General features: G+C 33.2%; 4 protein-coding genes across 6 annotated transcripts; all 4 read right to left on the bottom strand.

Moving 5' to 3' along the window:
* Positions 1-955: 955 nt before the first annotated feature.
* Positions 956-5,913, bottom strand: LOC129884882 (protein trichome birefringence-like 41). Its single transcript, XM_055959157.1, has 5 exons — positions 5,624-5,913; positions 4,685-4,856; positions 4,306-4,484; positions 3,619-3,777; positions 956-1,274 (listed from the first exon to the last, which is right to left on the bottom strand). The coding sequence occupies exons 1-5, from the start codon at positions 5,911-5,913 to the stop codon at positions 956-958; spliced, it is 1,119 nt and encodes a 372-aa protein (XP_055815132.1).
* Positions 5,914-17,951: 12,038 nt separating this feature from the next.
* On the bottom strand, positions 17,952-21,298 carry LOC129884881 (auxin efflux carrier component 5-like). The gene is made up of 5 exons (XM_055959156.1): positions 20,596-21,298; positions 19,635-19,720; positions 18,746-18,903; positions 18,323-18,399; positions 17,952-18,169 (listed from the first exon to the last, which is right to left on the bottom strand). The coding sequence occupies exons 1-5, from the start codon at positions 21,282-21,284 to the stop codon at positions 18,097-18,099; spliced, it is 1,083 nt and encodes a 360-aa protein (XP_055815131.1). The 5' UTR covers positions 21,285-21,298; the 3' UTR covers positions 17,952-18,096.
* A 17,285-nt stretch (positions 21,299-38,583) lies between these two features.
* LOC129887044 (tubulin-folding cofactor A) lies at positions 38,584-47,644 on the bottom strand. Of its 3 annotated transcripts, none has more exons than XM_055961990.1 (4): positions 47,561-47,644; positions 45,535-45,706; positions 42,142-42,228; positions 38,584-38,992 (listed from the first exon to the last, which is right to left on the bottom strand). In XM_055961990.1, the coding sequence occupies exons 2-4, from the start codon at positions 45,685-45,687 to the stop codon at positions 38,891-38,893; spliced, it is 342 nt and encodes a 113-aa protein (XP_055817965.1). In that variant the 5' UTR covers positions 45,688-45,706; positions 47,561-47,644; the 3' UTR covers positions 38,584-38,890. The 3 variants fall into 3 exon arrangements, with proteins under 3 accessions (XP_055817965.1, XP_055817963.1, XP_055817966.1); XM_055961988.1 differs by lacking the exon at positions 47,561-47,644 and adding an exon at positions 47,226-47,320; XM_055961991.1 differs by lacking the exons at positions 38,584-38,992; positions 47,561-47,644 and adding exons at positions 39,918-40,200; positions 47,226-47,330.
* Positions 47,645-52,399: 4,755 nt separating this feature from the next.
* Positions 52,400-53,419, bottom strand: LOC129884129 (uncharacterized mitochondrial protein AtMg00810-like). The gene is made up of 2 exons (XM_055958478.1): positions 53,236-53,419; positions 52,400-53,094 (listed from the first exon to the last, which is right to left on the bottom strand). The coding sequence occupies exons 1-2, from the start codon at positions 53,417-53,419 to the stop codon at positions 52,400-52,402; spliced, it is 879 nt and encodes a 292-aa protein (XP_055814453.1).
* Between the last annotated feature and the right edge of the window lie 7,727 nt (positions 53,420-61,146).

Below are 61,146 nucleotides of genomic sequence, written 5' to 3'. Positions count from 1 at the left end.
TTTCTGTTTATATATTATGAGGTGGGTATCAGATTGAACGATGATGCCTACCAGTACGTATTGTTTGACCTGATACTATTCTTGCTATGCCACTTGGTATAGTCTGATTGCAGGATCAGTTATGTGTTTTAGTTGAAGACAAAGGCGATCCTCCAGCAGCTTCTATTTTCCTTCTTTATGGTGGAAGCTGGGTCATTGTTCCTTTATTTTATTACTACTCATAGAAGCTCTTGTACCTGTTTAGACTAGTATCCAGGGGGTTTTATGGGTTATTTTTTTTGTACAAGTGTATTACTACAGATTTTTATAAACATCAGGTTAATTACTCAAGTTTTGACTTAAATTCCGCATGCCTTGTTATAAGGGGTTAAGGGTTCTCCTACTTTGGTCATAGAGTGGGTGTCCGCACGGACCGATGGATTGGATCGTGATATATTTTCACTATATAAATTATTTTTCTCATTTTTAAGAAACTTATTTTTCTAAAAAAATTTAATAATTTTGATTGATCAAACAAAGGAACATTCAAAAATATTTCCTTCAACCAAACGCCCTTAATTTTGATCTTATTATCATGAAACCAAAATTTAAATGAATGATAGAGACATAAGTGTAAATCCTTTGGTTAATATGTTACAATAGACATTGTTTGTAACTTTGTGTGTGTTTTTTTAAATTAACAAAAGGATGCTATGTAGTTTTGTTAGATTTATTGTTATTTGACAATTAATAATTGGAGTTTATTCTTTATGATATATAAAACTTATGTTTTAAATTTAAACTTATTTGATAGAAAATGCCTTTACTCTCCAAAATGAATATCAAATACAGAACGAGAGAAAAAACAACAATATCCAAATATCAAATCCTCATACTTTAGGCTTTCAATCAACCCTTATACAATTAAAATAAAAATTGAAATTTGAATGCATATGAAGAATGTGCTTACAATTTATTAAATGGAGTGTTTGGAAGAATTAGTGGGAAAGAGAGATGCATATAAAATATTATTCCAAGCATCAGGAACTCCACCAATGCACCAATGTGTACAATCCAAGCCATGTAAGCCATTGTATATGCTTGGATGTCCATCTTTTCTTAGTTGTGATAGCTTTGTTATGTCAAGTAAACTTACTATTGGCTTTGACATGTTCTTTAATACTTGTTTCACTATGTTTACTGGAATTGGTAAGCCACTTGGGTATGTTGATCCTTTTACTGGTGTTGTTTCATTGAAACAATTCTTTACTTCTGGCTTACCCCATTCAGATCCACTGAAAACACAAAAAAGTAGTAGTAAGAAATTAGGCAAACAAAAGAATATAAATGAACCATTTAGTATTCGGGATTCACTATTGTGATTAATTCAGATTTGTATTAATTATATGATTCATTTAAAAAAAGGACGTTTCCTACTAGAAATATATTTAAGTTCGAACTAGTTGAATTATGACCTTAATTATTTGTTAACTTTGTCGATTGATCCATTGTTGAACCTCAAATGACCCATCAAATCGGTAAGCACAACTTGCATAAATGTACCCTTCGGCCGTTTAGTTTATCAACATGGGCCAAAGTATACACTATTTATACGCTTTGATTGCATATGTTGTGTATGAATATGTATATTTAGTACAAAGCATACACTATCAATACATTGTATACATATTTTGTAAACTAAATAGTCCAAAAACATTTGAGCTATAATTTTTCCATCAAGTAGTGTACCCCAATGGGTCAATATTGAATCTAAAACGGAATACCATAAACTCAAATTTGAAGTTTGGAATTTTATAATTTCGAAAGAAATTTGGTTAATAATTTGAGGGGAAAAAATACATTATATAGTTTTCACATTTTTTTTTTCGAAAGACAATAAAAAAGGAGGGAAGTTGGGTCATATTAGACAAGTTGATTTATGACATGTCATTTGATTTAATCCATTTTGATTCAAACAAATTTTAAATGAATTGGATTGTGACTCACTTATTAATTTAAATATATTTAATCCACCTAAGTTTGACCAACCCTACCCTTTTGCTACTTGAGTGATATTTTACAAAATCGAGGAAGCAATAACTGAGTATTTATAAGCAATTAAAACATTTTGTGATTTGAGCACAAAATCTATAAAAGCAAAAAGTCAAATTATTTTACAAAATCGAAGCAGTAATTGGGTTATTTAGACAATTATATCAATTTTTAATATTTATAAATCAAATCAAACCAATAAAATTGATTTTTTTGATTTGGTTATGATTTTTTTCCTATAAAATCTTCGCAACACAAAACATGTAACTAATAATGCTTTCGAATATTTCTTTTGTAAAGTAACATACAATATTATAAGTGGCAATAAAAACTCACAAAACAAATAAACATCATTTTGATTTAGGCCTTTTTTTAAGTTACTGGATGTTCAAACTTGAAATACTATGTTAAGAAATATGAATTATGAAAAGTTTAAAAAATACTTACAAATTACATCAAATAAATATTTCAAAGTACAAAATATTTTAGAAATTTGTATAAATATAATGTCGGAATTTGATTTGATATAGTTTCGATTTGATTTTTAAAAAAATTTTATAAAATCAAATCAATTATAAGTTTTTTCAACACCAAACCATTAGTCAATTCTTTTTCTGGATTTGATTTAGTTTATCAGTTTTCTTTGTACACGCCTAATTTTAATTAGGAGTTTCTTTGATATAATAGAATTCATTTTTCAAAAAAATATTTCCCATAAGTCATTTTCTAGTATCTGATTATCAGAGAAAATAAGAGAATTATTCGACTTTCCTAAACGAAAGTCTTATCTTTTTTCAACCACTATCATAATGTTACATAGGGCTGTACAGGACAACCCGATAAACCGCACCAAACCGACAAACCGAACCAAATCGGAAAAAAAACCCGACTAGTAGTTTGGTTTGACTTGGTTTGGTGTTTGAAAAAAAAACCCGACCATTATAGGGTTGGTTTGGTTTTAACTAAAAAAAGTCAAACCGAACCCAAACCGACCCGATTATAGATATACTACTTTTAAATTATGTTATACATAAAAATATTTATTAAAATGTAATTTATAAATATTTTTTAAAATTTTTTCATAATTTTTGTTTTCTTTCTTACATTTAGATTTGGACTTGAGTAGCCCATCTAAATAATATACAAAAAAAACTTATCTTATAAAGTTATATTATAAAGTTAAAACTTCAAACAGTGTTGTGCCTCCATCTTATATGTTGATATTTTGTACTAGAACTCTTTTTAAGAAGCACTGCTCTGTGCTTTTTATTAGATACTATGAGAAACCCAAAAAAATCCGAAAAAACCCAAAAAACCCGAGAAACCCGAAAAAACCCGAGAAAAATTGATATCGAAAAACCCAACTTTTATTGGTTTGGTTTGGTTTATAGATTTAATAACCCGACACAAATGGTTTGGTTTGATTTGTAAAAAATCCGAACCAACCCGGTCCATGTACACCCCTAATGTTACATCATATTACTGGCTTCAACTAACATATAACATTATAAATTTTATCAAAATGACTTTTGTAAAGCAGAAGTCATTTAACAAAAGGAAATTAATTAGAAGGATGAAAGTTCTTATTGGTAATGCATGGGTGATGCTCCTTGGAAAAATACTTTGGTTTTCTTTGTATTAATATCCCTTTCAACCCATTTAGCCCATGTATTTAATCCTATACGAAAAGCTTCAATACGGTTCATGTCCTTCGATATCGTGCCATTATTTTCAACAAAATCCCATCTACACATATATATACAAAAATATACTCCAATTAGACTTATCATAACATCACAAAGACAACTATAATTATGCATATAAGTAATCCCACATTTGATCGTAGATTCAGTTGAAACTTAATTATTATTTTTTGGAGTTTTTGAATTTGAAGTTTTGTAAGTGAAAGTGAAATTTGAATTTGAAATATTTTTGATGACGAATTTTCAAAAAGGCATAATACATAAATATGTCATTTAACTTGACTTCAGATGACATCTATACCCTCCAACTTTGAATGTGTACAAGTATAAACTTGTATAAAATTGAACAAGTAGACACACGTGTTCTACGTGGTATAATACATGTAAGACGCCACGTAGGACACAAATTTGTCTTGTAGGCTGTCATGTAAGACGGATGTGTCGCCAAATTAAGCGTCATAATCATGTATTATGCCTTTCAAAAACTGACAAAATTTCATAAATAAATAATATTTTTAATTATTTATTTTGAAAATCTATGATCGAACGGGAGCAAATGTTAAGTACATACGGTTGCTTAGAATCGGCTCGTAGATACCAAAGCCAAGTATTAAAGATCAAAACATCAGCTTGCTTCCAAATTTCTCCACTTTTAATGGAATTTAGTTTTAATACTCTTCCAACATTGGGTTCCATTTCAATGTCTACCAAATAATTTGAATGAAATAGTATCACTTCAACTCCATAATCCTGCAATTTTTCATACGAAAAGTCAGAAGCGGATTCATGATTTGAACTTTATAAGTTCGAATTTGAAATTCAATGACATCTCATTTAACTTACTAGCTCGATTCAAAATTTATGGTTCTTCTTTAGTAAATTTGTAACACATATATAAGGTTTGAGCCTAAGCTACATACTGAGATTGTAAATAAAAAGACGGGATTGACCTCAAATGTGACGGAAAGAGTTTGCTTATTTATTTGTTGCTTGAATTTGGACTTGGGGAGAGCAGCATGAAGCAAGCACAAAAGGGATTCAAAGTTGTTTAGACTTAAAGAATCCCCAATATACATTATCTTCTTTCCTTTGTATCTTTTCATGAAGTTTTTTCCATCAAATCTGCAAAATTATACTAATAATTAATATGAATTTGATATATAGTAAAGAGTATCGTACCATTACATTAATTGTCAATAGCATTACTCATATATATCAATTTTATTTTATATATGTATAATATTTCGATTGTTTTAGGGAACATGATTGTTTTATGGAAAGTACTCATATGATTATTCATCAACTTACATTATATTGCTATGGAAAACTTTGCTATTTCTAAATAATTTCATGTCCATTCTGATATATCTAATCTATAATTAGTTCAATTTTGTCTAGACATACTACGACTAGTCGACTATATATATAAATGTTAAGTGTTGATCAATTGTCGTTAGTAAAGGTCTTAATCCTGTAATTAGATATATTGACGATAATGATGGTTGTGCGTCAATTAAAGTTGGTTAATTAGTGACAGTAATGATGGAGGTGGTTGGTGGTCTGGTAGTGGTGATTGACTTGAATTTTGGTTGTACAGTGGAAGCTAGTGGTAAAGGTAGTTGGTTGTGATGGCAAGTTGTGAAGGTAGCGGTGATTATCAGTTATGTTGGTTAAATGATAGTAATAAATAAAGTACGTAGTGGTAAAATGTCGTATTCATAAGAACTTTTTAAAAGTGATCATGTTAATGATAATACGACTTTGTACAAAATCTGAATAATTCGTAACTAATAACAACTATTAAGTGGTCGTAAAAGAAAAAAAATCGTATACCTTTATAATTCAGATCTATATTAAGCAACAACACAAGAAAGAGAAAAATTACGAACCTTGGCAAGTTACAACCCTTGGGTTGCCATCTATATTTAAGGTAATCAAGATTAGGTTTTCCATATTTGATGCAATCAAATTCCTTCCTTATGAATGGACATGTTGTTGAATTATATAATGGATATGAATTATCAAAAACCCAACTTCCTTCAAATAAATCACAACTCTTCATCCTTTTTGTATTGTTTCCACTTACTATCTCATGAGCATTTGCTTGCAATAAGCAAAAGCTTACTATTATAACCACAATATTTAGAAGAAGGCCAAATCTCCTAGCTACTTTACCCATTTGAAAATAACAAATGGATATATATACATATGAAGTTATTATTTGTGGCTCTATATATATAAGTGAATGTATCAAATAGTTTAATAGGATAATATTTCTAATAGATTTAAATATTAAAAATTAGTTATCTTCTAAGACGTGATATAACATGCATGCATGTATTACTAATTTAAAATTAGGATTATACCATTTTTTAATATTGTTATGCATGACTTGGCAATATTTTCACATGTATCACATGTGGTAAACACCTCACATAGAGGAATCACGCACCACCTTATAGTCGATCATTACTTCCCCGTCTAAATTTACGTGACACTTTTCGAATTTTGACATTCAAATAAAATTTTATTTAACTATATTTTTTTATATATCTTTTAAATATTTTGAATGGATAATTATTGTGTCTTATAGTATTTTTTTTATGTAGTTTCCAAATATGCAATTTGATTTAGAAAAATTTAAAAAATCCATAGTGAATACACGATAAAAATTAAAGTATTTGACTCTTTAAAATTCAAACTATGCCACATAAATTAGAACAAAAAAAATAAGATTAATTTATATTGTTCCTCATTCTTGCATGTCTGCAATTATAAAATAAATTGGCATAAAATAAAGTCAAAACATTCTAATAATGTCATATAATTAAAATAGAAAATGAAAAACGACGCTGGCATTGCAGATGTTGGCTAACCCCTTCTTGCATTTAAAAAATTAATATTATATATAAAGGGATCGGGAAAAAGATTAAAAAAAATTAAAAAAGGATAAGGAGAGTTAAACTCACATAGATAAATAGGAGAAATAATGAATAACGGGGTTAAGTTCACAAATAGTTGGTTTTGAGATCACCGTTTTAAACTATATCCCTAGTGTATAAAAGAATTTACAATTTTAGCCACTTTTCTAATACATCAAATATTCAAGTATGGAGTTGCAAAAATCTTATTTGAAGTTGAGAGGTCACTTAGAGCCTGTTTAATTGGATTGGTTAAAAGTTGGTCAAACCAATTTTTAAGTCATTTTTAGTTTATGAGAGTATTTGACAAATTTAAAAATGACTTAAAATAAGTTAAACATTAAAAGTAAGAGCCTATTTGGATGGACTTATTTTAAGTAACTTATAAATTGAAAACTGCTTATAAGTTTTTTAAAAAAAGTAGGTACATCCCAACTTTTTTTTGACTTATAAGATGTTTTCAACTTATAAGTTGCTTAAAATAAGTCTATCCAAACAAACCCAATTATTTATTGGGGCTTATTTTAAACACAAAATAATTTTAAGTTGATCAGTCAAATACTTAAAAAGGCTAAAAACAACTTATAAGTAACTTATAAGCCAATCCAAATGGACTCTAAGACTCTCACAACTTTTTATTTTTTAACTTATAAGTCATTCAAGTTTGACTTTTTATTTTTTGACTTAAAAGTTACCTTTTTCGGTCAATTCAAATGGACTCTTTGATGAGTGAATCTATAAATAATGTAAAGCCAAATGTAGACAAGATGATGTGGTACATCTCTAACATCTCTAAGGTCACCATTCATATTTATCTTTTTCTTCTTTTTTTTTGACATTTTTCTCTATTTTTCCTTATCTTTTAATTAAAGAATTAACCATATTCTATCCTATTTATGAAGTTTCATTAATTTTTTTAACAATCATATTAATTTGCCGTTTTAGAAAAAAAAAATCTTCTCATCTTCTCTATAATCGTACATTTACTGTAACGAAAATTTAATTAATATTCCACTAATGATCTGTCAATGCTATTAAAACATGGTCTTCATAGCTAAAATTATGTCCATATGTTGCAAAAATAATGACTATTTAAAAAGTCAATAAATTTTAAAAAGTGGGTTCTAATTCCCTTGAATACCTCTTTAATGCCCGGGAATGCTCTAGTCTATTTCTAACTAGTGGTGAAAAGAGAATGAGAAAAAGAATAAATTTTAAAAAGTGGGTTCTAATTCCCTACTTAAGGTCATTGTAAAAAATATTCCTGGGAAGAGGACCTCGTCCTCTTTCTCTTTCGATAGACTTCCTAAAGGATGATCTAGCTGTGGATGATGTCCCAGCTTTTCTGAAATCAATTCAACAAGGTCCGTTGCGAATTTGGAAAGGCAAAAATATGGATACAAAATTTTTGGTGCTTAAATTCTCACAGTAAGCAATAAGCATTGTTAGCAATAAGACCTCTAGAAAGACCCTTCTAGAGAGAGAACATGACCGACACTACCATCGATGTCAGGAACCCCCCCTCGAGTACATCACTGGAATCCCCAGACCCACCGGACATACTAACACAAAGGGACGAGGAAATGCCTAAATGCTACTTCTTCAAAGAGATCCTAATCGACAAACTTCCCACACTGAATCGAGACTATGAAACACTGCAAGTGGGAGACGAAAGGCCAAAGGCAGACCACACCGAGGAAAGCTATAAGGATGTTATTCCTCTATTAATGGAAGACAAACAATAAATCTACCAAACATGGAGGTTCTCAGTCATAGTAAAGTTATTAGGAAAGATGATTCCGCACCAATATCTCATAAGCAAGCTGACAGATCTATGGAAACCAACCAAAAATCTCATCTTAATCACTATTGGGCTGGGGTTTCTACATAGCGAAGTTTGCAAACCCGAAAAATAGAGACAGAGCCATCCATAAAGGACCTTGGTTCATCTTGGGGAACTTTCTCTGTGTTAAACAGTGGGAACCAAATTTTTCCCTCCACGAATCAACACCCACCCACACAGCCATCAATGGAGTTTTACGACAAGCAAATACTGGAAAAGATAGGGAAAAACTAGGGGTGCTACTAAAAATCGATCCTGTACCTCATCGGCTTTGAGAGGACGCTATGCAAGAATATGCATCCAGGTTCCATTTGGCAACCCGGTCAAGAAGGAGGTTAAAATTGGAAACCATTTGTAGGAAGTGATTTACGAAGGGGAGTGGTTCCTACGCACATCATGTGGTAAGCGCGACCATAACAATAGAAAATATGTCAATACACAACCTACTAATAAACAACCACTAAATTCAAACTCAGTTACAAAACCCCAAAATGAAGAAGAATGGAAGATAGTGGTATTTCCTAAAAGAGGGAAAACAAAGTTGAACTCAAAAGGAACAAAACAGGCCAGGGGAGATAACCATAGAGCACCGACACAGGTAAAAGCCTTTGATAAGGCTACAGGTAAGTTTTTTGAACCTACCTCATCCCTCAACTTTCACAGTACACCTTAGAGTAAGGACCCTTCCCTACACCTTTCTCAACTCTCTATGTCACAACAAGGAGTTAAGGGGAAGAGGAAATAGGGCTATCGATAGAAGACGAAGCTGATGCAAACCCCAAGAGACACCATGGGAAGCACTAGTCTCACCTAAATTAAGACTAAAGAGAAGGGACCCACAGGAAATCCATTAAAAAGCTACCAAATCCCAAAAATCGGTAGCATTAATGAGAGTGGGATAATATTCTCTCAGCTTTCCAAATAGTTCAATAAGTCTCGAGGGTCCACTTTGATTTTTGTCTCGTCAACTATGTCTCCCCCCCAAGGGAGGAATTGAATTTCCCTCTATAGGAGCCGTTGAAACAGAGTTTAATCATCACACTCTTGTAGATGAAATAACCTCAAACATCGCATCTAATAACTCCAAACTAACCCCCACGACTACTAAACATGAGGATGGACCAAATCCTCAAAAACAATTTCTAGAAAGAACCTCTAAGGAAATTGAACAACTCTACTCCCCCACCATTGATCTTTGTATCCATACCATCCCCATCAGACCATACCCCAGAGTCATGGCTCAAACTAGCACTCTTAAGGAGATCAATTACACGAACCATACTCCTGGGAACTAACCAATCTCCTTAGTAATGGAAGATCCCAAGTTTCTAGCCTAAATAATTGGAGAGGGCATGAACATAGCACTCACCAACTATGGAAAAAACCTATGAACTCAAGCACTATTCTAAACTAGGCTACTGAGCAACCCCAATGCGCTATCAACAATAGAGAGGAACATGGCTATGGAATGTGTGCAACCCCAACTCCCATTCTTCCCACTCCCAAGTCAAAACGTACAGAACCTAAACCCAAGCTTCATCTAATTGAACCAATCAACTATGGAAGGAAACCCAGGAAAATCACATTTATAGCTCTAGAAATGCTAAGGCAATCCAACAAAAAAATGGAGGAACTGCTAGAAGCATTAGAGGAGCCAAAGGTAAAGACCTGGCTCATAGAAAGACTCTAACTAAAAGAGCTCAGTGAGCCCTACAATGTAGCTATTTTAGCACACTGTCCACGAGAGGTGATGAAAATGACTCTAAATCTGAGGAATTAGATGAAGAACATACCACTAGCACTAGTCCTGAATCCAATCGAGTTTAGGGAGAACCTACTTCAATGGGAAAGGGGGAAGGGATTACTAGCAACCCCAGCATAATTATCAACCCTAATGATAAACTTCATCATATGGAACACAAAGGGTGAAAATAGTGCCAAATTCAAAAGGCAGGGCAATGGTAGCTCTCCACAAGCCTGCCATGACAGTCCTGCTAGAAACAAAAATAAAATATCATGGTAGAATTGCTTTGGACTTGGGTTATGGAGCTCACATTCAATCAGCTTCCAAGGGACTCTCTAGAGGCATTATCATTATGTGGAATGGAGAAACTCTCAAGTTGGACAACATGACTGTCACCCCCTAAGGCATTCATATAACGGTTAAGGTATTACCCAACTCTACTCCTTTGTTATTTAATGTTATTTATGCTAGCTATGAATTTCTTAATAGGACTTCCCTCTGGGAAAGCCTCATCAGAATCTCCCAAACCTACAGTGGTCCTTGGCTAATTGGAGGAGACTTCAATAAAGTCTTCCAAGCTAAAGATAAGGTAGGAGGCACGCAAATCAATTGCACTAGGGCAAATCTTCTTTGGCAATGCTTAAATAGTTGTGGAATGATAGACTTAGTGTTTAAAGGTAGCAAATATACTTGGACTAATAAAAGATACAAGAACAAGAAGGACCTAATTTTTGAAAGATTAGATAGATGTATGGCTAACAACCACTGGGTAACCCTCTACCCAGACTCTGACATTGTCTATCTCTCTAGAACTCATTCTGACCATTGTCCTATCCAAATCTCCCTGGATAATGCTAGAATTAGAAAACGTAAACCACCCTTCAGAATGGAACCATTATGGTGCAACCACCTTGACTTCAAATATGTAGTCCATAAGTGTTTTGACCCTCCTTTCCAACTAACACATGCCATCACCACCTTCCAAAAAGAAAGTAGGCTTTAGAATAAGAATCTGTTTGGAAACATATTTCAAAAACTGAAAAAGCTACTGGCTAGGATACATGGTATCCAAATATCACCCAACTATCACCACAATCCTTTCCTTCAAGATCTAGAAGTTGATATCCTCTCTGAGTATGAAAACATGTTACACTTTGAGGAAATATTTTGAAAAACTATGTCTAGAATCAACTGCTAACAGAGGGAGATGCCAACACAGATTTCTTCCATGTCTCTACTATTAATAAAAGAAGGGAAAATAGAATTATTCTATTAAAGGATGACACTAGAACCGAGTTTACCAGCCCGAAAGACATTAGGACCATACCATATACTTTTTCACCAACCTTTACACCACTAACCTTGAACATTTTGTGAGAAGGGAACCAACCACAAACTAACTACCAAACACCTTTGACCATATCCCAAGAACTCATCTGGACAAACCTCTGGATGATAATGAATTTAGAAATACCATCAATTCTTTCAAGCCCCTCAAAGCCGCTAGCCCTGATGGCATTTATCCAATTTTCTACCAAAGGTTTTGGGAGAACATCAAGGAGAAAGTGAATACTTTCTGCAAAACCACATTTTAGACTAGAAGTATAGACCCTAAGGTAAACACTACCCTTCTTTGTCTTATACCTAAATATAGCAATGCCCTTTCTTTGAAAAACTTCAGGTCTATTAGTTTGTGTAACACCAATTATAAGATCATTACCAAAATCATCTCCTTAAGGCTGAAAGTACACCTGGATAGCATTATAAAACCTAGCCAAACTAGTTTCCTAGCTGGAAGAAGATCCTCTAACAATGCTATCATTGTACAGGAGTACATCAATCACTTTAAGAAAATGAGAGGGAAAAAAGGAAATATGATTCTTAAGATTGATCTTGAAAAGACCTTTGATAGAATAGAGTGGTCCTACATTAAAGACACCCTGTTTTTTTTTCCAATTTTCCCAACAAACTAACCAATCTCATCATGTCCTGTTTCATCTCCTCCTCCAACTCCATCATTATAAATGGTGATACCACTGACTATTTCAAGCCTTCTAGAGGCATCAAGCAAGGGGACCCCATATCCCCTTACATCTTCATCCTATGCATGAAAAGACTTTCCAGAACCATTGATGAAGCAGTTGAAAATAAAACTCGAAAGTCCATAAATATCTTTATGACTGGGCCTAGGATATCCCATTTCTTCTTTGCTGATGATCTAACTCTATTCTCTAGAGTAGATCCTCAGAGTTGTGCCACTATCTATAGGATCTTTAATGAGTTCTGCAAAAACTCTAGACAAAAGCTAAACTATCCAAAATCCAAAGTGATCTTTTCCACCAATTGTTCAAGGGAAACTTAACATAGATGCACTGATGTACTGAACATCTAAGCCAAAAATATTTTTGGCAAATATCTGGGTTTTCTTATCTTTCGCTCAAGACCTACCCATAAGGATTTCCATTTCATTATTGATAACATGCAAGCCAAGTGTAATGGTTGGAAAGCAAGTTTTCTCAACATGGCTGGTAGCACAACACTAGCAAAAGCTTCCCTTGCTAGCATTCCTTCACATGTTATGCAATACCTTAGCCTCCCATCTAAGACTACTAAGACTATTGATAAAATTCAAAGAGATTTCATCTGGGAAACAACCTCCACTAAAAGGAAAATACATCTCCTGAAATGGGAAACTGTCACAAAGCCCAGATACTAAAGAGGACTTGAAATGCAAAAATATGTGGTCAAGAATAAATCACTGCATGCTAGGCTAGCCTGGTGAATATACCGCTTTTCCAGGAGTAGGCAAAAAGAAAAGCTTGTGTTAACCATATCGCATGGACCAAAGTTATGTATCATAAATATTGTCATGACAGACTCTTCCCAAACAGCAAATCCATTGTCTCTAGAACCTGGCAATGCCTAAAGAAATGATGGGCTTCATGCACCAAAGGTATTAGATGGATTGTAAACCAAGGAAATAGAGTCAACTTCATAAAGGATAGGCGGATCCCAAGTCTTGGAACAATCAGAGTCTTATGGTCAGCTCCCTGTGCAAAGATAGAATCTGGGACCTATCCCTCCTGTCCTTCACCCTTCCTGAACACATGATTAGAAATATCAAGGATAGTTTCCTCCCAACCCTTAAAATAAAGAAAGACCTGATCACCTGGGACCTCACTCAAAATGGGATGTTCACCACTAAAAGTGCTTACGGACTCATTAACAACCAAGATCAATGCCAGAATAACTTCACCTCTGATAAATTTTGGATCTGGAACATCCATAGGATTGGATTAAATGTGGATCCTATATGTAAATACTGTGAACAAGATTATGAAAATATAGACAATATCTTTTTTCAATGCAATAGAGTTAAAACCTTTTGTGAAAATATTTCTAGTCTCAGCACATTTGTGGACTACACTGATTCATCCCAAATGAACTCCAACAACTGGAAGGATAACTAAAACCTCCTGGAAAACAAACCCTTTGATGCCTGGATCCCTTGGGGAGCAATCCTGTCCTTCTGTATGTGGAAATATGGAAAAGCAGGAATGAGAACCTGTTTCAAAATAAAAGGAATCCCGCAAGCACTAAGTATGTGATCGCACAGGCAAGAGAATACTACTTTCTTAACCAAAAGGAGCCCCTGGGAAAAAAACAATCAATTCAAGTCCAAATGTGCTGCAAACCTCTAACGCACAATACCTTCAAGTTGAACACCAATGGGACTGTACCAACACAACCTGGGATAGGTGGGATAGGTGGAGTTATTCGAAATCATAACAAGGAATGGGTAGTTGGTTACATGAAATCTTGTGCTCACACTAATGTGGCACAAGAAGAGCTGCTAGCCATCCTCTATGGCTTGTGAATAGCTTTGTCAAGGAATCTGCGACCTTTGAAAGTCAATACTGATTCGATACAAGCTATACAAATAATTTCTAACAACTATCAACATTTTAACTATATAATCTCTGAATGCAGGTACCTCATGAGAGAGTTGCAGGTCACAACCATTAGACATATTTTCAGGGTAGAAAATCAAGTGGCGGTCAGTCTAACTAAGGAGGGAGCAAGGCACTCATTTTTGGAAGAAACAAGCCTATTGGAAGTTCCACCAGTGTATGCGATAGGTGTTTTTGAGGTAGACACTTTAGGAACTACTTATACTAGGCGTATCAAAGCATGTAATTTTAACAACTTAGGCCAAGCTACACCCCCTAACTATGTACCGATACAACTCGGAAATAATTTGCAATACTTTCGGTCGAGTAATATAAATTCTTCTATTACCAAAAAAAAGCATTGTTAGCAATATAAAGATGCTTTTTCGGAAGAACAAATGATATGCATATGATCTACAAGAGCATATTTGATTTGGATTTTGAAGTGAGTAGTGGTTCTCCTGATCTTTTTTTTCAGCGATTGGTCAAGTACTACTTAGTGATGCAATTTACCTCTCATATTATAATTTTATTGGTGTTTTTGGCTCTCTTTTACAATTTTCTTCATGTGCTTATATTTTTTTTTATTGAGTTGTTTTTTACGTATGAAAAACATTACTAATAGGCTTTTAACGTGTGTGGTATAAAAAATAATCACTCCTATAATAATGCCATTTGATCTTCATAATGAGGATCAATTTACAATTTAGATTTTTTAAAATAATTTTTTTAGTTTTGATAGATATATGTACGTAGCTGATATTACTTAATAATATTTCAATATCACTTTGGTGGATATATCTAGTTGAACTAAACACGGATGTGAAGTACGGAATTTAAACATCAAAGTACAGTTTTGATGAATATATACACACACACAATGATGGCACTTCTCTTTGATCAAAAATATATTTATTTTTATTCTACTTTTATTAGCATTTTATCTATTTTTCTCATGTATGTGCTATGTTAAAAGGGCTCAAAAACTACTCATTTAACTCTCTCAATTATATTTAATATTAACTATTAGAATCCCTCAACCCACGTTACGTTAACTCATCTATTGTAATTAGTAAATATTTAGTTTTTACTACCTTATTTAGTATCATTATTAAACATATTATTTTTAATTATTTCAAATATAACATATTATTAGTACATATCTCACAATTTGATTGGTATTTATCTTTTTACTAATTTTTTCCACTTCTTTCTGTTATATATCCCTTGAAATATTTACTAAAAATTAAAATAATTCAAACAATAATTTTATAACTCTCTACATTTACTGCTCAATTAAATGGAAAGGCATTTAAAAATATTATCTCTTTAAATTATTTTTTGGTTTAAATTATTTTATATAATTATAGGCTTATTAGTTTTTGAAAGAAAAAAAAAGCAACACAATGTGTTGATTTTTCCGGAAGAAAAATGGTGATTCTTAAAAATTTATATCTTTCTATATAATAATTGTTGGCACTAAAAAAGTGAAGTGTTATCTCTTTAATTTGGATTCTCTTTTTTTTTTTTGCTATTTAACTTAGTATAAAAATAATTATCTCAATAACTCTAATTTTGATTGCCTTTTCATTTTCTATGATTAATATTCATTATTTGTGTAATAACGTATTACTCCTATTATGTTATAAACAAGTCCAAAGTCATATTCTTAATCCTCTTAATTGTCATAAAAGAGGAGGAAGAATCGGACTAAAAAAATATTGATGTGAAAAACTGAGTAACTGAAATTAGAAAATATGCACCTTATAGATGATTCGAAATAACAATTGTCACAAAATATAGGTATATTTAATTGAATTTATCCTTTTCTTCATTTTTTTCTATTTCTTCTTATTTCCCTCTTTTAGTCTTTTAAATCTTATTTTATTTAGAAGATGAAAAATGTGAATTTTGTGAAGCATATGTGTTGAGAAGTTATACTTAAAAATATAATTAAGAAAAGGACTCCAAATGAAGAACAATATAGCGATGACATTTCAAGTTTACATATTGTCGAAAACTCATACTAAAAATGTAATTAAAAAAAAAGGTTAGTCTACATATATTTAGAGAAATCATACTAAAAATATAATTAAGAAAAAGTATTTCAGAGGAAAAAGAAAAAAACGATCACATCCCAAATTTACATTCACTAATCTTAACATTACCATCTCTTTTTCTCCACTATTATTTTTAATAATCAACTTTTGCAAATTCATATGTATTGATTTCTTATATAAGTTTCATATTTAACCTAAATATTTTTCACAGCTCTTTGCCTTATTTTTACCTTGTATGCTAATTCAAAACTAGCTTCGTTAGTCTTACTGAGATTATAGGACTGTTTGATTTGAAAAGAATCATATATCGTTTTTGAAATCAGCCCACTTAATCTAACTTATCGGCCAAATGAAAATGTTTATCCCTCGATTCAGAATTTTGAGACTACGTACACCTCTTTGTTGTATTGCCCTATTTACCTTCCGTATTTTTCATGTTAACCTCTATTTTGTCCCTAGTCCTTTTTTGAATATTGTGCACCTCAACTCAGACAAAATGCATAAGTTGAGGGTGGCTAATGTGGAGGAAAATAAGAAGAATGATGTGTGAAAAGAATAGAGTAATGCGGAAAAAAAAAAAAATGGGTGTGACAAGTGTTCATAGAAGAAAAAAAAAAGAAAAAAAAGTTGTGTCTGTTATAAATTGAGATTAACTTAACAATTTATGTAAGAAAATAGAGTAAGAGAAAAGACAGAACTGAAGAATATATGCTTGTTGTTGTATTTTCGTTTATGAAAATAAAAGCTATTTATAGCCTAAGAAATGAAGGAATAAGGGAGAGTATGTAATATTTTTCTCCTCAAGTGGTTTGTCCACTTATCTTCCAAATGGGTGGGTCCCACATGGAAGGGGACATCCATACATAATAGTGTCAGAATAATTGTCACACCCAATAGTTGTTGTAAATAGAATAAAGAAAAGGGAAAGAGAAAGGATAAAGCATTGGATATAGAAGTGGAATGAAGTTAGTATAGTGTCAAGAAGGAAAAATAGTCACTTTTTTTAAATATACCACATTTATCCCCGAATCTACGCTACAAGCAGTGGCAAAGCTAAGTTGAGGTTCAAGGGTTCGGACGAACCCAGTAGTTTTTCTGTAAATTCTGTATTTGTATTAGGAAATTAAATATATATATATATATATTAACTTGTGAACCCCCAAACAAAATTAATTGACGATTTAGTGATAAAAAAGGGGACATGAAAACGCTTTCCCACACTAGAATTGTAGGTTTGAACCCCACAAGCCGAGTAAAGTCCTATAATGATCCTAATTCAATTATTTGAAAGTGAAGATATAAAAAAATAAAGGCAAACCTATGATATTGTGCAAGCATAGTTTGAATTTCTTTTATGAGAGCGGATATTTTCTTTAGTCTCCCATTTTGAAAATCATGATATTGTGTGCGAACGAGATATCTTTGTGGTGAGGATACAAAAAATAGCGTTGTCGATTGCTGATCATCTAGGTAATTCTGTGTATGTAATTGTCAGTTATCAGTTAATATGCTAATGTCATTATTAATCCGCTTGTGTTAACTTGAGAAAATCGAGAATTTGCACTGATTTTGATATAAGAAAGAGGAGGATATTGTGCTTATGATGGTTAAAACTTAGAATTGGTTGAGAGTGTTGCTGTAAAAGTTTTTTAAAACCGTGCAAAAATAATTTCTTCCATGTCTGCTTTCAAAACAAATATGGGTGGAATTTTCCATTCCACAAAAAGATATTCTTTTTTTCTAGTCTGGAATTTTCCATGTCTGCTTTCAAAACATTACAAGCAAAGTTCAGCATTCCTATTAGCTAGTTATATCGTTCTAATTTTATCGGATATCCCTGAATTTTAATGCATAATATCCAAAATTGCATAATATGCTATCAATAGAGGTAACGAAATTATGGTGCCAACAATGACCCTGAAATTAAGAAAAATGAAATGTCATTAGTAACTTTGATTTAATTAGTAATGTCAAATGCACTATTGTTAATTTAATTTGATCTAAAATAACTATAAATATTTTTGCATATTCCAATTAACAATTTATTAAAATAAGTTAAATAGGACTTACGCAGTGCTAAGTACGTCAGCATGAAGTCCATATTCTTGGGCATATACAAAAGAAGTAACTGCTTGGGGTAATGCTGACTGCAAAAACATAAAATCGAAAACTTTTAGTAAATTTAAGAAATAACTTTATTATATTAATTTTAAGAACCATAAAAATTTCATGAAATCTATTTTTACTCTTTTAAATTAAATAATCATTTCCTTAAGGAGAATGCAAAATACAATTTGGACAAATAAAGGGGGACAAAGGTAATATTATATAATCAGTTATAACTATAGTCTAAACCCCCAAGCCTTTTGTTACACGCACTGACTATGAGGATAACAAATTACTCATACTAACGTATCATTTATAAGATAATTACAAATAAATTTTTATAAATACGTTTTAAAAAATTAAGATATTAATTTAGCGGTTAATTACCTGGATAATAGCAATGTGCAAAACATTTCCTCTCAAGCCCAATACAACACAACCAATTGCCATTGTTGCTGGCCCAACAACAAACCTCAAAATCATTGCATAAATTGTCAATGCAGCTCCACATGCAATTATTTTCCCTTGCAAAGCCATGAATAATCCTAAAAATAAAATTAAAAAGAGAAAAAACTCTTGTTTAGTGAAAAGAATGGCATTAATTATCTGATTAGACAAGTTTTTAGGAAGTCAAAAGTGTGTGTTTTATTGTATGTTGAGATATTTGATTAATCTTTTAGGGGTCGTTTGATTTATGGAATAAGATGGAAAATCTTATGTTTAAGTTTGGAATTAAATTTCAACTTTGTTTGCTTGAAGGTATAGGTAATCTCTGGATAAATTTATACCTCAAACTTAATGTTACTTTGTCCCACCTTGGAGGTGAAATAAATTAATCCAAAAATTATAATCCCTAAATAATTTTCTCTACGAACCAAATAGAAAAATAAGTGTTAAATTAAGTAATAATTGAACGATTAAAACTATTTTTTGACGCAAAAAAAAATAGTTTCTTTTCCTAAACACTTTTTGAAAGTTTGACAAACACAAATTATTACTTTCCAAAAATACTTATTTCAAAAAGCTTTTCTGACAAATAAGTATTTTAAAAATTTAACCAAGCAAATTACAAATTTCGATAATTTTAATGAAAGATAGTTTTTGGTCAAAAAAAAGTTCATAAAAGAACTAAAGTGGTTGTTAGTTAAAAAAAAACATCAGAAGTTTTTTAATGCTAGGCTGTTTCATTAAATAAAGGATCAAAAGTTATTAATTGTTATTTTTATAATAAAAGGAAGAACCTTTATTGTTGTTCCAATTGTTCAAAGACACTTACCCATACTAAACATTGCTACTCCACTACCAGCCTTTGACATTATCAAAATGGATCCCTCTATTATGCTTGGCATTTCAAAATGCCACCTGGAAAAAAAAACACATAAAAGTAAAATAAGCAAAATAAGCTAAATCGATACTTATTTTAATAAATAATAATAATTTAGAGCAGGAAAAAGAAAACACTTGAATACAACCAAACTCAAAAAAGTGAAAGATATATATTTTTAGGAAAAGTACTAAAGAAGTTACTAAAAACTACTAGTTAGTTACAAAAATCTATTAACAAGGGAGCTTAACAAAATATATTAGAGCCCGTTTGGATGAGCTTAAAAAAAGTAACTTTTTATATATGAAGTGCTTTTAGAACTTTAAAGTGCTGAAAGTTATTTTTATAAATAAACAGTTGAGTGTTTGGATAAAAGTGCTTAAATGAGGAAAATTATGTGAATTTTAGGGTTAAAAGAATAAAAAGAGTAGTTTGGGAATTTAGTTAAAATATAAGGGATATAAAAGTAATTTCCATGGTCAAAGAAAATGACTTTAAGCACTTAGAAAAAAAAGTTAGGAATCCTAATTTTTCATTTTTAACTGACTTTAAGAACTTTCTGGCTTAAAGTTAGCCTCAGTCAAACAGGTCCAAAAGCTGAAAAGTGGCTTTAAGTTGATTTTGACCAACTTAAAGCCAATCCAAACAGGCTCTTAATGTCACACCTATATTTTGGACCTGTTATTTCTCTAATGTCAAGGCTAATAAATTTTTATATATGTCCAAAAAATAATTATTTTCATCTTATTTGCATATTCTTAACTACACATGGCTCCACCACTGATTCTAAATTCGAGTCTCACAATCGATTACCTCATTATCAAAAAGAAATTTTACTTATTTGGCTAGTAAGAAAACTAAGTTAAACACGTAAAGAATTAAATTAAATAAATAAAACTGTGCTCATACGTACCTTTGAGCTACAAGAGCCCAGAAGAGACCAAGAAAACAAGCATAAGAATTTGGATTCTTAGCAAGTTTTATAGAAACAGCTTTCATCAGAGGCCAAAATGCCAGCTCAGCATTATTATTATTATTCCTTATTTGAGTAGTAGTACTACTACTAATATTTCCCAATTCAATAGAATTATCAATTCCATCATCAACATTATTACTATTATTATTCATCTTTGTTTTCCAAAACTCAAGTGCAAACAACAATGAAGTTAGCCACAACAAAGCTTGAATCACAGCTGCTTGAACAACAAGATCAACCCCTAAATCCCCATACATAGCCTTCATTAATGGGACTCCAACAACAAGTGTGTTATTCAAAGCGGACAAAGAAAAAGTTGTTACGGACCAAGAAAAACTCCCTTTTTTATAAAAGTTAGCCCATAAGACGAGGATCAGAATTACTAAGGCTTTAGCAATTACGTCTCCAGTTAAAAAGAGATAATTGAGACTGTAAGGGTTGATATTAGCTATGAATTGGAAATTGAAAAATGGGAGGATGAAGAAACAATTGAATCTATTGATGGTATCACATTGTTCTGGCTTAAACATGTGCCACCATTTTACTGAACCATAGCCTAAAATAAGTGCTACATAAAGTGGCATCATGCCAACCACCACCTTGTATATATCATCCCAACCTATCATGTTTAATTAATTTGTGAATTTGGTTTTATATGGAGATTGTGATTTCATGGATCTATATATAGAGAAAAGTTTGGAGTTTTTTTAACTCAATTGATCCTTTAAGTTTGAAGATAGTTTTGTTTTCGTCCCTATTGTATTACTCAAAGCATATATGGCCCTATAAGTAAACTAAGCATATATGATCCATCATTTAATTTTCCAATAGTAGATCTAAAAGTACAGTAACTAATTTTACATCAGCTGAAAATTTTAATTAATTTCCATAATTGTAAACCATTAGAATAGGGCCTTATTCGAACCAATCACTCTTCTCGTTGTTTAATTTGTTTGACTTGGTGTTTTCATATGTATTTAATTTAATTAAGACAGTTTATAAGTTGGTCAAGTTAATTTATAAATATTTTTGGTTTATCTATATGTTTGGTAATTATTAAAAATACATATAAGTAAAGTATTTATAAGTCAAAAAAAAATATCAGTCAAAACTCATAAATTGTTCACCTAATTTTTAATTTTACAGTTTATAAACACTTTTGGTTTGATCAAACAAACCACACTACTCTATTTTTATCATTCGTCTTCTTTAATATACAACAACAACATACCTAGTGAAATCCCATGAATGAGGTTTGGGGAGGGTAGAATGTAGCAGACCTTACCACTATCTTGTGGAGCTATAGAGGCTGTTTTTGAAAGACCTTCGGCTCAAGTGCAACAAATTCCGGTATAAGAAGAAGAAGACAATGAAGAGAATATATCGAGTAACAAGGAAACAGTGCAAACGTCTCCCAAAGAGGAGCCAAAACAACAATAAATCATGTGCTAGTCGAAACACCATAAGCAACATACTAGGATAGATTATTAAAAAAAAAATAATACACAATGATAAAAATAAAAAAATAAGAACTACAATAATACAACTAATATCATCACAAACATCAGGCACCCTGAGCAAAATAATACTACACTACCTACTAACCTTCTACCCTAATACGTGCACTTCTTTCCCTCCTATTTAGCGTCATATTCTCAGTAACCTGAACTTCTGTTATATCATGTCCTATCACCTCTCTCCAATACTTCTTTGACCTACCTCTGCCTCTCCTCGTATCCTCTCCCACCAACTTGCACCTCCTCACTGATGCGTCTATGCATCTCCTCAGTAGTTTTCTTCTTTAATATAAATTCTTTTAAATTTATAAAGGACAATCTGATGTACCAAACTTTTATTATACGCAATATAAAAAAGAGTCAGACCACAAAGGCTATTATAGGTAATCTTACATAAAAAATATTTTTCACCTCTTTTTTACCCAACACACTAATTGATTTTTACTAGCTTCATCACTTTTATCGGGACATTTTTTCACACCTAGAAATATTTCTTAGCATCTAATATTTATCAACTACTTTTATTATTGTCGTTTGTAATGGCTTACAAATTTTAATACATGATCAGTTTAGGTTTGGTAACATTGGTTGCGTAAAGCTAGATACTTCCTTTATAAAGTTTAGTTTTATTTTTCTAAACCATTTAATTTTCACACATTTACATAGCGAAACAATTTCTTCAAACAAAACTAATATTACTAATAATAAGAAAGACTGATTATGAATAAGTTGTTTTTTTCTTCAAATACTCCATTATTATGAGAGTATGTCTTCTTATAGAGAGCCCATCCTGATTCCACTTATGAAATTACATTGAATTTGCGTCGAGGGTCTATCAAAAACAGTTTCTCTACTTTTACAAGTTAGGATTACTAAAACAACTTATAATCCGCCCCTTTCGGACCTCACTTATGAAATCACACTGAATATATTATTATAATTGTTGTTGTTGTCCTCCTTGGTCAATAAATCGTAATACCAAAATTGACATTTTATGACATGAAATAGAAAAGTGAATCGCAAAACTTAGCTGAAAAAAGGCTAAAGTAGTCCTAGGATGGGTGACGTTTGAGAAGTTCTTGTGTTGCATTTCTCCTATGAATGAGAGTTGTGGTAAAATGAATAGGATTCCTCCACTATTAACTAGTTCGAATCTTGAATTTGAAAAAAAAATATTTATTAAAAAGTGTTTTCCTTTTTAATCAATCTTATGCAGCGCAAATTCAAATTAATTGGAGCTCTATGCGGGGTTTCAAACACTCAATAAAAAACAAAAGAAAAACTTAGATTAAAAAAAAATATTCCCCAAACAAAATGAAAGAACAAGGAATTTGTTCTTACCATATTTTATTCACAAAAATATCCAGCTGTGGCATCATAAGAGTGCAATAATTTTAACAATTAATTCAAATCGACCACCCAATTCATAATTATTATTTTAAAAGACTTTTCTATCTGAATTTATACTAGCCGTTCTTTTATTGTGATAAATTTAAAATTAAATTTCTTCAAATTGATGGATGAAATGTAATGTTGTGTTCTCCACTTATGTTAATTGTTGCTAATGATGAATTTAAAACAAAGATTAACACATCATAGTGCACTTTTTTGTGGTCAAGAAAAGGCAGCAATTAGTGGATGCCTAAACGTAATTAAAAAGTTATTAATTTCATCAAAAATAATTTTGAGAGAATCCAAGTGCCGAAAATGGTATTGATTCCAATTAAATCCAACCAACCACCATCACTAGTACTAGTATATTCCAAGTGTTTTAAAAGTGACTTTTCGTTATTTCATAGTTGTCACCACTTACCTAGATCGATATGATTAGTTCTTTTTTTTGACTGAGAAATATATAGAACCTATTAGATAGATTGAATCATAATATAATTTTATTTCACAATAATATCTTGAAATTTTATCTCTGAAATTTAAAACTTTATGATAAGGATACAAGGAACCTATGCTTAAGTAAATTATTTAACATACAAATAAACCATTCATTGATGGATGTTGATTATTATTACACGTGAGGACATGATTAATTCGACACATTATTTTACGTTTATATATTATCTCATAATATAATGTGGTATTATTTGGGTTTTTTTACTCGCGTGATTTTAGCAAATCTCGCATTATTAAAAGTATTTAGTGCACCTAATTATAATTAGGTTTCTTCTTCTTTCTTTCTTTTTATTTATTGTTTATTGGAATATTATTAGAAACCCAATAACAATAACATTATAGTTATGCTTCATCTTGCTTTGGAAGAGAACTTATTATTTACTCCCTCCCTTCATTTTTATTTATTCATAATATTAAATATAAATATTTTTATTTGTTTAATTTAAAAAATCAAAAAATATTTATTATTTTTATCTTTATTTAATTAGAATTAATATAGTAAAATCATAATTTTATTTATTACTTTTTAAAAAATATGTCAAATTAAATATAAACAGATAAACATGGACGGAAACTATGACCATCAATTAAACAAGTTGAACATCAGAAATTAGTAGGAATCCCTCAAGGAAAACAAGAAGAAGTTTAATTATAACATGATTGGGATAGTTTATTGTACTTAATTGCACATTCCTTTTCCACTTGTATGCACTTTTACGGTCTAATTATTACTCTTTTGTTTTATTTTTATTTATTCATTATAATAAGAAAAAATTATTTAATTACATAAATATTTTTATCATATTTATTAATTTTCTCTATAGTTTAAAATAATTATATATTGTCTTACTAATTAATAATTTCATATTAGATTTCATTTCAAATATATCTATATACATATATTTTTGTTATCAAATACACTCAGAAATATAAATATATAGGGAGAGAGGTGAGTGAGAGAGGGAGAAAACCGAGCGACATAGAAGGGAGGCGAGTGAGAGAGCAGTGTATTTCAAAACATGTGAATCACACTAGATACATGTATCTGGGATATCAAATATATTCTGGAATATAGATAGATAGGGAGAGAGGAGAGGGGCGAGTTAGATACAAGAGAGGAGAGGGAGAGAGACAGTGTATTCCAGATACATGTGAATCCACTCAGATACAATATATATATCTGGAACAAATTACATCTAATTTTGACCCCATGAATCCAAGATACATGTATCTTAAGGACTAAAATTCGACATGAATGGTAATTTCAAAATCTCGTGTAAGGCACATAATTAGGCCCTAAACTGATGCAAATTTATGTTGTTTGCCCTTATATTAAAAATATATGTTCATTTTTTACTTGTTTGGATTACAAAATTAAGACATAATTTATCATTTAAGACCTAATTTACTTTTTGTAAACAACTAAATTTTCATTCCTGAAAAATATAATCAAGACAAGAAAAAATAGCGACAAGTAAAATATATTTAATTTTAATAATTTATGCGGGGGTTACAATTTCTATAAAATCCTATAAAAACGCGTAATCCTCCGATTCTTCTAACTCAAGAGCTTTGCTTTATTCTTGAATCGGTAGAATATTTATTGAAATTTCACCATGAATGCGGAACCAAGCTTTGATCACAATCGTGGAGGTATGAAAACTTGCGGCTCGCCACTTGGAGATCGACGAAAATTTCTTTGTAGCGGAAGACTTGTGAATCACCACCAATGAACAAAGCTTCTCTATGTGTTTCATTTTTTTTGTGGTCTTATAAAGACCCTTTGTTATAGGCACGAGCTAAGGCTTGGGGGTATTTGTTCTCCAAATAATTCTAGAGACCTTGGGCTTGAAGAGCATGGATTGAGCTCTTCTTGTCAATTTACGGACTTGCGTAATTATAATTTGACTTGATCGATATATTATGAATTTCAGATTTAATCCAAAATTTATATGGAGTTATCCAATAAAATTTCAATATCTACATTTTTATTATTAACTATAGTCATTTTTCTAAACATTAAATTTGATTTATTATATTGAGTGATATGATTGAATTGTCATTTTATTTTTATTTTTTTAAAAAATGTGTCAAATCAATGTTGAATAAATAAAAATAAACGGAGGGAATAGCGTATGTAATTAGTAACGAATTCAACAATTCCAAGTGTTGGAGTTGAAAAGTACTAGTCTAACACACACACAAAAAGTGTGTTAATTACTGTATATTCCCACTATACTCCACATTAGGAGTTTATATATATGCTGTCTGTATAAGTAGAATATGAATAATAATAATTAATCCCACTAAAGTAAAGTAGTACCCCCCACTTGTGCATGCTGACAAATTTATAATTTACTTTGAACTTCATATATATATATATATATATATATATTATAGACTTATAGTGCATGCCACAATATACATATTCTCTTTTGGTGTTCTTTAATTCTGTTTTCAAATCGACAGTTTTGGATTCCCATTTCCTCTGTAGTTAAACATACTTTTGTGGATGACATACAATTACTAGAAGTTCCACCAGAATTCGTCGTTGATGTTTTTTAAGCAAATATCATAAGAACTAATTGCACTAGGAAAGTCTCTCCCTGTAATATTAACAATATTACCCAGCACAGACCCAAACTCACGTATCAGCTAACACCGAATACAATTTGCATGTTTCTCTTTAAGTAATATATCTATCTTTTATTACAAAAAAAAACATACTTTTCTGTGTTCAAATTAATCAATTAGGAAAAAGAAAAAACAAAAGGTGGAACCTTTTCTCTATCCCCAAATTAAGCACTAAATTTCATTGACACTGGCAAACTAATGTGTAGGTTAAGAATGACTTACTACAACTAGTTTAGAGATCATAAATGGAGTACAAATATGAGTAGTACTTAATACTTCCTCCGTTTACTTTTCCTTATCATATTTGAGTTTGGCCCACGCATTAAGAAAATAATAATTGACATGACTATTTTACCACACTAACTCTTTAATTGATGTTTAGTACTCCCTCCATTCCAAAATAACTGAATTGTTGGAATATGACACACATCTTAAAAAAAAAATAAAGACATAAATTAGTCATGTTTTTTCCATTTTTTCCCTTTTCAAACTCCATGCTAAGTTTCAATACTTATTTAATTCATTGAAACTCAACTTTGAAATTTAATTAACGAAAAGTAAAATTGGAAAAAATTTCCAACATCTATCTTGAATAGTAAACAATTCAATTATTTTGAACACTAAAAAATACCCCAACAATTCAATTATTTTGAAATGGAGGGAGTATTAAGTATTTGGGAATTTGGGATGTTGCCAAATATATTTGCCAAGTTGTATGGCCAAACACCACTTCTCAAATTTTTTTCAAATTTTTTCCAAGAATATTTGTGATCAAACCGGCTCTAAATTTTAAAAAAATAATTTGGTGAATAAGTAATTAACATTAGGATAAAACATCAAAAAAATTATTTTTTCTCAACATGTGAAAAATGACAAGTAAAAATGTGTTACACTCGGTAAAATTACCAAAATACCCCTAGACTAAAGAACGCTCGCACAACACATCTTCCTTAACCTTTTCGGTCAATACGAGGCTGGAATATTGATCAGGATGAAAAATTGTGTGGGAAAAATTATTGGTTGAATTTTAGACCAACCGGATCAAAAGATAAATTTTCAGAGTGAAGCGACGAAAACAGAGAAATGGGTGGCAGGTCCGCGATGACTTGGACTTAAATTTATTCTAGTTATTTTCTATGGCCAATTTTCTGCCCCTTTTTAATTTTAAGGAGGGGCAATCTGGTCATTTCCCCACCCCTCCGATACTTAACTCACGACTGATATAGGTCGTTTTCGATCTTAAAAGAGTTCCTAAACGCATTCTTAAGTCTTTTACGTTAAATTAACTTAAGAGCTAAGGCTAAGGAATGGAGAAGAGGCTAGGATTCAAAAGATTCAAGCAATATCTTGCAAGATTGATTGCCCTATCTTCATCCCAGGTAGGTAAGGCAAACTAAAGCATGGATATTGTTCTTTCATGTGCCCCATGATTGTGATAGGTCGATTTGTGAGTAATTTGAGTCCCCATGATTGTGTTTCTTGAGAATTTTCCATAAACTTATCATATTTTTTTACATAATATTGCATAATTTATGTTTTTTATAAACTTGTTCTTGAACAAATGATTTTGACTATTTACTTCATAAACTCTCATGATATTTTGATTAATGATTGGGTGATTATGATTAAGAATTTAGTCTAGAGCTTTGACCTATGAATGCATGATTGTGATTGAAATGTGAGCATAATAATAGTGTGGATGAGTTCATAGTCTTGAATGTTTTTGTAAATGATTATCTAAAATCTCTCTTAACTAAATGATTTGAGAATGATTGGGAAACTGATTGGTTGAAAGGACTGATTTGATAGAACGAATGAGTTGAAAAGAGTCCAAAAGAGACTTACTGAATTGGTTTGATCTGGACTGATTATCTTATGAGCACTGAGTCTTGGGAGGAGTATCGAGCACCGAATTGGGTAAGAGTAAGTAATAACTCGAACCCAATAACTAGTCACCAAACGTAGAAGAGAATCGAACCGTTAAAGTCGGATATTTCCTAAATTATTGTCCTGACATAATAGGACTTGATTGGTTATGGATCCATAATTTTTTATTCGTTCTTATCCTGGCAAGGTAATGGACGAACATGGCAACAACGTTGGCTTGTCGTACTGTCACTGACTCATAAGTGATAGTTGTCGGTTAAGAGAAACTCCCATATAGGTCTTAATAGTAGTCTGATTTGGATTGGATTGGAATAGATTGTGTATGATTGGTCTTTGTCTAAATTTTATTCTTGTTTAGGCTTAGGACATCTTGATTGAGTTGTCCACCCTTCCGATTTTAGATTCTGAGTTGATTTGATTCTACCATGATGCATGTTTCCTTCTGCTATTTTACATACGCGTACATTCCATGTGGTGACATCTATTTAGGCCTGCATCATTTCATGAGGATCTATTCGCTTTCGGCTAGTTGGTGAGTCCTCCCTATTTCCGAAGGATACCGCAGTTTTCTTTCAGCCTTTGAGTTTAGTTTTCTTTATTTGATTTGAGGTATTCATGAACCTGTCATTGGCACCACTAAGATTGTTGATAGAGGCTTCATAGACTAGATTTATAATGATGTTGATTTGTTTCGTTTTGATTAGTTTCACTCTTACTAGTTGTTGATTGGATAGATGGTTGGCCGTTGGCCTTATTTATGAGAAGTATTCTTAACGAGTTGAGTCTTTTTGTAATAGAATGTGATTGAATGAACGTGTGATTGAACTAAGTGGTTCGCTTGAGGACCAGCAATGGTCTTCGAGTGTCGGCCACGTGTAGGATACCCTCCCGGGGCGTCACAAGTAAAAATTACTGGAGGGAGTAGTTTAAGACATATTCTCAAAGAACCTAATTTTGAACCTTTAATGAACTCATAAACAGACTTATTATCCAGTGCACGAAGTTCCCATTATGTATGGGTTTGAGAAGGATCGTACCACAAAAGTGTATTATATACAAATTAGCCTTATTCTGCATTGCAGCATAAGGTTGTTTCCACGGCTCGAATTTGTGACGACATCATGATCACGTGACAACAAATTTTCCAATTACATCAGACTCCCCTTCCCATAAACTAATAAACAAACTTATTCTACTTTAAAATAATAAGTTCAGAATATAATGTTTATTAAATTATATCTGATACTTACGCGATGCAAATCAGAATTTCCTTCAAGGATCTATAATTAATCTAAAATTCTTTAAAGTGTATATACATTAATGTGCTGTTTTTGTTTTTGTTTATGTTTTTTTTTTTTTTCTTTTTGTATTTCATTTACTTATTCAATCTGCCTGTTTGCTTAATTCAGTGCCATTTTTTTATCCCTCCCTAAGCCTTCACCCTTTTTATCTCTTACTAATTCAAATTCATATCCTTAGGATCAAAGGTATGAGGTATTTACCATTCAAGCAACTCTTCATATATCTAATTTTCCGTAATTCAATCTCACTTTAAAGAATAAAATGCTCTATAAAGTAAAGTGAGTAGAAGTAGACTGTTTTAATTTGGCATAATTAAGTGTAATTATGTTTGACTTATAATAGTATATTGTTATATATGGATGTATCTATCCAAGTGATACCCACCCACTTGGATAGTTGGGCAAGTTAGGCAAGAAAATTGACTCCTTGTAATGCCTATATAATATGCACATTCTGTGCAAATGAACGAGTGAATACATACAGAAAAACACGCACAACTCCTCTCTTTTCCTCTTTCCCTTATTATCTCTCTTGTTATTATTTTCTCCTTCTTAAATTATTAATCTAGTCTATTTTACAACACGTTATCAGCACGAGGCTCCGGCTAATTTTCAAGGTAACAAAAGTGGTAAGAGTTTTATTTAATTTTATTTTTATAAAATGGAAAATATTTCCAAAATTGAATTTGTTGATTTGGATATCTCTGGAAAAGATTACTCCTCATGGGCACTAGATGCCGAAATTCATCTTGAATCGATGGGTCTGGCAGACACCATCAAAGATGATAACACGGCATCTAGTCAAGACCGTGCAAAAGCTATGATTTTCCTCCGCCACCATCTTGACAAGGGTCTTAAATTACAATATCTTACATTAAAAGATCCCTTGAAATTGTGGAAAAATTTAAAAGAAAGGTATGACCACCTGAAGTTGGTCATGCTTCCACAAGCACGTTATGACTGGTTAAATCTGAGACTGATGGACTTTAAAAATATAACTGAATATAATTCTGCTTTATTTAGAATTATAGATCAGTTAACTTTATGCGGAGATGAAATCAAAGAACAAGATAAACTTGAAAAAACATACTCCACATTTCCACCCGCGAATATGCTCCTGCAGCAGCAATATCGCGAAAAAGGATTTAAAAAATATTCTGAATTACTTTCTCACCTTCTTATTGCTGAAAGACATAATGAACTATTAATGAAAAATCATGATAGTCGGCCAGTTGGTTCTTTGCCACTCCCTGAAGTGAATCAGGCAAATTCTAACCAACGAGAAAGAGGTCATGGCCCCAGTCGTGGTCGTGGTCATGGTCGTAGTCAAAGAAGAAATTTTAATCATGATGTTCGGCTGACACCGAGAAATAATCAGCAATATAAAAGGCAGGGTAAAAAGCCAGAAGCTTTACCGAAGAATAATTCAGAAACAATATGTCATAGATGTGGAGGTGTGGGGCATTGGTCGCGGATTTGCCGGTCATCAAAACGCTTGATTCAGCTATATCAGGCATCGTTAAAGAGGGCAGAAAATAATCCAGAGACAAATTTTATTTCTGAGGACAATATTGAGCCCATGCATCTGGATGTAGCTGATTTCTTTAATTTTCCAGAAGTAAATATGAATGTTGATAAGCCCGATAATATTTAAACAATTCTCTTTGTTGTTGTATGTATTAAATATTATGTTTATATTTTTCTAGATCCATGTAATAAAATAAAATTTTGTATAATAAATTATGTATTAATTATAATATTTACTTTCTTTCTTTGTGAAGAAAATATGGAAATGCCTCAAATCTTATTTGGATCAATGATAAATCAAGAAGATATTTGTCTAATTGATAGTGGAACAACTCATGCTATTTTTAAAGACGAGAAATATTTTTCCAACTTGCTTAGAAGAAAAGCTAATGTTACTACGATATCTGGCAATTCCAAAATGATTGAAGGCTCCGGAAGAGCTACTATAATTCTGCCTAAAGGGACAAAAATTGTTATAGAAGATGCACTATTTTCTTCTAAATCCCCAAGAAACTTGTTAAGTTTTAAAGATATCCGCAGAAATGGATATCATGTTGAGACATTAAATGAAATGAATATTGAATATCTTGGTATAACCAAGAGTGTCTCAGGCCAGAAATATATTTTGGAAAAATTACCAACTCTGTCATCTGGCCTATATTATGCAAAAATTAGTGCAATTGAAGCAAATATGATTGTAAACCAGAAGTTTACTGATCCAAATACATTTGTGCTATGGCATGATCGAATAGGTCATCCTGGATCAATAATGATGAGACAAATTCTTGAAAATTCAACTGGACATCCGTTAAAGAACCAGAAGATTCTTACGAATGATGAATTTTCATGTGCTGCTTGATATCAAGGCAAATTAATTGTCAGGCCATCGACCCTGAAGGTTGGCATCGAATCTCCTGGATTTTTAGAGCGTATACATAGAGATATATGTGGACCTATTCATCCACCAAGTGGATTGTTTAGATATTTTATGGTCCTAATAGATGCATCATCTAGATGGTCTCATGTGTGCCTGTTATCATCTCGCAACCTGGCATTTGCGAAATTGTTAGCACAAATAATAAGTTTGAGAGCGCAATTCCCAGATTATCCAATTAAGGCCATTCGCCTTGATAATGCTTGAGAATTTACATCCCAAGCATTTTATGATTATTGCTTATCAATTGGGATAAAAATTGAACATCCTGTTGCTCATGTTCATACTCAAAATGGCCTTGCAGAGTCATTTATAAAGCGCCTACAATTGATAGCAAGACCTCTACTAATGAAAACAAAATTGCCAAATACTGTTTGGGGTCATGCTATTTTACATGCAGCAGCACTTGTACGTCTAAGACCGACACATTATAATAAATACTCTCCGTCACAATTAGTATTTGGTCATGAACCAAATATAGCCCATTTAAGAATTTTTGGTTGTGCAGTATACGTGCCTGTAGCACCACCACAACGTACAAAAATGGGCCCTCAACGAAGGTTGGGCATATATGTTGGGTTTGACTCACCCTCCATAATTCGATACCTTGAACCGTTGACTGGAGATTATAACCTTCAGGGGTTTGGACTACAGGTCCAAAAACCTCACGTTTAGCAAGTGAGTCTAATTCTGATTGAATTGCCTTTTGCCATTCTGGCCAATCACATCTACGTCGACAATCTTCGACGGATTTAGGTTCAAGACTTTCACTATCTTGCATGAGGTTAATTGCAACATTATATGCAAAAACATTATCCACCGTAATTTTTGATCGATCTAAATTTATCTCATCACCGGTAGAACTTATTGAAAGTTCTTCATTCACTTGAGTCTCGGGTTCACTGATTTCTTCAGGAATGTTAGGATTACTCAAACCTTGTCCTTCTTCAGGAAGTTCGTGTGTAGTATCATCTTTATTATTTCTTACGCTTCTTTTTCTAGGATTTTTATCCTTTGAACCCAACGGTCTACTACGCTTCTGGCGTGTTTGGGATTCAGAAGCTATGATACTTGTAGATGATCCTTTGGGGACATCAATTCGGATAGGTACATTCACTGCAGGGATATGTGACTTAGTTATCCGTTTCAAATCAGTAAACGGAATCAGAGTTTGTTATACTCGCCGTTTATGTTGATGACATAAATCTCATTGGAACCCCTGAAGAGGTCCAAAAGGCAATTGAATATCTAAAGAAAGAATTTGAAATGAAAGACCTTGGAAAGACAAAACTTTGTCTAGGTCTGCAAATTGAACATTTAGCAGACGGAGTTTTTGTCCATCAATCTGCCTACACTGAGAAAATCTTAAAAAGATTTTACATGGACAAAGCACATCCATTAAGTACTCCAATGGTTGTTCGATCACTTGAAGTGGAAAAAGATCAATTTCGACCTCCAGAAGAGGATGAAGAAATTCTTGGTCCTGAAGTACCATATCTCAGTGCTATTGGTGCACTTATGTATCTTGCTAACGCAACTAGACCTGACATAACATTTTCTGTTAATTTGCTAGCAAGGTATAGTTCATCCCCAACGCGAAGGCATTGGAATGGTATCAAACATATTTTGCGATATCTGAAGGGTACTATTGATATGGGTTTGTTTTATACTAACAAAGGTTGCGCAGACCTTATTGGTTATGCAGATGCAGGTTATTTATCAGACCCACATAAAGCTCGATCTCAGACAGGTTATCTGTTTACACACGGAGGGACTGCTATATCATGGCGATCTACAAAACAGTCCATTGTTGCTACTTCTTCAAATCATGCTGAAATAATAGCAATTCATGAAGCAAGTAGAGAATGTGTGTGGTTGAGATCGATGATACAGTTCATCAAAGAAAGATGTGGTCTAGAAAATAATGTTAAAATACCCACAATTATATTCGAAGACAATGCCGCGTGCATAGCTCAATTGAAAGGTGGCTTCATAAAAGGAGACAAAACGAAACACATTTCACCAAAATTATTCTTCACACATGATCTTTAGAAGAATGGTGAAATTGATGTACAACAAGTTCGTTCAAGTGATAATCTTGCAGATTTATTCACAAAGGCATTACCAACATCAACTTTTGAGAAGCTAAGGCATAAGGTTGGAATGCGCCATCTCCAAAATATCAAATGAAGCTTTCATCAGTGGGAGTAAATACGCGCTACACTCTTTTTTCCTTAACCAAGGTTTTGTCCCACTGGGTTTTCCTGGTAAGGTTTTTAATGAGGCAGCATTCAAGGCGTATTACCAGTTATGTGTACTCTTTTTCCTTCGCTAGATTTTTTTTCAATGGGTTTTTACTAGTAAGGTTTTAACGAGGCACAACATCTATGGAGGCACATTACACGTGGACATCCAAGGGGGAGTGTTATATATGGATGTATCTATCCAAGTGATACCCACCCACTTGGATAGTTGGGCAAGTTAGGCAAGAAAATTGACTCCTTGTAATGCCTATATAATATGCACATTCTGTGCAAATGAACGAGTGAATACATACAGAAAAACACGCACAACTCCTCTCTTTTCCTCTTTCCCTTATTATCTCTCTTGTTATTATTTTCTCCTTCTTAAATTATTAATCTAGTCTATTTTACAACATATATAAAATATTAACGAATAAAAGCTGATCAAACTGTATAATCATTTGTCAGAAAAACAAGTTGACCGGATCGTTCCTTTTTTTAAAAAAGTATACTTGAAATTGTTTAATTATTTAATAAATATATTTCTTTTCAAAGAAAAGAAAAAAATTCAGAAGGTACCTATCTAGCAAGTCGTAAAAGTTTGATCAAACATGCTAGTACATATGTGCCAATTTACATGAAAGTGTAATTATTTATTTAATTGTGATTTTTTCAAATTTCTTTAAAATAGTTTGAATCACTAATTATGTTAACTTATTTTACTTCTCATAGATTTTAAAAATATGTAAAAAAAAGAAGGGTGATTTACAATTTATAATATCAAATTCACACTGAAAATTATATTTTAATCCTAATAATTTGATCTTTACATAAATTGAAATTAAAAAAGTATAATACTAAAATGGTAAAGGGGGCAAGAAGAGTGAGAGGATATATATATATATATATATGTCAACTTGAATGCTATTTTGTGTTATTATCAGGCCATGCTTGTAATAACTTTAAACTTTATGCTTTAGTTTCAGTATTCAGCCCCCCAACCCCCCTCCCCCCCCCCAAAAAAAAAAAAAAGAGTTACGTGCCTCTTATTTCTGCAATTTAGTTTAAATTTCAAAAATTTACCCAATCCTAAAGGACTAAGGAGATGTACATATAGGATGTATTCGATATCAAAAAAAATATTTTCATAAAAAATACATTAAATTTTTATTTATGTTTTTGTGTTCGATATGTAAGTGAATATATATAAACAAAATGAGAGATGGGTGGAGATAAAGATGTGGGGTGGTTGTGCAAGAGGGTTATGGGGGTCAGGGTGAAGTCGAGAAGACGAAGTATATTGAAGGATGGATAGTACACAATTAATGTGAAATATCACTTTTGAAAATTATATTTCTAAACAAAATGATTTTCAAAAACTTGACCAATTAAATATGAGAAAATTGAAAAATATTTTTTCAAAAAATATTTAATTTCCTCTATATTAAACACACCCCATATTTGGTAAAATTGTACAGAAAAATGAGATGTACATTTAATTATCATTACAGAGCTAGGTAGGTTTGGTGGCGAAGTTAGAAATTAACAAAGAACCAGGGATGGAGCTATAATAAATTAAGGGTGTGTAAATGAATATTCTTCGTCAAAAAATTATATTATATATGTAGATCAAATTTTATTAAACCACCGTTATACTATTTGATTTTCTTTTTTAGGACTATTAGATATTATTTTCTCCACCACAATTTATATTGACACTATGCAATTATTTATATAGTAAATTATATTATTAAAAATAAAAAATTAATTTTAAAATTAAATTATTTTTAATTATAGATTACATTTATTTTTAATTATAGATTACATTTGTTTGGGACAAATTAAAAAAGAAAATATGTAACATAAATTATGACAGAATGAATATTTATTAATTATTAAATTAATTAAAATTTTAATTTAGATATTTATTCATATTAAATATAAAATAATATTTCAAAGAAGTATCTACCAAAACAACTAGAAAAAAGATTATGTGCAATTACATATATATCACTGTATTTTTTACTCTCTCCTAAGTAGGTTATTAGGAGGTTTGGACTGATTTTTTTATTTTAATAATAGGTTAGTTTTTTTTCATGATTTTATAAGTGAATCAAGAAAACTAACTAATATTTGAAATTTTTTACTATGATTTTCGCACATATTCTATTAAAACACAAGAAATTTAATATCCATTAAAATTAAGAAGTAGCAAAATCAAAGATTGAAAATAATTTTAAATTTAAGTAAAAATCGATAAAATATTGCTATTTTTCCTTGAATTTATGATATGTCATGTTCAATAAAAATCTCGACTCATTTATTATAAAACTATTACTATTTCAGTTTATAAAATTTATCGTGCATTTTATAATTAAAAGCAATTCAAATTAAAGATAAAAAAAATTGACAAATCGTATTTGCTGGAAAACAAATTATTGATGTTGTTCATGATAAAGTCACTAAATTGAGTAAGATGAATGTGAACCCACTCACTGAAATTTTTTTTAGTTACTTCTTTAAATTTTGCTCGTTCTTCGTGAAATATTTGGCTCCCCACTGCAAAGAGTATTCAAAATTTATACAAATAATACTAAAAAGTAAATACATATCTACTTAAGAGTTTGGTTTTATTATGAGATATAAAAAAAAACAATTAGAAAGTGATGAAATAGTATACGCACGTGAAACCAACTAAGTAAAGTGTTTTTTATTTTTAAAACCTTATAGTATCATGTATCCACGCTTTTTCACCTATATTTATTAATGTCAAATTTTTGGTAACTTTTTTTTACGTGGACACTCAAGAATAAGTGCATTTCCACGAATGAAGATGAATGCAGAATCTCAAAGTGTTTTAAAATTACATGGAGGAATATTGCCAAAAAAAATTCAAAGCTTAAAAATATTTCCAGTATGCTTACGCACTTTTTTCTGATTGATATTTTCAGGAGAAACTTATTGCAACCGTAAGTCATTTTCCACTCACTACCAAAGCGCTGTCGCACCTCTACTATTTTCGGCGTAAGGAGGTTTAGTCTTTACGAGGGCATTCCCTCTCCAGATTCAATCCCAAGAGTCTCATTTTATACGATAGGCGTTTAATTGAATAAAAGAGTTATGAAAGAAAGACAAATTTTTAGCACATTACAGCACTACAACAATATTCTTAAAATTTGTGATATTAAATATGTCATGACATTTAAATTTACTGGTTATAAAAATATGACATCAACAATAAACAAATAAATAAAATAAATAAAAAATTAAGTAGATTCCAAATATAAAGATGTCATTTTTAGAAAAAAAAAATTGTTAAATAAGAAAAAGTGCCATATATAATCAAACATATAGAGTAATTAAAAAGACAATTGTGTCTTCAAATGAAAGGTAACCAAACACCTTTAATAAAAAAGAAACCAACTTTGGGACTACTTCACCATTAACCAGAGGTCTTGGATTCGAGCACTGGAAATGGAAAAAATCTTGGTGGAGTGCCACCCCTGAATGAGCCCTATAATGCGTGATCCAAATTTAGTCAGGGCTCCACGAAATCCGGACACCATATGGAAAATAAAAAAAATAAAAACCAACTTTTCTTTATGTAAACATTTTCATCTAATAGAGTAATTCTTAAAGTTTTATGATAAATGAAAATAAGTGGAGCATGATTTTTTTTGGTTACGGAGCGCTTACCCCAAATGAGAGCCTACACGGCGTTAATTTGAATATAATCAAATTCTAATGCGGATATCAAACATCGGGCGGGAAATAAAAAAATAAAAATAAGAGGAGCATTAAAAAGGACTAATAAAAAGGCCATCAGCAAGACACGTCACGATTTAGTCAAAATGAGATGTAGTTTCACGTCCTTTAAAAGTTTTAGCGTATTTGGACGGTATGTCGAATGAACATCTCTAGTTGCTAATATACTTAATTCCAAAGAGCCAAAATCAAAAACTTTGATGAAAAAGAACCTCTTCGAAAGAATAAAGGAGTCACTTCATTGCCCGCCAGGACACACCCTAAAACACAAAAGATTCACATCATTGAAAGTGACCAAACTTAAAACATCACGAAACTCTTAGTACAACATTGATTTTGTACCCTTGGTTTAGTGATAAACACATGATATTTGATATATGATCTCTATTCCAGCGAGTTTAATATAACACAAGAATGTGTCCACACGATTGCACGACAAAAGCTCATCAGGCAGCATGAAGAGTTCTCTAGTTATAACAGTAGAGTGGCACAGTCTAATGGACAAGACGACGAGCTTTAAACTTCAGAAGATTCAAACAACTTCTCAACATCCGCTATTATGTTTCGAGCTTCTTCAAATTCAGGGCCTTGTTTTTCGTCTGTCTCCTCTAACTCAACCTGAAATAATATTCCGAAATTATAATCAGAGAAACAACTCACATGAGCTCCTGAAGTGAAACAGATGGTGGCAATAGGATGCATACTTTTAGCACAGTTAGGTTCATGCATTTTTATTAGACTAGAACTAATAAAACCTATTGGAAGTAAGTAGACTTCCAAGTATCACAATTAAAAGACTTCATAGTATTACAAGTCAGTTTTTTCCTTCTTTTTGGGTGTTCAAGAGATTTGTATCTACTAATTTTCAAGGCAAAAATTTGAGAGTTTTCCGCATTACCCATCCTGGAACCCCAACCCTCACCTTCTGACATTCATTTTCGTCTACTTTAACAAAGACGTTCTGCTGAGGTTCATTGTTTTTTGTTACTTTAAAAGGACATCCTGATAAACTTCATAATCCAAAATCAGAACAAAGAAAGCTAAGGTCAAATGCATCTTGATCTGTTTTCGCACAATCAACAAATGATCAGTTGTACCAATAATATGCCAAAACCTTCCCTTGTAACAGAGTGGTTGGACTTATTTGGTTCAAGAGTGCATATATGACCCAGTAATCTTTCACAATTCATTAGATAACACTTTGAGGACCAAGTCCTTATCAGTGAGCACATTTCTGTGCCTGCAAAGAAACGACAGCTAATCGGAAATCAAAATATGCTGCTCTCAATTTGATGGTTTTAACATTTTCCCTTGATAAAGAATAGATAGGTAAAGTCAAATCTGTAGTCAGTCTTGCAATAACAAAACAACATCTAATGCAGCTTTTTCCAACAAGTACTGGCTTTAATTTTTCTTTTCTTGTTTTTTCTAATCATTTTAGAAAGTCTTCTAGTGATTAGAATGTACAACATCACAAAATTTTATCTTTAAACTTTAGCTGCCATTTTCGCACTTGTCTAGAAAGAAAAGCCCATACGTTTCCCCAGAATTCTAGTAAGCCATCCCCCAGTGAAAAAACATTCACAAGACGATTTCACGAAATAGATTGAATCAGCTACGAAGATTACAATTTATCCAGCTAGATCAGTCAGAATTATTTAAAAAAAGACATTTTTCATAGCAGGAATAAGTCTTTTGAACTATTAGACATCATCAAAGACATCACTCGTTGAGAGAAGGTGTGTCAACTACATAATGATGATTGGGTTAATTTGATCCAGATGGTGCCACGTACTGATCCTCGAGTTGGATAGCACAGTGAAGATCTGTAGAAGATGGGAGAGAGGATTAGGCATATGAATACAAGGGCATCCAAATCTTCAACTGTTTGGATAATTCATCAGAATCAGAACAATACGCGGGGAAATGAAGCAACAGTGATCAAACCCAATTAGCTCCGGCTGTCTGGTGGACAGTTTTGCAAACAAGATGTTGAAACTCCAAGAGAAATGACCTAGCTACTGAATTAACTATGGGTCGACTTTGTCGACTTGAAAAATTTGCAGACATTGCATACTATAGACCGTGGAAATCAGGGTTGGAGTGTAGTTGTCAAAAAAAGAAATCAGGGTTGGAGTATTGAAATACAAAATATCCTTATTTGGAATCTACTACATAGGTGGAAGGATGGAAAAAGAAGTGCAATAACATCCAGTCAGCAGTATTGATCAGTGACAAAAAGAGGTCTCGTTGAAGTACAGTGGCAACAAACCCATGGCTCATGAAAGAGGTGATGTGCACGTGTATGGTCACCAGATATTTCAAATTTAAATCTAATCTCAGAAGCTGGGGACCAAAAAATTTATAGACAACCACTCAGTTAATAGTCCAGCCCATTCCCTATAGTAATAACTGGGATATGGAAACGAAGCTCAAGAGAGGAAAACATGAGAAGCCCAGTAATAGCCCGACTTCAAGTGAAATGGTCCATCTGGTTTTTAATTGGAAAAGAGACCCAATTTTATATCAGGGAAGCCATGCCTACAGCTCATAAAGAGAGTTTTCTAGAATCTAGACACAATGAAGATCAAGATCTGAGCTGCTTGGTTTGGCAGTTTGTTTCTTTCACTCTGAGCTGAAGAGGTCTAGGAATCGAGATTCGAGACGGTTCCAACTTTAGTGAATTAGTAAATGTCACAAGTGTATTATTACAAATGCTAAGAGACCAATAGGTAGATAGATATAGAGGTTTCAGTGAGTAAATGAAGCTCTGCTAATGCAAACGTAGAGTTGGAGCAGATAGGACTTGTCTTTAGCTTCAAAGCTCTTCAGATAAGTTTCTATTACCATGGTATGGGGGTTAGGAACACATACAAGAGGAGAATTTGACGCATCAAACATTAAGGTGCCAAACGCGGTTCGCAAAAATATTATGAAGAGGAATTGAGGTTCTATATGGAGGGTTTCAATAGAACTAAGGTTTTCTTTTGAAGAACTGAAAAGGCATATGACGCAGAAACACACACACACACTCTCTCTCTAAGCAATTGGGGTTCCATATGAAGGGTTCTTAAGGGGAAGCTCAGATTTTCTTCAAAACAAAATGAACATAGATGGAGCAAAAACAATCAGCTTCTCATCAGGAGATACCCAGATAAGAAAATGAGCTAAAGAAGCTAGAATTTCAGAAACTAAGGCCACAGGTGACACAATGGGAAGAAAGAAAAACAACCAACTAATTAAAGTTTCTTGTCTGATAAGTGAGGAATACATTAAATCATGGAAAAGGAGGATGCTAAAGATGCTTACTTGACAAAAACGAATGATAATATCTTCTACTTTATTGAAGTTTAGAAACAAAGAGTGGTCTTATCGAATTGTAATCTGAATAAAAGAGTATAGATGGCTGCACCATGCACTAGGAAAGAGGTCACTGTCAATATTTGGGACAAGAAAGGAACCATATGAAAGGTCTGACAAGGAAGCGCTATATCTCCAGTTATAGAAGGGCCTCCATGGGAAACAAGTTGATCTCCACAACTTGCAAAGAACTTAACAGCATTATTAGCAAGAAAACTGCTCTTTGCCATATACCCTAAGACAAAGCACATTTTAAAGAGCCTTAACGTACTGCACTCAATATTTCCCTAGTTATTCATTTTTTTCTTTTTCAGTGAGGGCCGGGGGGGGGGGGGCAGTTTGAGAGGTGGGAAGTCCTGAAGTATAGAAGGCATTAAATGAAGCACTAATAGCATATTACACAATACCAAAGTTCCTTTAAGATCCTCTAGTGCTCCTTCCAGGCGCTTGCGACAATCAGGGACCATCATTCTGGATTCAGCCAGCACATTTTCCTGCAGAACACACATAATAAAACAAGGCAAACAGGTAAGACAAGGATATTAAGGCCTCATTTGTTTTCATTATGATTAAGACGTTTGAATTTGAATGCACATATGAAAAGATATTGTCTCTAGATATTTGAATGATAAGACTGCTTTTCTTTCAATATTTGAATGTGCATAATTTATTTATTTGTTAACATAACAAATATACAATTCAAATAAAATAAAATCACTATTCCATTAAAAAAATGAAACGTTTATGAACGCTAGTGATGGTGGTGATGGTTGGTGTTAGCGGCTAGTAATGTTGTGCTGATAGTTGTGATGGTGGAGGTGGTTGGTGTTGTTGTGACTAGTGTGATGGTGGCGGTTGATAGTGGTGGTGGTGGTGGTGGTTGTGATGGTGAAAATGGTTGAAATTAGTAGTTGGCGGTATTGATGGCAATGGCTGAAGACTGTGTGATGGTTGGCGATGTGTTGGTGATAGTTGGCAGCAGTGCTAGGCTGCTAGTTGTGATGGTGGAGGTGGTTAGTAGTAGAGACTGGCCGCATTGGTGGTAGTGGTTTATAGTGGTGGTGGAGGTGGCGCCAACAGTGACAGTGATAGTGGTGGCAGTGGATATTATTATAATGATGAGGTGGTAGGTGTGGTAGCAATTGATAATAGTGGTTGGCGGTGGTCGCGATTGCCAGTGGTGGTTGTGATAACAGAGGTGGTTGGTGGTAGTAGCCGATGGTTGGCGACGATAATGGTGGCGGTGATTGTGATGGTAGAGGTGGTTAGTGATTGCGAGTAATGGTGAAATTATTCACACAAAAATACCTCTTAGGGGTCGTTTGGTAAAATACTTTAGAAAACATAATGCATGCATTAGCTTTGTGTATTACTATTAACTTGTTAAGTACACTTTTTCAACCTATGTATAACTAATGTCATTTGGTATTATGTTATATATAACTAATGCATGGCAAACCATGGTATTAGCAATGCATGAGTTTTTAATGCATGCAACAACATAGTTAAAGACACAATTGCCCTTTAAAACCTTTCCCACATTCTTTCCACCGTATTTGTGGAGGGTGTTTTGTAAACAAATATTTTTTAAATTTTTTTTATGTAATGTATGTTATTTTTAATACACCAAACCAAATAGTGTATAAGAAATAATCTCAGCATAATTAATACAAGCATTACTGATACACCCTATTCAGCATTATTCTAATATACCCTACCAAAACTATCCCTTGATGACATTAAGACTTTATTCAAGATCTAAATGATTAAGACTTATTCAAATCAAATGAGTGCTTGAATCTTAATGTAAACAAATGCACTTAATGGCCTAAGGTCTGAACCATTCAAATTCAGATCTATATTAGGTGCAAACAAATGAGGCCAGTGCAATCCGCAATGCAACAATCACCAAGTGCTTAAATGTCAGAACTATGCAAAATATAGTTGCTACAACTTATAATGACATTTACTGGACAGATTCAGGTGTCGACTGGTTAAATGCATGTATATACCATACAAAAATCCCTTTAGGTCTAGTCTAGAAAACACTCACATGTTGTTGGTTAGCTCTAGTTAAATTTGCATATGATGATTGATGACATCCAAGCTTCTACGAAGCTAATGCTTAGAAAAACTAAGAAGAAAAGAAAGGTTATTATTTCTACTAGATCAGTTATATTTATTGGACAAAATGATACAAGGAGGTTGTTTAAAATATATACAATCACCTACCAAACCCAGAATCAAGATGAAAACAAAAAAGGAATAGGCAATGTTTCTTTCACTTGAGTAAATTTTCCACAATAATCTATTTACTCATAGTTGACACTACATCTCAAGTAACTCCCTTTCTCACTTAGTGATACCTCTCCTCCTTGTTAGACAAATTTTCTTAGGGGTCGTTAGGTAGAGTGCATTAGAAGAAACAATGCATGCATTAGCTTTGTGTATTAGGCTATTAGCAGTATTTTTTTTTGTACACTTTTTCAGCCTATGTATAACTATTGATTGCATTAGTTATACACTCTATTGTGTATTGAGGTGTGTATTACTAATACATTGAAATCCATGGTAAAAGAAATGCAAGGGATTTTAATGCATACACTAGCATGGTTAAAGATCCAATTGCCCCTCAAAACCCATTTTACATATTTTCCACCATATTTGTGAAGAGTATATTTGTAAATAATTTTAAAAAAAAAATTATGCAATTCATGCTATTTTTAATACACCAAACCAAACAATGCATAAGAAATAGTTTCTGCATAATTAATACAAGCATAACTAATACAAGCATTACTAATACACTCTATTTAGTATTATTCTTGTACACCCTACCAAACGACCCCTTAATGTATAATCAATTAGTGGTAAGGTTTGTGTCCACATCACCCTCCCTAGACCCCACTTGTGGATTACACTGGGTATGTTGCTGTTCTAAAATCCAAAATAAATTTCTTTCACATGATATCAATTTTTTCACTCAAGCCACATATCAAAAATTTTACAAGACACAGTGAATGTGAATTTTGTGATCTCCAATAGTTGAATTTTATAAGTTAAAGTTAAACATAGTGCTATCAAAGGCGAAAAGCGCAAAAAAGCTCTAAGGTTTGCTGGAGCTTTAACCACAAAGTGCAAAGAAAGCGTGGGCTTTAATGAAAAAAGGCGCAAAGGGACAAAAAAATTCAAATATCTATGTTTAGTCCAAGACTAATGATAATAAACATGAATGACAAATATATGACCAAAGAAATTGAAAAAAAAACTATGATAAAGTGAATTATCAATTGTTTAGTGTCACTTCTTTAGAAGAGGCTCATTGGGAAGGAAAAGCTTGCCTTCGAACCTTGTTGACGACACTAAAGCGCACATAAAGCGAGGCGAAGCGCTCAACACGTTTTGAGCCTCGCTTCAGGGCTTAAGCGCACTTAAAGCGCGCCTTTGACTACACAGGTTAAACATATCTATTTATCTTGTGTGTCTGTGGAGGCTGGGAAAAACTACACTTGAGTAATTCAATTTAAACTCTACCTGCCTAGTCAAAACCATTAACCCACTTTTGTTATGCAATGCAAAAGCAGAATAAGTTCTTTTCCAAGTTAGGGATCTAAATGTCCCAATGTCCTCCATTAGTTACACCAACGTGGGGAGTAAACAGTAAGGGAAAGGCAAATGCCGGATGAAGTGCAAAGTTGTTGGATCATGCACTAACACAAAATTGAATTATTAACACATAATAAAATTAAATTCAAAAAAAAAGTAGAAAAAGAAGAAGAAGACGACGACGACAAAGGAACCTGTTGTTTGAGGTCATAGGGATCGGCACCTTTCTCCTTCATATCAGCAGTCTTAGCAGCTTCTCTCTCAACCTCTTTCTCATAGGAATGGAGCTCCTTCAGTATGCGTTTGCAAGTAGATGTCTTGATTTTCAGATTTCTGATTGTAGCCATTGTCAGTGCTCGATAGAATCTGTAAAGAAAGATGCTAATGTGTGAATTTTTTAGAAGGCTTATTAAAAGGGTTTGTGCAAGGGCTTTGGGAACACAAAAACATTACCATATTGGCGAATAGGAGATCTTTGGTTGGATGATTGGCTTGTTACAATAATTATATTGCATCATTCTTTAGTATATGTTCTGTCTTAATTGTTATTTAAATTAAATTTTAGGAAAATCAAACACTTATACTTTCATATCATAAAATTTTACATAAAAAAGTTGACAAAGTTCCCTTTCTCTTGGCACATGTTAACAAAACTTCTTGGCGCACACTAGTGATGAAACTTAGTACGCCATTGCTGGAATGGCTAGAGGCCAGCGGAGGAAAACAATGAACATAATTCAACTCTAGGATGTTAATCTGGCTAAGGTGAAGCAGAGGATACCACAGAAGAAAGAAATTGCAGCCCCAATGGCAACAAAGGAAAGATCCCAGAAACTGAGCCTACTATGTCCCAGCAAACCATGGCGATGAGTGCACAAAGTGGAGCATTGGTTACCCCTCCGAATACAATTAGTGCAAAGGAGAATAGACAATCATCAGCTCCAAGGAAAGTGACTGCCCCGATCTCATATCCAGTGGTGGGGGTACCAATAGAACAGCTAAAAGAAGCAGCTGGAATGCAAAGGAGGCTAGACATGACACATGCAGCATTGTGGACAAGCCATGGGTAAACTTATCTGATGGAAACATAATGACCTAAAAAGATGTGGATCTACAATTTGGTGGCCCAGTTATCAAAGATGTGGATCTATAATTTGATGGCCCAGTTATCAAAGATGGTATCAAAGTAGTGCAACTGGAGAAAGATGAAATGGATTAAAAAAACTGAGCATTGGAAGGCAGCAATGCTATTGTATGTTATTGGAGACTCCCCAACCATTGTTAAAATAACCAGATTCATTAGCAACCAAAGTTCCTTAGCTCATAAGCCTAAAATCTATTATCACAATGATGGGTACTTGATACTCAATTTTCATAGGATTGGTGATAGAGATGATATAGAAGCTTGTTCAATAATCAAGTGTTCAAAGATATCACGTCAAAGAATTTTTCATTCAAACATCAAAATGTACAGCTAAAATGATTTTCAGGACAATATCAAAATGAAATATATGCAGATTATATTATAATAAGACCAAGACTAATTTCTTCAACCCAGAATAGACAGTGATCCATCCAACAAACCTTACATTTCAGTAACACTTTCCTATCCCAGTCAAACTTCCAGAACATGTATACACAATAGAAGCTCGCATTGCAACATAAAGATCAACATTAGCCATGCTGCATTAAAATTACTATGAAGGAACATTCATACAACAAAAGATTTCATTGAGCACACAATAACATGAAGAACCAGTGCCGTACATTCCTTAATTGAATAAGATCAGTTGTAACAAAGAAAAAACCCAAGCAAATGAATAAAAATCATATTTTCTGCAGTTCAAAACTCTCTGTGTGGCATACTCAAAATCCAATAACATACGCAGTTAAGTTTCGATTCTGCTATCGTTCCATGCCAAAGGATTGCTTTAACTTAGGTGCTGACAATTTTCAACTCATGCCATATGACCAACCAGTCCACGATCTAGACTACAGAAAACATACTTCTAATAACGCTTGGATCGAATGAAATCATCTCTCAAGCAATTTGTCGAACACATTGCAGGCGGAACTTTAATCAAACATTTTTGTACCGGTTAGACAATTGAATTAGCCCATTTACTGGAAATTATAGTTCAATAAAGCACAGATATATCTCAATCAGCCAATTGAGGGGAGAGAGAGAACAAAATTCAAGAGAAGAGAGAGCGTCTGTACCAGGTGTTCGCTGGACTAGTGTACTGCGGTGGTGGTACAGTGAGGACATTTTGGAGTACGTAGAGAACCCTATAATAACCTGGCCTAAAATGTCGTTGAATTATTGAAAATGATATAAAAATATTTTTTATTTATTTATTTGGCTTAAAATGCATTAAACATACATTTTTAGGTCCAAAACTGACATTTTTTTAATAGAAAAAGACATTTTAGGCCCAATAGATAGATAAAGGGCATTTTGTAACATTTTCAATAGTTCGAGGCATTTTAAGCTCTTTCAATAGAATTTTAATTAAATAATTTGAATAATTTTTTTAAACACGTGACGGTAATCTATTTGTTACAATTTAATTATTTAAAATTAATTATAAATCAAACACTTGGCGGCCATCTATTGGCTATAATTTAATTATTTAAAAATAATTATAAATCAAAATTTATTTAACAGAATTTTAATTAAATAATTTGAATAATTTTTTTAAACACGTGACGGTCATCTATTGGTTATAATTTAATTATTTAAAATTAATTATAAATTAAAATTTATTTAACATAATTTTAAATAATTAATTTGAATAACTTTTTTAAACATGTGGCGGCCATCTATTGGTTACAATTTAATTATTTAAAGATCAAAATTTATTTTAATAGAATTTTAATTAAATAATTTTAATAATTTTTTTAAACACGTGACATCTATCTATTGGTTACAATTTAATTATTTAAAATTAATTATAAATCAAAATTTATTTAAAATAATTTTTTTAATCACGTGGTGGCCATCTATTAGTTACAATTTAATTATTTAAAATTAATTATAAATCAAAATCTATTGAGCCTAAAATGTCTTTTTTTCGTTAAAGAAAATGTCATTTTTGGACCTAAAGATGGATGTCAAGTGCATTTTAGGCCCGATTGATGGATGAGGGGCATTTTTGTACTATTTTTAATAATTCAAGGGCATTTTAGGCTTTTTTCCATAACTTGTATTACAAAATGTGTAGGGGAGTTTGGGTTGTTAGCTAGGTGTTTAGAGTTGTGCGAGTATTAATAGTAATGTAAGAATTAGTTATGAGTAAATTTATTATATGTATAGAATAATATATAGATTGGTTGCATAAAATAATACATAGATTCACTTATAATTTATATAGTATTAGTTATAAGAGCTTTTAAAATTTCAATCAAACGTCGTATTAATTGTATACATGAATAATTTATTTTCTATCTACCTACCAAACGTCGTATAAGTTATACGAAAATTAATACATAGATAAAACTTACTTCTTATCTAGTTATCAAATGACATGGCCAATTAAATAAGTAAAAATATATACTTCTCATGCCTAACCTCATTCCCGCGCCTTAAACAATAACACATCTTTGCCTAAGTGACAGGAGAATTGATTTTGTAGTTCACTAATCTAATCTCGATCAACTGAATTTTTTTTATTGTGAAGACTTAAATTTGAAATCTCTAATTAATAATAGAGGAATTTCAATTATCTCACTGCAACTGATTAGCTTGTCTTAATTGAAAATTTTTGATTTGGGTATTTCCTATACACATTAAAACTTCTTCGCAATAGCCCTCAATGGTATCATAATGCATAATACACAAAGTGCCCTTGAACTTGGTTCCATCTGGTGTTTATGTCCTCTAATTTTGGGTGTGCACAAGTAAGCAATTAAACTTGAATAAAGTTGATCAAGTAGACACACGCATTCTACTTGGCATCCTATGTGGCAATTTGTGTCCTATGTGGCGTCCTACATAACGATTTTGTGTCCTATGTAGCGTCATACGTGTATTATACCACGTAGAACACGTGTGTCTACTTGTTCAATTTAATAAAATTTAAGTACTTACTTTTGCACACTCAAAGTTCGAGGGTTGGAGGGCATATATTTCCATTGAAGCCAAATTGAAGGGCATATTTTTGAATTATAGACATGTATAAGCCTAGTAGGTTATAATTAGGGCATAATGCATAAATAGGGCTCTTAACTTGATTTCAAATTATAACCTTGACTTGTAACTTTGTCAGTGCACAAGTAGGCATTTTAAGTATCCAACACTTAAATAAAAAAACTCGAATATTGTAGCTAAAAAGCGTGATATGCAAACGCTTCGACATGGATTAGTGAGTCAGTCAGTGGCTGCCAACTAATTAAAATAAATACATGTAGGCTTTAGAATTAAAAAATAAATTATAATATAAAATATGGTGAAACGCCAGTCATGGAGCTCGGAGCTCATTGGGACTCAAAAAATATGTTTGGAGCTGTTGTGGTATTGAGATCAGGTGATGCTAAGTCTCATTAGGTGTTGTTGTTGGAGTTTGGAGTGGTGTGAAGCCTTACTGGTTCGTGGTGTGTCTTGTAGTGGATGATCGATGGCGGTCTTGTTGAAATTTGGTTTGTGAGCATAGGCTTCTCATTGATTGGCTATTTGCGATAGAGATCTGGTGGTCATGGTGGTGGTTCAGTTGGAAAAAGAAGGGGAAAGAGTGAAATGAAAGGGTGATTTAGGTGGCGGTTGGTGGTAGTTTGGTGGCTGAGAACTAAAGGAAGGGAAAGGTTGTTCTCCGATGTCGACTTTGCCGAAGAAGACAGAGAATGGAATTTTGGGGTTATTACTGGTGTGTTTCAGGTGTGATGGCTGGCTGGCTGATTATTGTGCAATGGAGGAGAGGAAGTTGCTAGTAGCAACAGTGAGGAAGAGAAGAGTGGGGTAACTGGTTTGCTGGCTTATTGGAGCTCCAGTGAGAGTGGTGGCCGGAAAATAAACAATGAACAAGGAAAAAATTTCCTTGAGAGAATGAATTTCACTTCTGACGCGCATAATTTGTGTGTATTTCATGCATTTTTTCAGGTAGGATTCAAGTATTAATTTATTTAAGTGTTGGATAGTTAAAATGTCTATTTATGTATTGTCAAAGTTAAAGATCAAAGTTATAATTTGAAACAAAATTAAGGGTTCAATTTATGTATTAGGCCTAGAATAGGGTTGGGAGGCTTATCTATTGTATATAAATAGTATTGTACGGCTAATGAGAAAGCAAGAGAAAAATTTGGAAGGAAAGAGATCTCTCATATAGAGCACTAATAACAAGTATGGTACGCTATTCCAAAGCTACCATGGGATTAAACATTTACGTGATGCTACATGGTAAGCTACTCTACAATACATGTAGAAAGAAGGATAATTATGGGTGAGGTGAATTTAATGTTGTTTTAGAAAGATGGAGATAATTAATCAAACTACTAATAGACGGATCATGAATGAAGAACCACGGATATAACATTTATAGTTGTGGCTTGCCTGTTTAAATTTCAAGAAAGTTTAATAATTGTATATCTTTTTAAGTGGAATATTAATATGTTGTTATCTTTTTAAGAGTTTTGAAAGATACATGATTCAAAAAATTATTTTTTCTCTTTAATAAAATGTGTGAAGGGGAGCCTTGGAGTAACTGGTAAAGTTGTTGTCATGTGACCAGGAAGTCATGGGTTCAAGCCTTGGAAACAGCTTCTGGCAGAAATACAATGTAAGGCTGCGTACAATAGACCCTTGTGGTCAGGCCCTTTCACGGACCCTGCGCATAGCGGGAGCCTTAGTGCACCGGGCTGCCCTTGTTTTTTTTAATAAAATGTGTCAATTTAAAAAATTAACAAAAATATTTATCATATTAAATTTCTCAAAATAAGATACGTATGAAATTTTTAGCAGTAATTTTAATTTAGGCATAATACATAAATACACCTTTCAACTTGGAAGCTCACATTTATGCCCTTCAACTTTGAGTGTGCACAAATAAATACTTAAACTTGTATAATGTAGAACAAACTTTGTCTTCTATGTGACATCCTACATGTATTTTGCTGAAGGTTTTTTCAACATCATTTTTTCTTAGCATTTTTTAAATTTATTACACTAGTTTATTCTTAAGAAAACTAAAAACCTCATGAATGACTATATCATTGTCTAAGGCTCTTCGTCCTTTAAGGAAGCTTGTTTGGGTCAGAATAATAATGCTGGAAATTAGGATGAGTTTGATTCTTGATCCTAGAGCAAATTTCATGATTTCTTGTGCCAATTCAATATAGCCAATTGTGATATCTCCATTGTTCTACAGGATAGCAATCCCTTCTGAGCTTGGTAGTCTGACTCATATATCGGATCATGATAGATTAACTTTTTGATACTTTGAACTTTGGTTCTCATTTTCTAACTGATAAGATCCTTGATCTTCACCGTGTGAGTACACTTACAGATTGAGAGAAATGAAAGGAGAGAAAAGAAGCACAAGAGAGATGCAGAAACTTGATTGTATTCACCATAACTTCATCATTAATACAGGTCCTATATATATACATAGATGTACTGACTATTATCTAACAAACACTGATCACACCTAACAAACTCACATGCTTAATAACTAACTCTGACAACTGACTCTAACAACTTTGCTGAGCTGTCACTCAGTCACTAACTAACTTCAGTTACTAACTTCTATTCAACACCCTCCCTCAAACGGATGATTGAAATATATTTTTCAAGCTCAGTTTGGACATCAGATTGTCATGTTGTTGTCTCCCAAGACTCTTTGTTAAAAGGTTTTCCAGCTGCTCTTTGGTTGACACATGATAGGTTTTGATGAGGCCTTGCATAATCTTGTCCCTCACAAAGTGACAGTCAATATCTATATGCTTTGTTCTTTCATAAAAGATAGGATTAGCTGTTATCTGAATTGCAGCTTGGCTATCACAGTACAAATGTATAGGAGCTTCTATATTGATTCCTAACTCTTTGTATAAACCAATTATCCAGGTTACCTAAGCTACTACAGAAGCCATACTCTTGAATTCTGCTTCAGCAAAGCTTCTGGCCACTGTCTCCTGCTTCTTAGACTTCCAGGACACCACAACATTACCAAACTTCACTAAGTATCTTGTGACTGACCTTCTATTCTGCAGGCAGCCACCCCAGTCAGAGTCACAATAAGCTTTAAGCTTTCTTGAGCCATCTGAAGGCATTAAGAGGGCAAGACCTGGTGCTTGCTTGATGTACTTCACAACCCTCAGGGCAGCATCCCTATGAGATTGCTTGGGATTATGCATGAATTGGCTCAACACTTGTACTACATATGCAATATTAATTCTAGTCATAGTGAGATATAACAACTTTTCTACCAACCTTTGATACTGAGTGGGATTAGTAAGGGGCATGTATTCACTCTTAGGACTCTCTCTCTTAACATCATTGAGGAATGCATCATATTCAGTGGAAGTAAGCTTCAAGTTAGTCTCCAGTGGTGTGCTGAATGGTTTAGTACCACTCAATCCCAGATCACTAATTAATTCTAATGCATATTTACTTTGACTCATGACTATACCCTTCTCTGATCTAGCAAATTCAATTCCTAGAAAGAACTCTAGCACCCCAAGGTCTTTCATTTTAAATTTTAGCTTAAGATCATTTTTGGTTTGTAGGATCAGATCTGTATTACTTTCTGTGATGAGCAAATCATCTACATATACCAGTACAACCAATAATTCTTCTTGAATAGTCTTGGTGAATAGAGAGTAGTCGAGATGACTTTGTGAGAATCCAAGTTGTACCAAGGCATCTGTAAGCTTTATGTTTCATTGCCTATGAGCTTGTTTAAGACCATAGAGGAACTTATGGAGTTTGCAGATAACATGTTTCCCTCTCTGGCTAGCAAACCCAGCAGAAACCTCTAAATAAACCTCTTTCAATAAGTCACTTTGCAGGAATGCATTATGGACATCCCTCTGAAAAATAGGCCAATGTTTGACTGCTGACACAGCTACTATAGATCTCACAGTCACCATCTTAGCCACTGGGAAAAAGTCTCAGTGTAGTCCAGCCCTAACCCTTAGTAACAAGCCTAGCCTTGTATCTCTCTACAGTACCAGTTGTAGTGTATTTCACCTTGAATACCCACTTACACCCAATAGGTTTCTTGCCATAAGGTAATTCCACAAGGCTCCAAGTGTTGTCCTGCAGTACCTGTATTTCAGATTTCATGGCTGCAGCCTAGTGTGGATCTTTAACAGCTTCAGAATAAGAAGTTGGTTCCCTAATAGCAGAATAAGAGAAAAGAGCAGAACCAAACATAGGAGATACATGATCATAACTAACCACTTGAGAGACAGGATAACAACAATTAGCATTGCCATGACTTTTAATGGCATAGTCACTCATCCAGATTGGAGGCTTAGTAGGCCTAGAGGATCTTCTGGTATCAGGAACAACAAGGGGTTGAGGATGAACATGCTCACTGTGAGCTGTAAGAGTAGCATGAGATACAGGAGAGACAGGAGTACTGGTGTCAGCATATATAGGAGGGACCTCAGAAACATCAGAGGAGCAGCTATTGTTATGCACCTCTAGTTGCAAGGTAGGAACTGGAGTATCACTCAAAGAGAATAAAGGAGAAGGAGTAGCAGGCAATGTCCGAAAGGGAAATATATCCTCTTGAAATAAGACATCCCTACTAACCAAAAACACTTTTGTGTGCATGTCATACATAATGTATCATTTCTGAGTAGAGGAGTAACCAAGGAATACTGCTGGTATAGCTCTTGGAGAGAATTTGTCAACCTTTCTGACTTGAGTAACATGACCCAAGCACCCAAAGACCTTAAGTGAGACAGATTAGGTGAGTGTTTATGCAATTTCTCAAAAAGATATTGATCTTGAAGAACTGAGGAGTAGGGCTGGGCATAAAATACCGAAAATCGAATTACCGAACCAAATCAGCTATTTTGGTATTTGGTAATTCGGTACTGAAATTTAATATTTTGGTATTTTGGTTTTGGTATTCGGTATTTATAAATATACCATTCGATATTCGGTAAATATCGAATACCGAAATTAAATTTGTTGGGCCGCCTAAAAAATTCCTTTTAAACATAAAAGGCTATAGGCCCATTGTTATAATTAGCCCAATTGTCATTTTACTCATTTAACTTATCTAACCCTAGGTCCCTAATACTAAGACCTCAATACTTTACTCTTCAGTGAGTTTTGAGTTCTCCTTCACACGTCTTCACCTTCACCGCTATTAACGCCCAGCCCTAGCTGATGTAGAAGGAGCTAAGAAACATGGCATGATTGCTGCGAATTCTTGAAGGTAAGTTCTCTTTGCTTCTTCTCTTCCTCTTCCTCTTCCAGTCTTCCTTCTTCTCTTCTCCTCTTTTTTAATAGTCTTACCGAATGAATAATTGCTATTTTATTTTTGGTGAACAAAGAGCTCCTCTGTAGATGCAGAATCAATCCTAGAAGTTTTAGACTCATGTTAGGATTGTATTTTCTAAGCTTCTTTGTTCTCATACTTCATTTTGTATAGGTTTATTCAGTAGTACCTTGATATTGGTCTAGAATACAAAGTTGTTACCTTCACACACAAAAATGTTACCTTCTAATTTCTTGTGTGGCATCGGAATGTGCCTTTAGCACCAGGGGTCATATTCTTGATTCATTTAGGAGTTCCTTGACTCTGAAATTGGTGCAAGCTATTATTTATCTTTAAGATTGGCGTCGAAATGAGCCTTATCCCATAAATATTGAAGAAGATTTTAATGATCATATAAAACTTGAACTTGGTGTGTTTTTCAGTTTTTGTATTTTATTTTTATATTTTTTTACTTAGTTTAATTGTTGACATATTTTAAATTCTTTTTAGCTATGGATGATATTGACTGCATTGTTCAAGCTGAAAAATAGTGAAAGTAGATTTTTGATCAGTTAACTTATGGATGTTCTGAAGAGCTATTTGTTGAGCAAAAATTCCAAGCTATGATGTATTAGAATATGGATTGCTTCTTAGTGGTGATATTGATAAGCAAAGAAGGGTTGTTCTCTGTTTCCTCTATTGCTACTGTTTCTGAGGCTCTGGTTTGATTGTAATGTGTCATAAGATTAATTCAAGTCGACTAACTTTTTCAAGGTTACAATGAAGTCTTATTCTTTGTTTCCTCTGCTGCTACTGTTTCTGAGTTGTTGTTGTGTGTTGTTGCTGTAAGTATAGCTGCTGCAGGTGTTGTTGTTGTTGTTGTAGCCTGCAAGTCTTTGTTGTTGTTGTTGGATGTTGTTGTTGTAGGTTGCTGTATGTTGCATCTTGCACTTATGAAAGCTTAACTGCAACAAATTTGGTGGTGGTGCAGGTCTGAAGTGTGAAGTTCCTTGAAGAGTTGTTGCTTGGAATTGAAGCTCTGCAGCTCAGCAAGTTGTTTCTTGGAGTTAGATGTTGCAGCTCTGGAACTGCAAGAATCAAGATAACCAATCTGAGAGGTGATCCAGCTGCAACTTCAAAGTGATATTCCAGGTACATGCACAGAAGATGCATACAAAAAGAAACTATACTAGTGTAGGAAAGCAAAAAAAATGAAGGCAGCAGCTTTAATTTCAGCTTGGTTGTTAGAACCTGATGAAGGCAGCAGCAAAAAAATGAAGGCAGCAGCCAAAAAAATGAAGGCAACTGCAAGTTTCACATCTTTTAACTTTTATTGTTGCTATTGTGAATATAATGTACTAACATATTTCGTGTGGACTTCGACTTCAATATGGTTTTACCAAATACCGTACCGAATCGAATTTTGATTTACTGATTATCAAATTACCGAATCGAAGTTTAAAAGTTTGATATTTGGTATATACTTTGAATTACCAACTACCGAATTACTGAACATAATTTTTAAAAATACCGAATCGAATACCGAACGTCCAGCTCTACTAAGGATGAGGAGGTAATCTGTTGATAATGTAAACAACTGTAGTCACACATTCACCCCAAAACTTTGGTGGTACACTAGCCTATTGATAATGTAAACAACTGTAGTCACACATTCACCCCAAAACTTTGGTGGTACACTAGCCTGAAATTTGAGAGCCTTTGCTACCTCAATAATATGTCTATGTTTTCTATCAGCCACACCATTCTGTTATGGAGTGTATACACATGAACTTTGATGAACAATCCCAAAGAAATTCAATAAAGCAGTCATGGATGAGTTAAAAAAGTCACATCTATTATTAGTTCTAAGGAACTTCACAGCTGAGGAGTAAACAGTCCTCACTATAAATAAAAAGTGCTTAATAGCAACAACTACTTCAGCTTTAGATGGTAATAAGAACAACCAAGTATATCTAGAGAAATCATTAACAAGAGTGAAAAAATATCTTTTTTCATTATAGGTAGTAACTCTATATAGTCCCAAACATCACCCCATGAACAATTTGAAAACTAGAATCAGTTGTAGTGTTGTTTAAAGGAAAGAAAAGTCTAGTTTGCTTAGATAAGGGACAAATAGTACATCTATTAATAGATTTCTCATATTGTACAAAAGGAAAACATAGTAACTTCCTCATAGAGGTAGAAAAAGTGTGGCCTAATATCTTATGCCACAAACTCACACTGGTACTATCAGTGCCTATTGGTGTTGCTAGACTTTGCCGAGGAGTGGTAGCAGGAGAAGAACCATCAGTGACTGCAGCTGCAGTAACACCTTGTGATCTTTTGAGGCCTGAAATGAACACATATAAACCACTATCTTCTCTACCAATCCCCTTCACCCTGCTATTTAAGAGATCCTGAAAAATAAAAAAATCAGGATAAAAGAGCACTGCCCATTTAAGCTCCTTGGTTAGCTTAGAGATAAGTAACAGGTTGTATTTGAAATCAGGTATATGCAAGACATTAGTAATCTCCTAACCAGGGAAAAGATAGGAAGACCCTATATGACTCACAATAGCCATGCCTCCAGTAGGTAGATGTACTTTCCCTCTCCCTCTACTGTTGTCCACTACTTTAGAATGAGACAATAAACTAATAGATTGAACCATGTGATTAGAAGCTCCTAAATCCACTATCCACCTAATCTCTTCCTCAGTTACTATAGCACAAGGTATCATACCTACTGCTAAAGTTGAGTGAGATTCATCATTTTTTGGGATGATTATAGTCATGATTTGATTGTACTACTATGGTGTAAATTGGGGAATAGAACCAAAGGCATCAATAGAAGGGTACTGTAATGACCTTGAGAGTTATTTTTTTAAAATTTGTGTGAAATTACCATTTTACCCTTATCATTAGTTTTCCCGAGTATTATTTGATTGGTTTGTTTAGTTGAAAGTGTCAAAATCTTAATGGTTTGTAAATTGTGCAAATTCTTGAGTTTTATAGAGTTAAGAGGTGAAAAAGTGATTTTTGGGACCAACCAGAGCTACGGGTATCGGAACTGAATTTTGTCAATTCTAGCAACTCCGAAATGTGGAAATTGATCTAGGAGAGTTTACGAAATTAGTTTTGGAGTTGTAACGAAGATTTGAGGTCTTGAGTTGGGAATTTAAGGAATTTTAGGCCAAGATTTGACTTTGGTCAACTTTTGGAGTTTCGATACTCGGAATGGAATTCCGATGACTCCGTTAGATTCGGGGGATGGTTTTTGGTCTAGAAGAAGTATTGGCTGAATTTTTAGAGGTCCCGAGCCCATTTTGATATTTTGAATGCCTAAGTTGGTTTAGTTGCGACTTTTTGAGTTTCGGGTTAAGGAGACCTCGAATTCATATTTTTATGATTCCATCAGCTCCGTAATGTCCAAATTAGGCTAGTAACATTGTCGGCATGACTATCGAGACAATCGATACGAGTTTGGGATCATTTGGCGCTTTTGACTTTGAAAGTTAGTCTATGGTTGACTTTGGTCAACATTCTTGGAAAACGCACTCAGATGAAAATTCTGATAGCGTATTTAGTTTCGGAATGTCGATTTTGGTCTAGAACGACCCTTCGTTTGCTTCCCGAAGTTTCCAGTCTAATCCCGAGGCCGATTGTGGAATTTGCCTTAAAATGATACCTTGATGTGAGATTCACTTTTTATTAAAATGATCTCGTATGATAATTTTAAATGCGCCATTGAGTCCAGAATATCAAATTTAGTGGGGTAGCATATCTGGTTTATTTTTATCGGGTTCCGAACGAATTCCGAGGGTCCGTTCGGAGACTTTAAATAATGCAAAACCAGAAAAATCTGGTGCAAAAGTGCAGATTTTGCACCAGATTTTTCAGACTTTTCTCTCAACTTTGAACCCTCATTTCTTGAGCATTTCAAGTCCAAATCTAGTGATTCAAGAGTCTATCTTCAAGAAATTTTCGCGAGGAATCCATTGGTGAGATCGGAATCTTGATTAGAAGCTTCGTTTTAGGTAAGATTTAATGTTTTAGATGCTGCCTCGACCATTTTTAGATTCAAATTTTTATAAACTTTGGAATATGATTTCTTGGTCATCTTAGATCCGAATTCAGTGATTCAAAGCTCTAAATTGTGTAGTTTTTCCATAGGAATACAGTGGTGTAATCATAAAGTGATGGAGAAGATTTTTTTAGGTAAGATTCGCGTTATAGCAGCTGCCCTTTTTATTTTCGGATTAGATTTTTGATGAACTTTGAGATTTGATATCTTGAGCATTTTGGGTCCGTTTTCAGTGATTCTTGAGGCTAAATTGCTGAGTTTTTTGTAAGGATCGTTGTAGTGTGATCAGTTTTAGTTGTAGAGGCTTCATTTCTGATAAATCATTGTTCAAAGTTGCTGTCTTTTGCCATTTTCGTAATGAAATTGTGGTGATTTTTAGAAAATTGTATTTTCATGATTCGGAACTCGATTCTTACTCGATTTTAATGGGATTTTCAGCCAAGAATCCTACTCGATGTGTAGAACATAATGTTCAAATAAAATTCCAGATTTGACCTTTTTCAAAAATAAATATTTTTTTTGGATAATTTTACCCTCGATTTCGAAACCTATCAATATGGGTGTCATTGGACTCCTTGTGATGTGTATGTTTCATTGTTGATAGTGGATTGTCATTCTGGGTGCTGAATTCGAGAGTTGCTTGTCCGGTGGAGGTATTCGGGTGCGGTTTCGGCAATTGAGGTAGGTTTGGTTATTCTTCTTTGAGACTGAAATAGGGCAATTAGTCATTCATATGTTATAGACTTTGGGATGGAGTTGTAGTATGAGTTGAGAATGTTATATATATTGTGATGTCCGTGTGGAGGCTTATTTATTAATGTGTTGCCGTAACGGGGTTTATTTGTATTACATAGCCCGTGTGGGGGCCTTATTTGTTATCTTATTTGCTTTGAGAGCATGTGAATTATGATTTGCCTAAGAGAGAGGCTTGAGTATATTATTTGACTTGTGATGCCGCCTGAGAGATTGAGTTGGGGGTTTTGAGCATACTTGAGTATTGAAATATTGTTGAGAAATGGGTGAATATTTAAATGAAAGTGTGTTTTTCTCGTTACTATTTATTGAGGGTGAATATCATGTGTAGGTTACGTTTTGAGAACTTTGAACCTTATACCACATGTGAGTTGAATATTACTTCCATGCATATGTGTTTTGATGCATTCATCCTCATTCATCATATCATGAAACATGGGAAGTTGAGAAATATGGAAATTCTTTTTGAGAAAGAAAATGAAACACCTTTAAACCTTTGTATCTTGAGTCCCTGACCGAGGCAGTTTTCTGGCAGGGTAGTGGATGCATTGTGATCCCAACCTTTGTATCTTGAGTCCCTGACCGAGGCAATTTTCTGGTAGGGTAGTGGATGCATTGTGATCCTAACCTTTGTATCTTGAGTCCCTGACCGAGGCAGTTTTCCGACAGGGTAGTGGATGCATTGTGATCCCTTGACCACGAGGAGGTGGTAAGGATAATGAGATATTGTGATTAAGGTATATGGTCTGTGAGACCCCCATAGGTCCTGCTTGGTAGCACAGCTCGGCAGGTGTATACGACAGGTTGTGCGATAGTCTTGATTCTACCGTACCACCACATCATTGCATCATCATATTATATTGCATTGCATTGATATCTGTGTTGCTTGAATTATATGATTAATTGTGATTATGAGCTGTTATTATGGGTTTACTTTACTCGCGCCAATATATATATAAACTGGCGGCACCGATGCCGAAGTGGGACTTTTCTATATACAGGTGGAAACGTTCCTTAGTTTATTTCATAGGTTTGATTAATTTCTTATACTCAGTCAGCTAAAACCTACTGAGTACATGTGAATTGTACTCACCCCTACTTCTGTGTCCCTTTTTGATGCAGATACTAGTCAGGGTACCTCATGTGGCAGTTAATATTCTAGCGGATTGTGTATTCTCAGATTAGTGGTGAGGTCCCAGAATTTGGATCGTCACTAGTCTGTCTTTATTTTTCAATCTTTTGTATTATTCAGAGACTTATGTTGTATCTTCAGATTCGAACCTTGTATTAGATGCTCTTTATACTTATGACACCAGGTTTTGGGATATTTTCTTCATTGTTTTTCTTTTCACTTAAATCATGACATGATTTTCCCTTTAGGAGTCTTGTATGAGTTTTATTTTTAGGCTTACACATCAGGTTGGGTTTTGGGATGTGTGTCATCATGACTTTAATTTTTGGGTCGTGACAGGTACTATCCTCCATACATCTGAGATGTTCCTGCAAGGTATCATACCTGCTGCTAAAGTTGAGTGAGATTCATCATT

This window comes from Solanum dulcamara, chromosome 4, assembly GCF_947179165.1.
Source record: "Solanum dulcamara chromosome 4, daSolDulc1.2, whole genome shotgun sequence".
NCBI classification, from domain to species: domain Eukaryota; kingdom Viridiplantae; phylum Streptophyta; class Magnoliopsida; order Solanales; family Solanaceae; genus Solanum; species Solanum dulcamara.
Note: the sequence above shows the minus strand (reverse complement) of the source record. Positions and strands in the feature narration are given on the sequence as shown.

Bases quoted from the DNA above. Each gene is read 5' to 3' on its own strand.
- LOC129884882 (XM_055959157.1), bottom strand. From the start codon at position 5,913: ATGGGTAAAGTAGCTAGGAGATTTGGCCTTCTTCTAAATATTGTGGTT. The intron at 4,857-5,623 runs GTTCGTAATTTT...ATAATTTTGCAG, and splicing joins AAGGGTTGTAACTTGCCAAG to ATTTGATGGAAAAAACTTCA. The intron at 4,485-4,684 runs GTCAATCCCGTC...GAAAAATTGCAG, and splicing joins CTCTTTCCGTCACATTTGAG to GATTATGGAGTTGAAGTGAT.
- LOC129884129 (XM_055958478.1), bottom strand. From the start codon at position 53,419: ATGGTGACTGTGAGATCTATAGTAGCTGTGTCAGCAGTCAAACATTGG. The intron at 53,095-53,235 runs GTCTTAAACAAG...TGGTATATGTAG, and splicing joins ACTCCATAAGTTCCTCTATG to ATGATTTGCTCATCACAGAA.
- LOC129887044 (XM_055961990.1), bottom strand. From the start codon at position 45,687: ATGGCTACAATCAGAAATCTGAAAATCAAGACATCTACTTGCAAACGC. The intron at 42,229-45,534 runs GTTCCTTTGTCG...TGTGTTCTGCAG, and splicing joins CCTATGACCTCAAACAACAG to GAAAATGTGCTGGCTGAATC. The intron at 38,993-42,141 runs GTATTGTGTAAT...ATATTATTTCAG, and splicing joins AGGATCTTAAAGGAACTTTG to GTTGAGTTAGAGGAGACAGA.
- LOC129884881 (XM_055959156.1), bottom strand. From the start codon at position 21,284: ATGATAGGTTGGGATGATATATACAAGGTGGTGGTTGGCATGATGCCA. The intron at 19,721-20,595 runs GTACGTATGAGC...TTTTTTTTCCAG, and splicing joins TGGGCTCTTGTAGCTCAAAG to GTGGCATTTTGAAATGCCAA. The intron at 18,170-18,322 runs GTAAGTCCTATT...TCTTAATTTCAG, and splicing joins GCTGACGTACTTAGCACTGC to GGTCATTGTTGGCACCATAA.